Raw genomic sequence first — 72,089 nt, forward strand, 5'->3', positions numbered from 1 at the left:
GGCACAAACATGAAAATAAAGTGTGTAGGCACAGTAGAAACAAACTGAAAAAACTAAATTAAAATAAACTCAAAAAAGAAAAAAAAGTAAAAAATAACGAAAAATAAAAGTAAAAAGGGGGCCCGTCATGCTCTGAAATTACTGAACTCAATGTTCAGTCCGGCAGTCTGTAGTGTGCCTAATCGGTAAATAAGATGCTGTTCCTGGAGCTTGCGTTGATGTTCACTGGAACACTGCAGCAATCCCAGGACAGAGATGGGAGCATGAGAGCAGGGGTGTGTGTTGAAATGGCCAGCAACCGGAAGCTCAGGGTCCTTCTTGCGGACTGAGCAGAGGTGTTCTGCAAAGTGGTCACCCAGTCTGCGTTTGGTCTCCCCAATGTAGAGGAGACCACATTGTGAGCAGTGAATACAGTATACTACATTGAAAGAAGTACAAGTAAATCGCTGCATCACCTGAAAGGAGTGTTTGGGGCCTTGGATAATGAGGAGAGAGGAGATAAATGGGCAGGTATTACACCTCCTGCGATTGCAGGGGAAGGTGTCGTTCGAGGGGGATGAGGTGTCAGAGGTAATGGAGGAGTGGCCCAGGGTGTCGTGGAGGGAATGATCCCTTTGGAATGCTGACAGGAGAGAGGAGGGGGAAGATGCCTTTGGTAGTGGCATCACACTGGATGTGGCAGAAATGGCGGAGGATGATCCTTTGGATGTGGAGGCAGGTGGGGTGGAAAGTGAGGACAAGAGGAACCCTGTCACAGTTCTGGGAGGGAAGGGAAGGGGTGAGGGTTGAGGTGCGGGAAATGGGCTGGACATGGTTTAGGGCCCTGTCAACCACAGTGGGGGTGTGGGGGGGAATCCTCGGTTGAGGAAAAAGGAAGACATATCAGAAGCGCTGTCGTGGAAGGTTGCATCATTAGAGTAGAGGTGTCGGATACGGAGAAACTGGGAGAATGGAATGGAGTGCTTACCTCGTCCAGGGAGCTGTGGGAGTCAGTGGGCTTTTAATGAATATTACTGGACAGCCTATCCCCAGAGATGGAGACAGAGAAGTCGAGGAAGGAAAGGGAAGTGTTGGAGATGGACCATGTAAAGGTGGAGAGAAGGGTGGAAATTAGAAGCAAAGTTGATAAAGTTTTCCAGTTCAGGGTGGGAGCAGGAAACGGCACCGACACAGTCATCAATGTACCGGAAAACGAGTTGGGGGAGGGGGCCTGAGTAGGACTGGAAGAAGGAATGTTCGACATATCCCACAAAAAGACAGGCATAACTAGGACCCATGTGGGTACTCACAGCAACACCTTTTACTTGAAGGGAGTGAGTGGAGTTGAAGGAGAAGTTGTTCAATGTGAGAACAAGTGCAGCCAGGCGGAAGAGGTTGGTGATGGATGGGGACTGGTTGGGCCTCTGTTCAAGGAAGAAGCAGAGTGCCCTCAAATCGTACCGGTGGGCGATGGAGGTGTAGAGAGATTGGACGTCCATAGTGAAGAGGAGACGGTTGGGTCCAGGAAACTGGAAATTGTCAAAATGACATAGGGCGTCAGAAGAGTCACGGGATGAAGGTGGGAAGAGACTGGACCAGGGGAGAAAAGATAGAGACAAGATAGGAAGAAATAAATTCAGTGGGGCAGGAAAAGGCTGAAACAATGTGTCTGCCGGCACAGTCCTGCTTGTGGATTTTAGGAAGGAGGTAGAAGCGGGCTGTCCAAGGTTGCAGGACTATGAGGTTGGAAGCTGGAGAAGGCAGCTTTCCTGTGACGTCACTGGTCACATTGTTTTCAAACTCTCACTCTCTCACCCACTCTTTTTATGCTGCGGCTTCACTATCGCTGTTCCCTGCTCTCCGAGTGAATTCTCGCGGTCTCTTTATGCCCCGGCTCTGCTCTTGCTTTTTCCCGCTTGCTGAGTGAACTTTCGCTCTCTCTCCTGGTCTCTTTATGTTTTATGATAGAGAGACAGACACTAACACATTCCCAATATAAATCCACGGACAATGACACCTACTGGAAAACTGACAGTGCCAACAATTACTTTGCGTTTAGTTTACAGATGCAGCACTGAAACAGGCCCTTCAGCCCACCGAGTCTGTGCCGACCATCAACCACCCGTTTATTCTAATCCTACACTAATCCCATATTCCTACCACATCCCCACATGTCCCTATATTTCCCTACCACGTACCTATACGAGGGGCAATTGCTCATGGCCAATTTACCTATCAACCTGCAAGTCTTTGGCATGTGGGAGGAAACCGGAGCACCCGGAGGAAACCCACGCAAACACAGGGAGAACTTGCAAACTCCACAGGCAGTACCCAGAATTGAACCCGGGTCACTGGAGCTGTGAGGCAGCGGTGCTAACCACTGCGCCACTGTGTTTGATGCAAAGTTTCCTGATATTACAGGAGGGTAACAGAAGCATTAGAGGGGCCTCTGTATGATTTTTGTGTGGGACGTTGACTCGCTTTTAACCCACAAGTTACTGTCTCTGGTATTCTTAAATCAAGATAGTGAGTTCATTGAGCACAGCAAGGATTTGCAAGCAATTCTAAACCAATGGCAGTCGTTAAACAGCAGAGTGCCCTCAGTTTGGCTTCCTGAGCTGCTGTGGTGAAGTCTTCTCTCTTGAGGTGTTCTGTTGACTGCAGGATGGTCTCTTCTCAAATCTTTGTGTACTGATGTCTCTCAGCACCTTTCATTCATACCTGCACCCTGATCCTCCGACGGTTCCTTCATCCATATTAGGTTACATTCCACCTGCACCCTTTTGATTGATCAGTTATGACCTCACCTTTCATACATTGTCTCTGAAGATAGCTTGATGGCCTAAGTCATTGTCACACAATGGGGAATGTTTGCTATCCCCATAAACATTCCAGTCATGAATAGTCTCCGAACACCTTTACTTACATTTCCATCATGAAGCCGACAAGTCTATCAATTATTGTGACCCTGAGCCTGTCTTAATTGAAATGCAGTAAGGTACTTATCAAAACATCCTGTCTCATAGCAAAGTCATTTCTGCTATTGTTGTTACAGTTAAACCGTCTTCCACCATCTCTCCAATACAGCGTACAAATATACATTTCACATAACATGATTCCAAACACGAGGTCCATAACTTAATTCTAATAGAATACATTGATACATATACAAAGTATAACTAGTCCTGAACATAACCACAATATCATTTCAAATTATTCTACTTTAAAACATAGCACCTCATGTGAATTGTATCAGGCCACAACTCGCACAGATTCATCCAACAGATTAAACATGGTAGTTGTTAACCCCTACAGTGCCCACTGTGAGGGTAAAATACCAGATGGCATTGATCCCACATACATTACCCTTAAGTGGGGCATATTCTTTCATGGTCTCCTGTCTAATTCTCATTTTCTTTATCATCCCCATGATTTGTCTTAACGCACACACCAAAATCAAATTATCACCTATTGAACGATTACAAAGACATGGGAAATAATCCTGATCCAAGGGGGTATTTCAATGTCACACCAGTGACTCTCATCCCCTATCTCAGGGATTTCCTTATTAATTTCCTCATTTTATTGTTGCAGGACATAAAAGTGTTTGTTGGATGTATTGAGTCTTTGCAATAGCTCAGTCAGATGTTCAGGAAAAGGGGGAATGCCATAAACAAATCTACTGACATATTGATATAACTGCTCCTTGAGATCATCTTTAACAGTGATATTTATTTGCTGATGATTCCTTATACTGAATAGGACCTCGTTTACTATCTGAGCCCTTAGAGAGGGACTAAAACAAAATTCTCCCTTATTTATTTGACACATTAAACTGCCATATGTATACTCTGTGTGGGTAGTAACAACACAATACCTTCCCTCACCTTGGTAGACAGAGTGATTGGGGAACTTCTCTCCACTCACTATTTCCATTGTACAGTTGTGGGGGGTCTTTGTTCCAGGTTAATCCACATGCTGGAGCAGAGTTTTCTACAATATCATATGGGCAAACAAAGACATCCTCTGACTGGAGACCCCCAGACAAGTCAGGGGCAACACAGGTGTTTTCATTGACAAGGGAGATATAAATAGGTGGATTTTTGTATCTAACAATGTGATTCCTCATTATTATCTATTCCTTAACAACTGTTGCAGTAATTCAAGATTCCCAAGATCAATTCTTTATTCTTTTGCTGAAGCTTGTTAATTCTGAATGATTGTCCTGTTCTCAGTACTTTTGTTTCAAGTAACAGATCAGTCATGGACTTGAAAGATTCTCCAGCTCTCCCTTTATCATATCCATCTTTTGAATCATTCCTCGCCCTTCAACTGTCTCTCTCTGAACTTTCATCTTGCTCCCTCTGTCCATTTCCAGGGTGTTTAATTCTATTCTAATTGTTTTAAAGTCAGTTACTATGGAATATTAATCAATGCCTTGATAATTTAAAACATGTTTCACTCGACTGACCACATTAACCATTCCGTGTTGTACTGTTGTTAAGTTGGTGAACATGTCTGAGACCCATTCTTCAGTGCATTTCACCATGCATCTGCATGTTAGTTACTTTATCCATAACACATCACATTTCCACCAGTGTCCCAATATCATGTCACACATTCCTGACTCGCCAGTGATCTTAACAAAAGATCAAAAAGGGGAGGGGGTGAGGGAAGTGTTTCGAGACCTTGCTCATCTCCCACTGCATGGTCCCAATGCGTTGGGCAGTGGCCAGAATGTCAAATTCAGTTCTCTTAAAAAAAACATAGGCAAGATACAAATCTCCAAGAGAAAGCTATCAATTTACAATTCATAACAACACTCTCCTAACTCTTATTCGAAAGTTCTGAACTTCCTGGAAATTATGCACATTAATTTAACAGTTTGAGTTCTTATTCTGTCAATTTTTGTCCCCAAAATTCCTTGCTTAGATCTTGCAGCAACCAGATTTTATTCCCAATTCTAATGAATTACAATTCTATTTCATTTTTGCGCCCTGGAGAAACTTTAATGTCCATTACCCAGAACGTTTTTAACTGAAGAATCAAACAGACCCTTAATCATTATCTCACTGTAGCGGCAGTTCCCACTGACACAACATCTTACTTCACAATAATATACTGGCAGACAGACATGTAGTTGCCCCAGGCATTACCATTTTGTTTTGAAGTAAAATTTTGTTTATCTCCTTAAACTTCAAGTGAACTTCACTTCTGAGTGCTTGGAATAACAACTCATCAATTTGTGTTATCAATTCCAATTTTAGAAATAGTTATCCCCAGGCTTGGTGCTTTTAAATGGTGCTTTTCCATCAGATAAAAGTGTTTGCAGGTGTTTAGAGGTGACCTTCACATCTCTTGTTTTCAAGCACTTTGTCTTGAAAGATTTTCAAAACTTCTGGATTGCTTATTGTTCTTGTTTCTGTTTTTAAAAAAAAGCACAAAGAATCCATTTGTCTCTGGTCAGGAGCCCAATGGGTTAACATGTCTAATTGTATCTGTGAATTCATCAGCTTAAAATTTCATAATGTCTAATGTACTGTATATAAAGCTTCAATGAACTAAAAGTTTTGTAGTGAGCTAAGCTGCGAGCTGAAAGGGTTAACTGTCACTGCTAGTTTGAAAAGGGGGCGGGGCAAAAGTTCTCACATTAGATCACCACCTTTTCTTTGAAAAAAGAGCAAATATGTTCCATTAAGTCACGTACACACACCCAAATGGGTTAAAGCATTTTCAATTAAACTCCCAATTGTTTCCAAAACTCCTTAGCTTTCTTAAAAACCCAAGACTAATTCCAAACCAGGTGACTGAACAATCACCTCAAACATCCCAAATTCCAATTTACACAATCAAACCTTAAAACTGCCCCACTCTTACATGTGTGAATTAGTCTCCAGAAAAAAATTCCCACATGTTTTATCATTGTCACTGGAATGCCACTGTGACAACCAATGAAATTCCAATTTCATCACTTAGAAAGGTTTACTTTATTAATTCCACATCCCTTTAGACTGTGCTTACAATTCTCATATTTAACTCAAAGTGTCAATTCTACTATTGCAGGATTGTGTGTCCCAGAGATAAAAACTAAATATTACAAATGCAGACACACATTAAACAGACAACTTCAAACAACTTCCACTTAAGACCACCAAAACAGGTTAAACAGGTTTAAGTTCTCTGCACAGAACAGTGAAGATGACACACACACACAAACTGGAAAAAAGGTCTTTTATTCACAAATTCGGAAGCTTCCTCTCACACACACTGCAGCCACTCTGGGTCTTTTCAACTTTAATAACTTAGAACTAATGATTAATTAAACACAGAACAGAATAAACACGTGCTTTTTCTTTAAAAGGGAAAAGAGGAAATTAAATTAAACTTGTCTTCTTTTTTCTGGTACCTTTATGAATGCCTGTAAATAGAAAACTAAAGAAAGAGTTAATTCCACAAACAACAAAAGGAAACCCAAAAGAAAATCACCCAGCAAAGTTTTTGCAGCCTGTTATTCAGTGCTTCCAGTCACAGATTCTTAAAGAGACAGAACACTACAAACTCATATTCCATTCTCCTTCATTTCATCAGAACTGAACTCATCCTTCTCTTTAAATCAACTTTGATCCAAGTGTATACAGAACACAGATTAAACAACCAACAATCTTCAAACAACATACAAGACGAGACCAAAGAGGGTTAGTTAGTCTACAATTCCAGTGACACAGAACACTGAGCACACACACAAGGGAATCACACAGAGAGGAGTTACTCTCTCTTTAAATTTCCCTCGACACAGGATCTGAGCTGGATATGAACTCCAGTGAAGGTTTCAAGTTGAAATTCTTTTCATAACTATCTGGTTGCTCACACACCATCCTAACCTTTACGGTGGGCTATCGTAATTTCTTTTCCTTCTGTCCATTCTCCCTCATGTGCAATCTACTTTCAGGTTCTGAAATTCTCAATTCACAATGAGTCCCCATTTTAATAATGTCTAACTCATGGATGCAGGTTTGTAAATCATTGGGACTCAGGGACCGGGGTCAGGAATTAGTTCCAGTCTGCTGTCCCGCTTGATTTAAAACACGAGTCTCCATCACCACATTAACAGGAAGATCGGCGGGGGTGGGAGGGGGGGTGTGTGGAGTGGGGAGGTCCTGGACCCGCTAGTCTTCACCCGAGTGGTACTTGGAGGCTTTCTCCCTGAATGAACCCCACTCTACCTCTGAGGAATCAGTATATTCTGGATCATATAGGGTGACAGCAGACACAAATGCTCGCTGTTTCCCCAACTTACTCTATAACGCAGAGTGAAGAGCATCCTCGATTCTTGTTTGCTGAGCTGCTGTAGTGCAGTCTTCTCTCTCGAGGTGTTCTGTTGACTGCAGACTTCTCCCCGATGTCTCTCAGAACCTTCCATTTGTGCTGCCACCGAAGGTTCCTTAATTCCATGTAAGGTTACATTCCACCTTATCGCTTTCGATTGATCAGTTATGACTGCACCTCCCATACATTATCTCTGAAGATAGCTTGATGGCCTATGTCATTTTCCCACAATGGGGAATGTTTGCTATCCCCATCAACATTCCAGTCATGAATAGTCTCCGAACACCTTTACTTACATTTCCATCGTGAGGCCTACAAGTCTATCAATTATTGTGACCCTGAGCCTGTCTTAATTGAAATTAAACAATCCTGTCTCATAGCAAAGCCATTTCTTCTATTGTTACAGTAGACACCGTCTTCGACCATCTCTCCAATGCACCATACAAATATACATTTCCTCGAACATGATTCCAAACACAAGATCCATAACTATATTCACAATATATATTAATGATATAGATGAGGGAATTAAATGTAATATATCCAAGTTTGCAGATGACACAAAGCTGGGGGAGTGTGAACTGTGAGGAGGATGCAGAGAAGCTCCAGTGTGATTTGAACAGATTGACTGAGTGGGCAAATACATGGCAGATGCAGTATAATGTAGATAAATGTGAGGTTATCCACATTGTTGGCAACAACAGAAAGGCAGATTATTATCTGAACGGCGATAGATTGGGAAATGGGAGGGTGCAGTGAGACCTGGGTGTCCTTGTGCACCAGTCGCTGAAAATAAGCATGCAGGTGCAGCAGGCATTTCAGAAGGCAAACGGTATGTTGGCCTTCATAGCGAGAGGATTTGAGTACAGGAGCAAGGATGTCTTGCTGCAATTATACATCTGGAGTACTGTGTGAACAATGTCACCTCCACTTTCCAGGCAAATACTGTCCCTTTAACTCCTGCCGACAGTTTACCCAACACCCCAGGCACAGTTGCTACATTGAAATGTCAATTGATAATTTAATAAACTGGATTGAGAGATTTATGTTTGGAAGGATATTAAGGAATATGGAACCAAGCAGAGGTGTAGATGGAGTTACTGTACAAACCAGCCCGAACCGAATTGAGTGGAACAGGCTGAATGGGCAACATAAACTCTATTGGTATGAGAAATAAAATTCCATTTCCCCTGTGCACAGTGTACGCAGGTTTCTTTTATTTTATTCTCAAAATATACTTTATTCATAAAAATCTGTAAAAAAAAACATGACAAACAGTTCCAAACAGCACCAAGTCAAAAATTACAGACAGTGCAAAGGAGGTCAGTTTCCTTCAATGCAATCATGAATTGGCTCACAACCCTTCCATTTCATTTCTCGTGCCATATACATTTTACAGCAAACGAAAATTTTCCCGATACAGTTCAAGGGGTTTTCCATGGATCCAGCCCCTCCATTCTGCTTGGTGGGGGGACCTTACACTGAGGTCTTTCCCCATTGAGCCTTTGCTGCGGCTGCCCAAGCTTTAGTACGTCCCTCAGCATGTAGTCCTGGACCTTGGAATGTGCCAGTCTGCACCATTCGGTCGTGGACAACTCTTTGCGCTGGTAGTCCAGCAAGTTTCGGGCAGACCAAAGGGCCTCTTTCACCAAATTGATAGTCCTCCAGCAGCAGTTGATGTTTATCTCGGTGTGCGTCTCTGGGAACAGCCGTAGAGCACAGACTCCTGTTAGAGCTGCTTGGGATGAACCTCGACAAAACCTCTTTCCACACCTACTTTGCAAAGACACATTCCAGAAGGAGGTGGGCAACCGTCTCTTCCCCACCACAGCCACTGCGAGGTCATTGTGCGGAGGGGGTGAGACTTCGGGCGTGCAGGAAGGATCTGACTGGGAGGGCTCTTCTCACCACCAGCCAAGCTACGTCTTGGTGCTTGTTTGAAAGTTCTGGTGATGAGGCATTCCGCCAAATGACTTTGGCAGTCTGCTCAAGGAACTATCCGACAGAATCTACCATCTCCTTTTCCCGTAGGGCCTTGAGAACATTCCGTGCAGACCACTGCCTGATGGACCGGTGGTCAAAAGTGTTTCTGTGCAGAAACTGTTCCACGACAGATAGGTGGTACGGCACAGTCCAACTGGATGGAGCGTTCTGCGGCAATGTGACCAGGTCCATCCTTCGCAACACCGGGCACAGAGAGAACCTCAGCACATAGTGACACTTGGAGTTTGCGTACTGGAGTTCAACACACAGCTTGATGCAGCCGCACACAAAGGTAGTTATCAGGATGAGGGAAACGTTGGGTACATTTTTCCCGCCCTTATCCAGAGGTTTGAACATTGTGTCCCTCCGGACCCGGTCCATTTTGGATCCCCAGATGAAGCGGAAAATGGCTCCGGTGACTGCCACAGTGCAGGAGTGGGGTATGGGTCAGACCTGCGCCACGTACAGCAACAACGTGAGCGCCTCGCACCTGATGACCACGTTCTTACCCACAATGGAGAGAGATCGCTGCTCCCACATGCTCAGCTTGTGTTGTACCCCGGCTATGCGCTCCTCCCAGGTTTTGGTGCACGTCCTGGCCTTTGCGAACCAGTTCATCAGCAACTTCAGGTAGTCTGACCTGACGGTGATGGGGACAAAGGATCGGTCAGCCCAGTTCCCAAAGAACATGGCCTCGCTCTTGCCGTGGTTAACTTTGGCTCCCGAGGCCAGTTTGAACTGATCGCAGATGCTCATCAGTCTGTGCACAGACAGCGGATCCGAGCAGAAGATGGCGATGTCATCTATGTACAGGGAGGTTTTAACCTGAATGCCTCCACTGCCTGGGATTGTCACCCCTCTTCTGCTCGCATCCTTCCTAATAGACTCAGCAAAGGGTTCAATACAGCAAACAAACAAGACCGGGGAGAGAGAACAGCCCTGTCTGACTCACAGTGTACTCAGGTTTCCACACAGTTACAACCCAGGGACATTGATAGATTCAGTGAGAGGATCAAACTACAGCAGCTGGTGTAAAATGTGGGGAAGTTTGAGGTCAATAATTTTTAACCTCAAAGATAAATCAGGGTATTTTCCAAATGGTTAGAATCTGGGAACTGTGGAGGAACAGAGAGATTTAAAGGGATAGGTATGGAAATGATTAGCAACCATTGGACCACCTGAGAATTATTGAAAATGCTGATGGAATTGAAGTCTTTACCTCAATGGGGCTGGAACAGAAATGGTGGAAGTTATGTTACAGTTGTGTGAAGCTCTGGTTAAATCACATCTGGAGGACTGTGTTCTGATCTGGACACCTCACCTCTGGAAGGATAATTTGGTTTTAAAGAGGATGCAGTACAGATTCACCAGCATTGTACCAGGGTTTAGAGGGTTAAATTATGAGGCCTGGTTGTATAGATTAGGCTTGTATTGTCTTGAGTATAGAAGATTAAATAATGATCTCATTGATGTGTTTAAGATGATAAAAGGATTAATGTCAGGAAACTCTTCTTTACACAAGAAGTCGAGGAAATCAGAACCTCTCCGCCCCCAATAGGCTGTTGAGACTGGGGGTCAACTGTAAAGTTACAAAAAGTGATAGATGTTAGGAAGGGAATGAAGGAATATGGAACTAAGTGGATTAGATGGAGTTAATCTGCAAATCAACCATCAACCAATAGAAAGGCAGACCAAGCTTGAGGTGCTGAATGACCGACTCCTGTTCCTTAGTTTATCAAGGGATATGGATCAAAGGTGGTAAATCAATTTGAGGGCCAGAACAGTCATCATGTAATTACATTGGGAATGGACTTGAGGGGCTGAATGGCCTAACTCGGTTGCTGTAAATATATACAACTACTTACCATTATGAGGCAGACAATCCCATCACATCGAAACAGTTTGAGTTAGTGAGGCTGAAAACCCAAAATGAAAATGTCACCAGGCACTCAGACCTTATCTCCAATTCAGGGAATGACTATGAGGTACTGAGACATTCAAGACTAGTGTCAAACTTTAATGAGAAGGTTGAGTCATATTTAATGTCAGCTGCAAAAAAGAGCTACCAGGCTAAGTTGGCCAAAAGAATTTTGGACTCTCCTCTTAACAAGGTGAGTTCCTGGGTAGGGCATGTGAAGCTTTTTCTCTGTTATCAGAAGCTCCTTTGACCGTCAACAAACTAAAATTAGAATTCTAAATGCGTGTGAGTTAGTACGTGCAGCCTATTGACAGAAACTGAGACACACCAGGATGAGACCCGCTTAGACTTGCATTGAAATTCAAAGAATTAAACAGATGACATTCGATCGCTGGATACGATCTTTCAAGCTTAAACCCTCACATGAAAATTTGAGTGAAGTGACGTTGCTGCAAGAAATTAAAAATAGTATCGCAGTTAATACAAGAACCCACCTTGAAGAACAAAGAGTTAAAGGGCAAGAGAAGCCACAGAAATGACTGACAATGATGAGTTAATACACAGATCCCATAACTCTGAATAAATTTGGGTCTAGTAACTCTTACATGCCAGGGAGAGATAGCAGGGATGCAGATGGAACAGAAATGGGCTCGAGAGAAAAGGAAAGTAGGGAATGAAAACCAAGCCAGTCTCCAACTGTTTCAGAGAAGGAACTCAGCTGATAAACCAGTAAGGACACGCCGGATGTGTTTCCAATGTTATTATAAACCTCTTTCCGTTCAGCCCAGATAGTTCTATCTCTCACTGGGGTCCGGGTTCCATCGGCAGTTCCTTCACGGGAATGTTCTGACTATTGTTATTGGACCACTGGAAACATCACTGTCTGTTCCCACTGTGACCTACCGGTACAGGCCCTAACCACTGATTACATTCCTCTCCCCAGTCACTGTCTGAAACTGAACCAGACTGTTCACAACCTCATCGTCCTATTTAATCCAGAGCTGCATTTTTAACCCTGCATCCTCTGCATCACCAAGACTGCCAACTGTCACCTCTATAACAGTCACGGTCTCCACCCCTGCCTCAACTCACCTGCTGTTGGATCCTCATCCATACCAGTAAAGAGGGGCTTGCGCTGGAGTCGAAGAGCCAGACCCACCCTAGAAACAAAGCAAATGGCAGTTTTTTAAACTTTAAGGATATGATGGGGGGGAGTGGGGGCAGGGAGTAGAGGAGACAGGGGTGGAAAGGAAATGGAAAAGGAGAGAATAGGTGGCTGAGTGGTGGAAGGCAGAGAAAGGCTGCAAGGATGCTCCTCTTGAATAGGTGGTTGGAGCACCTTACTGGAAATAGTACAAAGTTCAATCTTCCAGTGGGGTGGGGCGGTGGAGGAATTCTTTGCCCGGTCGGCTGGAGCCGTCCGGTTCTTTCCACTTTCTGCTGTTCTGACAAAGACTTTCTTCACCCAGGTGGCTCCAGCTGTCCTGAGCCACGCAGTTGGGGTGGGGAGGGTGCTCCATTTGTGCCAGATGGAGGAAAGCACAAGAGCAAATACAGGGGCTCCCGAAAGAATCTTTGTGCCCCACCCCTGGATATTCCAGCATCTCCTCCCTCCCCCAACAGTCCAAGCAAATCAGTTCTCCAGTGCTGCAACACCCACCTCTCCAAAATAACTCACATGCAATGGATGGAATCAGTTCCACATTTGTATGTTGTAAATGTTTCAGCTCTCTCCAATCTCAGCTCCCACCAGTCTGCACAGGTGCAGCTGTTTCATCTGATTCCAGACAGGAAATGCTCCAACCAATCAGAGCTGTAGCTGCCCTGGGAGTGTTTGATGGGAAAGTGTGGAGGGAATCCAACATTCCATGTGCAGGTGGCAATGAAGCAGAACCCTGTTCTTTCATAAAAATCTATGTTTTGAAGAGTCACTGAGGGGGACGTGTAGAATGAGCATTACTTCATCGAACACTTGCTGCAACTGCCTTGGAGAAGTTGAGGGAACTGATCAGCACCCTCGCCTTGGTGAACGTCTGGTGGAATCTCGATCCCGACTCCAGTGCCTTCAGCTGCAGGTCTGGGGGAGGAGGCTCCTGAATTGACAACCTCTACATTTTGTAGGCATATGTTACGTGTGTCTCGATGGCCTCCATGCAGTTGGTGTCATGGTCAGAGCTGCTGGCTGATGACAGATCCTCCATCACTGATCTGGAGGGAATGGGCTTTTTGGTCCATACTTATTACAGCACATTGCTCTCTCCGGATTTGACCAGCGAGGATGCGTGCAGAGTTTTCTGAGAGGGCCTGTTGAAGTTCAGCCCGGAGGGTGCTGAATGACTGGAGGCTCTGCTAACATTGGCAGAGCTGACCAGCACCCTCCACAAGCTCTCAAAGCTAAAATCTACAGAGCTTGACAGGCTGACCATGGACTTCCTCAGGGGTTCTGGGAAATCCTGGGGGAAAGCCTGGTAACCAGGGTGATGTCCCTCTCATGGTACATGGCTGAAGAGGGGTGATCTCCACCTGCTTGAACCACCTGCAAGAACTGGCGTCTGGTCTCCCTCCTCAGCACGGATTATAAGATCTTTGCCCGGGCTAGGTCGACTCGCCTGGGCTCCCTGCTGGCCCATATGATCCAACCTGACCTCTCCGACACTGTCCCGGGCCGGTCCATCCAGGACACACCCACCTGGTCCTGGACATGATCCATCTTTCTAAGAGGACTGGTTTGTCAGTTGCCTTTCTCCCCTTCGATCAGGAGAAGGCGACTCGACAGTGTTGATCACAAATATTTTTTTCGGGATTCTGCGCACGTTCGGGCTCGGGCCGCAATTTGTGGCCAGGTCTGACTTTTCTACGCCGCCGCTGAGTCAACGGGTTCTTGATGGCATCCGTTCACTTTGGCAGATGAGGGATGCCCAGCAATTATACACCATCTGCGTGGAGCCATTCCTGTGCCTGCTTTGCAAGAGGTTGGTGGGTGCATGCGTAGCAGCAAACCTTTTCTGCCGCATCCACTGTGAGAAATGTTCAAGACGCATGGTGTGTCAGTGGCGGATGGGACAATGATTTGAAGAGCATTAAGGTGGATAAATCCCCAGGGCCTGACCAGGTGTATCCTAGGATGCTATAGGAAGCAAGGGAGGAGGTTGCTGGGGCCCTGGCAGAGATTTATGTCTCATCGTTAGCCACGGATGAGGTACCGGAAGACTGGAGGACAGCTAATGTTGTGCCTTTGTTTAAGAGGGCAGCAGGGATATGCCAGGCAACTATAGGCTAGTGAGCCTTACATCAGTGGTGGGAAAGTTATTGGAAAGGATTCTGAGAGACAGGATTTATATGCATTTGGAAAGGCAAGGTCTGATTAGGGATAGTCAGCATGGCTTTGTGCATGGGAAATTATGTCTCACGAATTTGATTGAGTTTTTTGAGGAGGTGACCAAGAGGATTGACGAGGGAAGGGCGGTGGACGTTGTCAACATGGACTTTAGCAAGGCCTTTGACAAGGTCCGTACCAAGCGGGTAGGCTGGTCTGGAAAGTTCGAACACATGGGACCAGGGTGAGCTAGCCAATTGGATTCAAAATTGGCTTGTTGATAGGAGGCAGAGGGTGGTAGTGGAGGGTTGTTTTTCAGATTGGAGGCCAGTGACAAGTGGTGTGCCACAGGGATCAGTGCTGGACCCTCTGTTGTTTGTCATATATATTAATGACTTGGATGTGAATGTTGGGAACATGATTAGTAAGTTTACAGATGACACCAAAATTGGTGGTATAGTGGACAGTGAAGAAGGTTGTCTGAGGCTACAACAGGATATAGATCAACTGGGAAAGTGGGCAAGAGATTGGCAAATGGAATTTAATGCAGACAAGTGCGAAGTGATGCATTTTGGGAAGTTAAACCTGGGCAGGACATATACAGTGAAAGGCAGGGCCCTGGGAAATGTTGTTGAGCAGAGAGACCTGAGGGTGCAAGTGAGTTCAGGGCGGCACAGTGGCGCAGTGGTTAGCACCGCAGCCTCACAGCTCCAGTGACCCGGGTTCAATTCTGGGTACTGCCTGTGTGGAGTTTGCAAGTTCTCCCTGTGTCTGCGTGGGTTTCCTCCGGGTGCTCCGGTTTCCTCCCACATGCCAAAGACTTGCAGGTTGATCGGTTAATTGGCCATTATAAATTGCCCCAAGTATAGGTAGGTGGTAGGGAAATATAGGGACAGGTGGGGATGTGGTAGGAATATGGGATTAGTGTAGGATTAGTATAAATGGGTGGTTGATGGTCAGCACAGACTCGGTGGGCCGAAGGGCCTGTTTCAGTGCTGTATCACTAAACTAAACATAGTTTCCTGAAAGTGGCAAGACAGGTAGACAAGGTGGTGAAGAAGGCGTATGGCATGCTTGCCTTCATTGGCCGAGGCAATGAGTACAAGAGTTGGGACGTCGTGTTACAGTTGTACATAACGTTGGTTTGGCCGCATGTGGTGTAATGTGTGTAGTTCTGGTCACCGCACTACAAGAAGGATGTGATTAAGGTATAGAGGATGCAGAAAAGATTCACAAGGATGTTGCCTGTATGGACGGCTTGAGATATAAAGAGAGATTGGAAAGGCTGGGTTTGTTATCCCTGGAGCCAAAGGCGGCTGAGAGGGGACATGATAGAGGTATATAAAATTATGAGAGTCATAGATAAGGTGGATAGCCAGAGTCTGTTTCCCATGGTAGGGGTGACTAAAACTAGAGGGCATAGAATTAAGGTGAGAGGGAGGAGGTTGAAAGAGAATCAAAGGGGTAAATGTTTCACACAAAGAATAGTGGGTATTTGGAATGAATTGCTAGAGGAGGTGGTGGAGGCAGGAACAGTAGCAACATTTAAGAGGCATCTGGACAGGGACTTGAATGAGTAAGGCATAGAGGGATATGGAATTAATGCAGGCAGGTGGAATTAGTATAGATTGGCATTATGGTCGGCAAGGACATGGTGGGCCGAAGGGCCTGTTTCTATGCTGTACGACTCTATGACTCTATGATTCTATCAGCTCATGTATGATAAAAATTCTGTTGACATTTCCCTGGTATTGTTTACAGTAATCGATGAACGACTGACTGGGTGTGTTTGATGTATGAGATTCTGAACTTCACTGAACCTGCAATTAACCACGACATTTATTCATTCCATTTCTCTGCTGCATACCTGAATTAATGTGAAATTCTTGCTCAGGTTTAAAGAAGGACAAGGTTAGATAAGGTTAATGTCAATGCTGCAGTGTTGAGCGCTCCTGCTCAGTGTAATTGTCGGGGGTGGTGGTGGGTGGAACATGGGGGGGGAACAGAGAAATAGAGACGGGGGGGGAGGGGGAACAGAGAGGGGGGAACAGAGTGGGGAAATCAGAGAGCGAGTGGGGGGAAATCAGAGAGCGCGAATGGGGGGAAATCAGAGCGCGAGGGGGGGGGAAACAGAGAGCGCGAGGGCGAAACGGAGAGAGAAGGACGAAACGGAGAGAGAGGGAGAGAAAGCTGACAGACAGACAAGTCCTCTGGGAATGATTGATCTGGTCCCAGACCAGGTCAATGTTGTCATGAAAGGACCGGCCCGGGACCATGTAGGACTGGTCGGGGTGGTGATATGAGTCAGCACGGAGCCCAGGCGAATAGATATAGCCTGGGCAAAGATCTTATCATCCGTGCTGAGGAGAGAGACCGGATGCCAGTTCTTAAGCAAGTGGAGATCACCCCACTTTGGGAGCAGGGCGATGAACACACTGCACCACATGAGGGTCATCTCCACGATTGCCCAGCATCCACTCCACCCCCCCACCCCCCAACCCCCAAGGACTGGCACGTAGTCGCCCCCCAGGATGTCCCAGAATGCCCTGAGAAACTCAACGGTCAGCCCCAGGGATTTGCCTCTTGAGAGCATCCCCTGTAAGTCAACAGGATCTGTGATCATGAGGAGCACGTAATCGATGGAAGCCGAGAGGACGACCCGCATGACTGACCCATGCGGAGCCAAACCCACCAACCTCTTGCAAAGCAGGCACAGGAATGGCTCCACGCAGATGGTGTGTAATTGCTGGGCATCCCTGACGTACTCATCAGCCAAAGTGAAGGGATGCCATCAAAGACCCGTTAACTCAGCAGCGGCAGTGTAGAAAATTCAGACCCGGCCACAAACTGCAGTCCGAGTCCGAACTTGCGCAGAATCCCGAAAAAATATTCTTGATCCACCCTGTCGAGTCCCTTCACCTGATCGAAGGGGAGAAAGGCGACTGACAAACCAGTCCTCTTGGAAAGATGGATCATGTCCAGGACCAGGTGGATGTTGTCCTGGATGGACCGACCCAGGACTGTGTAGGACAGGTCGGGTTGGATCATATGGGCCAGCAGGGAGCCCAGGCGAGTCGACCTAGCCCGGGCAAAGAGCTTATAATCCGTGCTGAGGAGGGAGACCGGACACCAGTTCTCAAGCAGGTGGAGATCACCCCTCTTCAGCCCAGCACCATGAGAGCGACATCACCCCAATCACCAGGCTTTCCCCCAGGATCTGTACAAAATGGTCCCCCCAAGATTTCCCAGATCCCCCTGAGGAAGCCCAGGGTCAGCCTGTCAAGTTCTGTAGATTTTCCCTTGGAGAGCTGGTGGAGGGTGCTGTTCAGCTCTGCCAATGTTAGCAGAGCATCCAGGCTGACCTTCAGCAGGCCCTCTCAGAAAGCTCTGCACGCATCCTCGCTGGTTAGATTCGGAGAGAATTATGTGCTGGAATAAGTATGGACCAAAACGCCCATTCCCTCCAGATCTGTGATGGAGGATCCGTTGTCAGCCAGCAGCTCTGACCATGGCACCAACTGCATGGAGGTCATCGAGACACATGAAACATATGCCTACAAAATGTAGAGGTGGTCAATTCAGGAGCCTCCTCCTCCAGACCTGCAGCTGAAGGCACTGGAGTCGGGATCGAGATTCCACCAGACGTTCACCAAGGCGAGGGTGCTGATCAGTTCCCTCAACCTCTCCAAGGCAGTTGCAGCAAGTGTTAGATGAAGTAATGCTCATTGTACATGTCCCCATCAGTGACTCTTCAAAACATAGATTTTTATTTAAGAACAGGGTTCTGCTGCATTGCCGTCTGCACATGGAGTGCAAGACTCCCTCTGCACTTTCCCATCAAACACTCACAGGGCAGCTGCAGCTCTGATTGGTTGGTGCATTTGGAGCATTTCCTGTCTGCAATCAGGTAAAACAGCTGCACCTGTGCAGACTGGTGGGAGCTGAGATTGGAGAGAGCTGAAACATTTACAACATACAAATGTGGAACTGATTCCATCCATTGCAGAGAAACAGGATCTGTGAGTTATTTTGGAGAGGTGGGTGTTGGAGCACTGGAGAACTGTTTTGCTTGGACTGTTGGGGGAGGGAGGAGATGCTGGAATATCCAGGGGTGGGGCACAAAGATTCTATAGGGAGCCTCTGTATTTGCTCTTGTGTTTTCCTCCATCTGGCACAAATGGAGCACCTTCCCCAACCCAACTGCATGGCTCAGGACAGCTGGAGCTACCTGGGTGAAGAAGGTCTTTGTCACAACAGCAGAAAGTGGAAAGAACTGGATGGCTCCAGCCGACCAGGGATCCAGGGTGAGCGAGCAAATTGGATATAAAATTGTCTTGGTGATGGGAGGCAGAGGGTGGTCGTGGAGGGTTGTTTTTCAGATTGGAGGCTGGTGACCAGTGGTGTGCTGCAGGGATCGGTGCTGGGCTCTCTGTTGTTTGTCATATATATGAATGACTTGGATGTGAATGCAGGGGACATGATTAGTCAGTTTACAGATGACACCAAAATTGGTGGTATAGTGGATAGTGAAGAAGGTTGTCTGAGGTTACAACAGGATATATATAAACTGGGAAAGGGATTGGCAAATGGAATTTAATGCAGACAAGTGCAAAGTGATGTATTTTGGGAAGTTGAACCTGGGCAGGACATCTTCAGTGAAAGGCAGGGCCCTGGGGAGTGTTGTTCAGCAGATAGACCTTGTGGTGAAAGTACATAGTTCCCTGAAAGTGGCAAGACAGGTAGACAGGGTGGTGAAGAAGGTGTATGACATGCTTGCCTTCATCGGCCGAGGCATTGAGTACAAGAGTTGGGATGTCATGTTAAGTTGTACAAAACATTGGTTAGGCCGCATTTGGAGTAATGTGTGCAGTTCTGGTTCCCGCACTGCAGAAAAGATGTGATTAAGGCAGAATGGGAGCAGAAAATATTCACAAGGATGTTGCCTGGTTTGGAGGGCTTGAGTTATGAAGAGAGATTGGAAAGGCTGGGTCTATTTTCCCTGGAGTGAAGGAGTCTGAGAGGGGACATGATAGAGATATATAAAATTATGAGAGGCATACATAGGTTAGATAACCAGAGTCTGTTTCCCATGGTAGGGGTGACTAAAACTGGAGGGCATAGATTTAAGAGGGAGGAGGTTTAAAGGGGATCAAAGGGGTAAATGTTTCACACAAAGAATAGTGGGTATTTGGAATGAGCTGCCAGAGGAGGTGGTGGAGGCAGGAACACTAGCAACATTTAAGAGGCATCTGGACAGGTACTTGAATGAGTAAGGCATGGAGGGATATGGAATTAATGCAGGCAGGTGGAATTAGTATAGATTGGCATTATGGTCGGCAAGGACATGGTGGGCCGAAGGGCCTGTTTCTATGCTGTACGACTCTACGAATCTATCAGCTCAAGTATTGTAAAAATTCTGTTGACATTTCCCTAGTATTGTTTACAGTAATCGATGAACGACTGACTGGGTGTGTTTGATGTATGAGATTCTGAACTTCACTGAACCTGCAATTAACCACGACATTCATTCATTCCATTTCTCTGCTGCATACCTGAATTAATGTGAAATTCTTGCTCAGGTTTAAAGAAGGACAAGGTTAGATAAGGTTAATGTCAATGCTGCAGTGTTGAGCGCTCCTGCTCAGTGTAATTGTCGGGGATGATGGTGGGTGGAACATGGGTGGGGAAAACAGAGAGGGAGAGTGGGCGAGGGGGGGGGGGGTAAATCGGGGAGAGCGGGCGAGGGGGGGGGTAAATCGGGGAGAGCGGGCGAGGGGGGGGTAAATCGGGGAGCGCGGGCGAGGGGGGGGTAAATCGGGGAGAGCGCGCGAGGGGGGGGAAGTCGGGGAGAGAGACAAGTCCTCTAGGAATGACGGATCAGGTCCCAGACCAGGTCGATGTTGTCCTGGATGGACCGGCCCGGGACCGTGTAGGACTGGTCAGCGTGGATCATATGAGTCAGCACGGAACCGAGGTGAGTAGACACAGCCCGGGCAAAGATCTTGTAATCTGTGCTGAGGAGGGAGACCGGATGCCAGTTCTTAAGCAAGCGGAAATCACCCTATTTTGACAGCAGGACGATGACCACACTGCGCCACGAGAGGGGCATCTCCCCGATTGCTGTGCTTTCCCCTCACACCGCCCAAGGACCGGAGCGTAGTCACACCCCAGGACGTCCCAGAATGCCCTGAGCAACTCAACGGTCAGCCCCGGGGATTTGCCCCTCGAGAGCAGGTGAAGGTCGCCGGTCAGTTCCGCCAATGCAGACGGAGCCTCCAATATTTTGGTGCCCTCCGGGCTGATCTTCAGCAGGTCCTCCCACAAAGGCGGTGCAGTGGTTAGCACCGCAGCCTCACTGCTCCAGGGACCCGGGTTCGATTCTGGGTACTGCCTGTATGGAGTTTGCAAGTTCTCCCTGTGATCACGTGGGTTTTCGCCGGGTGCTCCGGTTTACTCCCACAGCCAAAGATTTGGGTGGTTGTTGGTCGGCACAGACTCGGTGGGCCGAAGGGCCTGTTTCAGTGCTGAATCTCTAAATAAAACTCTGCATGCGTCCTCAAAGGACGGATCCAGAGAGAACAACGTGATGTAATAGGTATGGACCAAGAGGCCCATTCCCTTTGGATTCATATCGGAATATCCGTTGTCGGCCAGCAGCTCAACGAGCTGCTTCCAGACGCCCCGCCATTTTCCAACATGTCGATGAAGGGTGAGGCGCGGTCCTGATCTCCAAGGTCTGGTTCCGCGACCTCACGTACTTGCCTCTGGACCCGACGAGCTGTAAGTCCCTCAGCGTGTCCTTCCTCTCTTTGTACCCCTCCAACAGGGCCGGGACCATGACGGCCTGACTGAGACAGGACTCCAGATCAAGTACCACCCTCTCCAGGAGCCTGATCCCAGCTTCCCACCTCTTTTCGACCCGCTTTGCCTACTCCTGACTGAAGACACGGATTTGAGTCTTGCCCACACCCCACCACTGCCTCAAGGAGGGGAAGCCCCCCTGCTTCCTTCTCCAGTCGGCCCAGAATCGACAGACTGAGTGCGGAAATCACTTGTCCTCCAGGGGCCGGTTGTTAAGTGCCAGTATAAGGACCCTGCTTGTGTGCAGAGTGGAGTGAGCTCCGCCCACACCAGGCAGTGATCCGAGCACGGCACCAACCGCAGGGAGGCCAGCGAGACAAAGTGCAGAGGCGGCCGATTTGGGACCCTCCTCCTCCTGACCTCCAGGTGAAAGCGCTGGAGTCGGGATGCAGATTGCGCCAGACGTCCACCAAGTTGACGGAGCTGATCAGTTCCCACAACTTCTCCACTGAGGCTTGGCTGTGCTGGGGACCTGCCCAGATCCCTTGGGCCCAAGCTCAGCCACAGGACAGGTGGGCTCCCCTGTCTCGGGCCTGGCTCAGGTTGTTGTTTTGTGTCCAGGTGGCGCACCTTTGGGTGTTTTGACTTGCACCGTGCCTTCCTTCCACCTGGACGGGTCTCCCCATCCCTATCGGAGGCTGTGAAAACCACGGCCTCCAGAACCACCCGAGTGGCTGCTGTTGCAGGTGTCGGGGGAATTGGGGGAGGTGCAGCAGCTCCACTCTGTGCCGCCGAGGTAAAGTTAGCAGCCTGGAGGTTGAGGTCGCTCTTACGAACATGTCCCACCCCCTTAGAGGCGTGACACCGCGTCCCACTCGAGGTCCAGAGGAAACGGTAGGCCACTCCCTGGAACCCCACATCAAATTGACCTTCCGTGACTTCCTCCCGCGCCAGCTGCATAAAGAGTTGGCAGCGGAAGGAGTATACATGCCGGAGGCAGTTCTCCCGAAGCCTCGAGGGAGTCCACTGCCAGAAAGGTCCCACCCACAGTGACCCTTGCTCAGGGCCAGGAACACCGCCCAATCGCTATTCAGGAGTAACATGGTCTCCCATATATTTTCAAGACAGCAACAATGGCCGACGGACCGACAACCTCAGCCATTGCTTTTACACGTGCCTCTATTGACTTATTGGGGTGGACGTAGCTCTCGACCCCATGCTTTGATGTTAACAGCGTAAATGGTGACAGGGCAACAGGTGCAGCTGCAGCAGCAGCAGCATATGTGTGAGAAGGCCCCGTCACCAGTAAAGAGGGGCTTGCAATGGGGTCGAAGAAAAGAACAAAGAAAATTACAGCACAGGAACAGGCCCTTCGGCCCTCTAAGCCTGCGCCGATCCAGATCCTCTATCTAAACCTGTCGCCTATTTTCTAAGGGTCTGTATCTCTTTGCTTCCTGCCCATTCATGTATCTGTCTAGATACATCTTAAAAGACGCTATCGTGCCCGCGTCTACCACCTCTGCTGGCAACGCGTTCCAGGCACCCATCACCCTCTGCGTAAAGAACTTTCCATGCATATCCCCCCTAAACTTTTCCCCTCTCACTTTGAAAGGTGACCCCCAGTAATTGAATCCCCCACTCTGGGGGAAAAAAGCTTCTTGCTATCCACCCTGTCTATATCTCTCATGATTTTATACACCTCAATCACGTCCCCCCTCAACCTCCGTCTTTCTAATGAAAATAATCCGAATCTACTCAACGTCTCTTCATAGCTAGCGCCCTCCATACCAGGCAACATCCTGGTGAACCTCCTCTGCACCCTCTCCAAAGCATCTACATCCTTTTGGTAATGTGGCGACCAGAACTGCACGCAGTATTCCAAATGTGGCCGAACCAAAGTCTTATACAACTGTAACATGACCTGCCAACTCTTGTCCTCAATACCTCGTTTGATGAAGGAAAGCATGCCGTATGCCTTCTTGACCACTCTATTGACCTGCGTTGCCACCTTCAGGGAACAATGGACCTGAACACCCAAATCTCTCTGTCCATCAATTTTCCCCAGGACTTTTCCATTTATTGTATAGTTCACTCTTGAATTGGATCATCCAAAATGCATCACCTCGCATTTGCCCGGATTGAACTCCATCTGCCCAACTCTCCAATCTATCTACGTTCTGCTGTATTCCCTGACAGTCCCCTTCACTATCTGCTACTCCACCAATCTTAGTGTCGTCTGCAAACTTGCTAATCAGACCACCTATACTTTCCTCCAAATCATTTATGTATATCACAAACAACAGTCGTCCCAGCACGGATCCCTGTGGAACACCACTGGTCACATGTCTCCATTTTGAGAAACTCCCTTCCACTGCTACTCTCTGTCTCCTGTTGCCCAGCCAGTTCTTTATCCATCCAGCTAGTACACCCTGGACCCCATGCGACTTCACTTTCTCCATCAACCTACCATGGGGAACCTTATCAAACGCCTTACTGAAGTCCATGTACGTGACATCTACAGCCCTTCCCTCATCAATCAACTTTGTCACTTCCTCAAAGAATTCTATTAAGTTGGTAAGACATGACCTTCCCTGCACAAAACCATGTTGCCTATCACTGATAAGCCCATTTTCTTCCAAATGGGAATAGATCCTATCCCTCAGTATCTTCTCCAGCAGCTTCCCTACCACTGATGTCAGGCTCACCGGTCTATAATTACCTGGATTATCCCTGCTATCCTTCTTAAACAAGGGGACAACATTAGCAATTCTCCAGTCCTCCGGGACCTCACCCGTGTTTAAGGATGCTGCAAAGATATCTGTTAAGGCCCCAGCTATTTCCTCTCTCGCTTCCCTTAGTAACCTGGGATAGATCCCATCCGGACCTGGGGACTTGTCCACCTTAATGCCTTTTAGAATACCCAACACTTCCTCACTCCTTATGCCGACTTGACCAAGAGTAATCAAACATCTGTCCCGAACCTCAACATCCGTCATGTCCCTCTCCTCGGTGAATACCGATGCAAAGAACTAGTTTAGAATCTCACCCATTTTCTCTGACTCCACGCATAATTTTCCTCCTTTGTCCTTGAGTGGGCCAATCCTTTCTCTCGTTACCCTCTTGCTCCTTATATATGAATAAAAGGCTTTGGGATTTTCCTTAACCCTGTTTGCTAAAGATATTTCATGACCCCTTTTAACTCTCTTAATACCTCGTTTCAGATTGGAAGAATATCGGGAATGTAGGACCAAAGCTGTGTCTTTCTTCAGCCGCCTGGACCTTATGTATGCTTCCTTTTTCCTCTTAGCTAGTCTCACAATTTCACCTGTCATCCATGGTTCCCTAATCTTGCCATTTCTATCCCTCATTTTCACAGGAACATGTCTCTCCTGCACGCTAATCAACCTCTCTTTAAAAGCCTCCCAAATTTCAAATGTGGATTTACCTTCAAACAGCTGCTCCCAATCTACATTCCCCAGCTCCTGCCAAATTTTGGTATAGTTGGCCTTCCCCCAATTTAGCACTCTTCCTTTAGGACCACTCTCGTCTTTGTCCATGAGTATTCTAAAACTTACGGAATTGTGATCACTATTCCCAAAGTAGTCCATTACTGAAACTTCAACAACCTGGCCGGGCTCATTTCCCAACACCAGGTCCAGTATGGCCCCTTCCCGAGTTGGACTATTTACATACTGCTCGAGAAAACCCTCCTGGATGCTCCTTACAAATTCTGCTCCATCTAGACCTCTAACACTAAGTGAATCCCAGTCAATGTTGGGAAAATTAAAATCTCCTATCACCACCACCCTGTTGCTCCTACATCTTTCCATAATCTGTTTACATATTTGTACCTCTATCTCACGCTCGCTGTTGGGAGGCCTGTAGTACAGCCCCAACATTGTTACCGCACCCTTCCTATTTCTGAGTTCTGCCCATATTGCCTCACTGCTCGAGTCCTCCATAGTGCCCTCCTTCAGCACAGCTGTGATATCCTCTTTGACCAGTAATGCAACTCCTCCACCCCTTTTACCTCCCTCTCTATCCCGCCTGAAGCATCGATATCCTGGGATATTTAGTTGCCAATCATGCCCTTCCCTCAACCAAGTCTCAGTAATAGCAATAACATCATACTCCCAGGTACTAATCCAAGCCCTAAGTTCATCTGCCTTACCTACTACACTTCTTGCATTAAAACAAATGCACCTCAGACCACCAGTCCCTTTGCATTCATCATCTGCTCCCTGCCTACTCTTCCTCTTAGTCACGCTGACTTCATTCTCTAGTTCCTTACAGGCTTTAGTTACTACCTCCTTACTGTCCACTGACCTCCTCATTTGGTTCCCATCCCCCTGCCACATTAGTTTAAATCCTCCCCAACAGCGTTAGCAAAAGCACCCCCAAGAACATTGGTTCCAGTCCGACCCAAGTGTAGACCGTCCAATTTGTAATAGTCCCACCTCCCCCAGAACCGGTCCCAATGTCCCAAAAATCTGAACCCCTCCCTCCTGCACCATCTCTCAAGCCACGCATTCATCCTGACTATTTTTTCATTTTTACTCTGACTAGCACGTGGCACTGGTCGCAATCCTGAGATTACTACCTCTGAGGTCCTACTTTTTAACTTGGCTCCTAACTCCCTAAATTCTGCTTGTAGGACCTCATCCCGTTTTTTTACCTATATCATTGGTGCCTATGTGCACAACGACAACTGGCTGTTCACCCTCCCCCTTCAGAATGTTCTGCAGCCGATCTGAGACATCCCTGACCCGTGCACCTGGGAGGCAACAGACCATTCGGGAGTCTCATTTTCGACCACAGAACCGCCTATCTACTCCCCTTACAATCGAATCCCCTATGACTATAGCCCTTCCACTCTTTTTCCCGCCCTTCTGCACAGCAGAGCCAGACCCACCCGAGAAACAAAGCAAATAGCAGATTTTTTAAAACGTTAAAGGATATGATGGGGGGTGGGTGTAGAGGAGATAGGGGTGGAAAGGAAATGGAAAAGGAGAGGATAGGTGGCTGAGTCGTGGAAGGGAGAGAAAGACTGCAAGGATGTTCCTCTTGAACAGGTGGTTGGAGCACCCGACTGGAAATAGTACAAAAAGCTCAATCTTCCAGTGGGGGGCGGTGGGGAATTCTTTGCCCGGGTCACAGGGTCATAGAGTCGGACAGCATAGAAACAGGGCTTTTGACCCACTGTGTCCATGCTGACCATAATGCCTTTCTATACTAATCCCACCAGCCTGCATTCATTCCATATCCTTCTGTGCCTTGCTCATTCAAGTACCTGTCCAGATGCCTCTTAAATGTTGCTGCTGTTCCTGCTTCCACCACCTCCTCTGGCAGCTCATTCCAGATTCCCACTATTCTTTATGTGAAAAATTTACCCCTTTGATCCCCTTTAAACTTCCTCCCTCTCACCTTAAATCTTTGCCCTCTAGTTTTAGTCACCCCTACCATGGGCAACCGACTCTGGCTATCTAACCTATGTATGCCTCTCATAATTTTATATACCTCTATCATGTCCCCTCTCAGACTACTTCGCTCCAGGGAAAAAAGACCCAGCCTTTCCAATCTCTCTTTACAACTCAAGCCCTCCATACCAGGCAACATCCTTGTGAATCTTTTCTGCACCCTCTCTAGCTTAATCACTTCTTCCCTCCAGTGCGGCAACCAGAACTGCACACAGTACTCCAAATGTGGCCTAACCAACGTTATGTACAACTTAACATGACATCCCAACTCTTGTACTCAATGCCTCGGCCGATGAAGGCAAGCATGCCATACGCCTTCTTCACCATCCTGTCTACCTGTGTTGCCACTTTCAGGGAACTATGTACTTGTGCCCCAAGGACTCTCTGCTCAACAACACTTCCCAGGGCCCTGCCATTCACTGCACATATCTTGCCCAGGTTTAACTTCCCAAAATGCATCACTTCGCACTTGTCTGCATTAAATTCCATTTGCCAATCCCTTGCCCACTTTCCCAGTTTATCCATATCCTGTTGTAACCTCAGACAACCTTCTTGACTGTCCACTGTCCCACCAATTTTGGTGTCATCTGTAAACTTACTAATCATGTCCCCTACATTCACATCCAAGTCATTAATTGATATGACAAACAACAGAGGGCACAGCATCGATCCCTGCAGCACACCACTGGTCACCACCCTCCAATCTGAAAAACAACCCGCCACTACCACCCTCTGCCTCCGATCACCAAGCCAATTTTGTATCGAATTTGCTAGCTCACCCTGGAAATCTGGTCGGCTGGAGCTGTCCGGTTCTTTCCACTTTCTGCTGTTGTGACAAAGACTTTCTTCACCCAGGTGGCTCCAGCTGTCCTGAGCCATGCGGTTGGGGTGGGGAGGGTGCTCCATTTGTTCCAGATGGAGGAAAGCACGAGAGCAAATACGGGGGCTCTCTAGAGAATCTTGTGTCCCACCCCTGGATATTCCGCATCTCCTCCCTCCCCCAACAGTCCAAGCAAAACAGTTCTTCAGTGCTCCAACACCCACCTCTCCAAAATAACTCGCAGATCCTGTTTCTCTGCAATGGATGGAATCAGTTCCACACTTGCATGTTGTAAATGTTTCAACTCCCACCAGTCTGCACAGGTGCAGCTGTTTCACCTGATTGTAGACAGGAAATGTTCCAAATTCACCAACCAATCAGAGCTGTAGCTGCCCTGTGAGTGTTTGATGGAAAAGTGTACAGGGAATCTAACACTCCATGTGCAGGCGGCAATGCAGCAGAATCCTGTTCTTTCATAAAAATCTATGTTTTGAAGAGTCGTTGATGGGGACGTGTAGAATGAGCATTACTTCATCTAACACTTGCTGTAACTGCCTTGGAGAAGTTGAGGGAACTGATCAGCACCCTCGCCTTGGTGAACGTCTGGTGGAATCTCGATCCCGACTCCAGTACCTTCAGCTGCAGGTCTGGAGGAGGAGGTTCCTGAATTGACAACCTCTACATTTTGTAGGCATATGTTTCGTGTGTCTCGATGGCCTCCATGCAGTTGGTGTCATGGTCAAGCTGCTGGCTGATGATGGAACCTCCGTCACAGATCCGGAGGGAATGGGCTTTTTGGTCCATACTTATTACAGCACATTGTTCTCTCTGGATCTGCCCAGAGGATGCCTGCAGAGTTTTCTGAGAGGGCCTGCCAAAGGTCAGCCCGGAGGGTGCTGTTCGACTGGAGGCTCTGCTAACGCTGGCAGAGCTGACCAGCGCCCTCCAGCAGCTCTCATCAGGAAAATCTGCAGAGCTTGACAGGCTGACCATAGACTTCCTCAGGGGGTTCTGGGAAATCCTGGGGGGACCATTATGTACAGATCCTGGGGGAAACCCTGGTGACCGGGGTGATGCCCCTCTCATGCTGCAGGGCTGAAGAGGGGTGATCTCCACCTGCTTGAGAACTGGTGTCCGGTCTCCCTCCTCAGCACAGACTATAAGATCTTTGCCCCCGGACCGGTCCATCCAGGACAAAATCCACCTGGTCCTGGACATGATGCATCTTTCTCAGTGGACTGGTTTGTCAGTCACCTTTCTCCCCTTTGATCAGGAGAAGGGACTCGGCAAGGTGGATCACAAATATTTCTTCGGGATTCTGCGCACGTTCAGACTCGGGCTGCAATTTGTTGTGGGTCTGATTTTTCTATGCTGCCGCTGAGTCAGCGGGTCCTTGTTGGCATCCCTTCACTTTGGCAGATGAGTACGTCAGGGATGCCCACCAATTATACACCATCTGCGTGGAGCCATTCCTGTGCCTGCTTTGTAAGAGGTTGGTGGGTTTGGCTCTGCATGGGTCAGGCATGTGGGTCGTCCTCTCGGCTTACATCGATTACGTGCTCCTCATGGTCACAGATCCCATTGACTTGCAGAGGATGCCCGAGTACTATCAAACCATTTCTGCCGCATCCTCTCTGAGGAGCAATTGGGAGAAATATTCCAGACTCCTGGTGCGTCAGTGGTGGGTGGATTCCCTGCCGGAGGAGTTAACCACGCACTTCCTCTATCTGGGAGTCCACCTGAGCCCCGTTGAGGAAGCCTGACCAGAAACTGGCTGGAGTTGGAGGTGAAACTCCCAGCTCTGCTAGGGCACTGGACAGGACTGCCCAGAGTGCTTTCCTTCAGGTGCTGGGTACTGGTATTAAATCAGCTGGTGTCCTCAATCCTGTGGTACCGGTTGGTCACTTTGGTACTGCCCCCTGCATTTTTCACCAACATGCAGAAGAAGCTCGTCTATTTCTGCTGGGGCAAGAGGAAACACTGGGTCTCTACCACAGTCCTGCGTCTCCTGATTGAGGAGGGTGCTCAGCTGCTGGTCTGGAACCAGACTGTGACTCCGCGCCTTTGGACCCTACAGAGACACCTGTACGTCGATCGTCCTCCCAGATGATGTGCACTGGCGATGTATTTTTTCCGCCAGCCTTCAAGATGACAGACAGCTCCCGGTAGCAAACATTAGCCATGCCTCTCGAAGGGAGTTGCCTGACTTTTACTGGGATCTATTCAGAGTCTGGAACATGGTCACCTCCAGTCAGGGTGCTTCCCTGCCGGCGGAGGAGGGGGCTCTGGTTGTCTGTGTGGCCGGCTCTGGGGATGGATCGACGGGTGGAGGAGTAGCCGAAGCCCCCGAGACGCCCCTCACTGCGGGTGTTGAGGGGGCTTGGGAGTGTGGAGCGGTCTGTTAATCCTTCCAGAGCAGGTACAGCCCGGGTTAGGTACAGAGTAAAGCTCCTTCTTCACTGTCCCATCAACCATTCCAGGGGCAGGGATTGTGTTCGTGTTTGTGCGAGTCAAAGAGGACGGAGTCAGTTGGCCGACATTTATCTGGAGAAACTTCTGTCTCATCCAGATCTAAATGTTGGACAGACAGTTGGAGAGAGTGACGACACCCTGAGGTTAATGGAGGAGGTGGGGAATGTCATTTATCTTCTTGTGGAAGCTGGCCCCATGCATCCTGCTGATCTGACAGATGGTTAGTGTATATATAATGATCAGGAGAGCAGGGACAATGTCCAGCTTTACATCAGACAATGACAGGAGGAGGAATCATTGGATGTGACACAAGGCCCGATATTCCTCTTCTATGAATCTGGAAAATGCTTAGTTCCCAGTTACAATGCAGAAGAAAAATATGTGAAGACATTGGGAGGTGAAGGACATTGAACAGTGGGACCTCACATTAAGAGGTTAAGATGTAACATTTATAAAGGGCAATATTTGGAGACGGTGCTTCCTGCCTGCGGTGTTGTTGGACAGAAACTCGGGTCGGAGGCCCCGTCTCCCACTCCTGTACCTGGGGAGGACCCTCTAACCCCTCAGTCACTCTCCTGTTTCTGGGCAGGAATCTATAATCCGTCTCTCACACTCCTCTTTCTGGGGTGGTCACTCTAACCCTTCTCTCACACGCCTGTTTCTGTAAGATACCTTTAACACATTTCCTGTATCTTTGGAGACCCCTCTAACACCTCTCCCACTCCGCTGTATCTGGTGAGGACCCACGAACCCCTCACTCACACTCCTGTATCTGCAGAGATCTCTCTAACTGCTGTCTCTCACTCCAGTATCTGGGGCTGCCACTCTAAATCCTCTGTCCCTCTCCTGTACCTGGGGACACCCCAGTAAACCCCTCTGTCACATTCTTGTACATGGAGAAGTCTGTCTAACCCTTCCCTCACATTCCTGTATCTGGGTAGACCACTCTCTCGCACTCATCACAAAATTCTACATAAACACCGAGTGATTATTGGCACGGACCATTTCCCAGCAGTTTCATTGTCTTTGGATCTATACTCAGAATGAGTCAGTGTCTGTATCTCTATCAGGGAAGCAGTGAGTAACTTGCATGGGGAAGTGAAGAGCAGTCAGTGGTGGATGGGACAATGATTTGAAGCGCATTAGGATGGATAAATCTCCAGGGCCTGACCAGGTGTATCCGAGGATGCTTTTGGAAGCAAGGGAGGAGGTTGCTGGGGCCCTGGCAGAGATTTATGTCTCATCGTTAGCCACGGATGAGGTACCGGAAGACTAGAGGATAGCTAATATTGTGCCTTTATTTAAGAAGGGCAGCAGGGATATGCCAGGGAACTATAGGCCGGTGAACTTTACATCAGTGGTGGGAAAGTTATTGGAAGGGATTCTGAGAGACAGGATTTATGTGCATTTGGAAAGGCAAGGTATAGTCATGGATAGTTAGGTATAGTTAGGGATAGTCAGCATGGCTTTGTGCGTGGGAAATCATGTCTCATGAATTTGACTGAGTCTTTTTAGGAGGTGACCAAGAGGATTGACGAGGGCAGGGCGGTGGATGTTGTCTACATGGACTGTAGCAAGGCCATTGACAAGGACCTGCGTGGTAGGCTGGGCCAAAAGGTTCGAACACATGGGATCCAGGGTGAGCTAGCCAACTGGATTCAAAATTGATTTGTTGATTGGAAGCAGAGGATGGTAGTGGAGGGTTGTTTTTCAGATTGGAGGCCGGTGACCAGTGGTGTGCTGCAGCGATCGGTGCTGGGCCCTCTGTTGTTTGTCAAATATATTAATGACTTGGATGTGAATGTAGGGGACATGATTAGTAAGTTTACAGATGACACCAAAATTGATGGTATAGTGGACAGTGAAGAAGGTTGTCTGAGGTTACAACAGGATATAGATAAACTGGGAAAGACGGCAAGAAATTGGCAAATGGAATTTAACGCAGACAAGTGTGAAGTGATGCATTTTGGGAAGTTAAACCTGGGCAGGACATATACAGTGAAAGGCTGGGCCCTGGGAAGTGTTGTTGAGCAGAGAGACCTTGGGGTGCAAGTACATAGTTCCCTGAAAGTGGCAACACAGGTAGACAGGGTGGTGAAGAAGGCGTATGGCATGCTTGCCTTCATCGGCCGAGGCACTGGGTACAAGAGTTGGGATGTCATGTCACAGTTGTACATCATGTTGGTTAGGCCGCATGTGGGGTAACGTGTGTAGTTCCGGTCGCTGCACTACTGGAAAGATGTGATTAAGGTAGAGAGGGTGGAGAAAAGATTCACAAGGATGTTGCCTGGTATGGAGGGCTTGAGTTATCAAGAAAGATTGGAAAGGCTGGGACTGTGTTCCCTGGAGCGAAGGAGGCTGAGAGGGGACATGATAGAGGTATAAAATTATGAGAGGCATAGATAAGGTAGATAGCCAGAGTCTGTTTCCCATAGTAGGGGTGACTAAAACGAGAGGGCATAGATTTAAGGTGAGAGGGAGGAGGTTTAAAGGGGATCAAAGGGGTTAAATTTTTCACACAAAGAATAGTGGGTATCTGGAATGAACTGCCAGAGGAGGTGGTGGAGGCAGGAACAGTAGCAACATTTAAGAGGCATCTGAACAGGTATTTGAATGAGTAAGACATGGAGGGATATGGAATTAATGCAGGCAGGTGGGATTAGTAATGATAGGCATTATGGTCGGCACGGACACGGTGGGCCGAAGGGCCTGTTTCTATGCTGTACGACTCTATGATTCTATCAGCTCATGTATTATAAAAATTCTGTTGACATTTCCCTGGTATTGTTTACAGTAATCGATGAACGACTGACTGGGTGTGTTTGATGTATGACATTCTGAACTTCACTGAACCTGCAATTAACCACGACATTCATTCATTCCATTTCTCTGCTGCATACCTGAATTAATGTGAAATTCTTGCTCAGGTTTAAAGAAGGACAAGGTTAGATAAGGTTAATGTCAATGCTGCAGTGTTGAGCGCTCCTGCTCAGTGTAATTGTCGGGGGTGGTGGTGGGTGGAACACGGTGGGGGGTGGGGAACAAAGAAATAGAGACGGGGGGGGGCGGAACAGAGTGGGGAAATCAAATAGAGCTGGGGGGGGGGAATCGACGAGAGCGGGGGCGGGGGGGGGAAATCGGCGAGAGCGAGGGGGCGGAAATCGGAGAGAGCGATTTGGTGGGGGGGGGGGGAAATGGAAAAGAGCGCGAGGAGGGTAAACGGAGAGAGAGGGAGAGAAAGCCGACAGACAGACAGACAAGTCCTCTGGGAATGATGGATCAGGTCCCAGACCAGGTCAATGTTGTCATGGATGGACCGGCCTAGGACCATGTAGGACTGGTCGGGGTGGTGATATGAGTCAGCATGAAGCCCAGGCAAAGATCTTATAATCCGTGCTGAGGAGAGAGACCGGACGCCAGTTCTTAAACAAGTGGAGATCACCCCACTTTGGGAGCACGGCCAGGACCACTTTGCGCCAGGCGAGGGGCATCTCCCCGATTGCCCTGCTTTCCCCCCCCAAGGACTGGCACGTTGTCGCCCTCCAGGACATCCCAGAATGCCCTGAAGAACTCGACCGTCAGCCCCGGGGATTTGCCTCTTGAGAGCATCCCCTGTAAGTCAACAGGATCTGTGATCATGAGGAGCACGTAATCGATGTAAGCCGAGAGGACGACCCGCATGCCTGACCCATGCAGAGCCAAACCCACCAACCTCTTGCAAAGCAGGCACAGGAATGGCTCCACGCAGATGGTGTATAATTGCTGGGCATCCTGACGTACTCATCTGCCAAAGTGAAGGGATGCCATCAAGGACCTGTTGACTCAGCGGCGGTGCAGAAAAGTCAGACCAGGCCAAAAATTGCGCACCACTGGGAAGACGTGATTAAGCTAGAGAGGGTGCAGAAAAGATTCACAAGGATGTTGCCTGGTATGGAGGGCTTGAGATATAAAGAGAGATTAGATAGGCTGGGTCTGTTTTCCCTGGAGCGAAGGAGGCAGACAGGTGACATGATAGAGGTATATAAAATTATGAGAGGCATAGAAAGGGTAGATAGCCAGAGTCTGTTTCCCATGGTAGGGGTGACTAAAACTAGAGGGCATAGATTTAAAGTGAGAGGGAGGAGGTTTAAAGGGAATCAAAGGGGTAAATGTTTCACACAAAGAATAGTGGGTATCTGGAATGAGCTGCCTGAGGAGGTGGTGGAGGCAGGAACAGTAGCAACATTTAAGAGGCATCTGGACAGGTACTTGAATCAGCAAGGTATAGAGGGATATGGAATTAATGCAGGCAGGTGGGATTAGTATAGATAGGCATTATGGTCGGCATGGGCGCGGTGGGCCGAAGGGCCTGTTTCAGTGTTGTATAAATAAAAAATAAAATAAATAAATACAGCATAGAAACAGGCCCCTCGGCCCACCGAGTCTGTGCCGACCAACAACCACCCATTTATACTAATCTGACATTCGTCCCATATTCCCTACCACATCCCCACCATTCTCCTACCACGTATCTACACTGGGGGCAATTTACAATGGCCAATTTCGTTATCAACCTGCAAGTCTTTGGCTGTGGGAGGAAACCGGAGCACCCGGCGAAATCCCACAGGGAGAACTTACAAACTCCACACAGGCAGTACCCAGAACCGAACTCGGGTCGCTGGAGCTGTGAGGCTGCAGTGCTAACCACTGGGCCACTGTGCCGGACATGTCTCTATGATTCTATCAGTTCATGTATTATAAAAATTCTGTTTACATTTCCCTGGTATTGTTTACAGTAACCAATGAACAACTGACTCGGTTTGTTTGGATGATGTTTGTGATTCTGAACTTCACTGAACCTGCAATTAACCACGACATTCATTCCATTTCTCTGCTGCATACCTGAACCGACCTGAAATTCTTGCTGAGGTTTAAAGAAGGACAAGGTTAGATAATGTTATTGAACTGATTCGCCCTCAGAGATACCATCACATGTGACATTCATCCCAGTTACCTGCTGCCATTTGATTCTTAACTGAAATATTTTGTCAGGTTTGAAAAAGGGCAGGGTTTGTTCAACTTATGTTACCTGGGAGTTGATAAAATAAGCTCATCTACAAAGCACCACTAATGTCAACAGTCAGTCCTACTCCTGACACAGGTTACAGTCCATGTATCGGGAGTTTGCATTAAACCCTCTCAACCTCCTGTATCTGGGGAGGTCCCTCGAAGCCCTGTCTCACACTCCTGTATCTGGGGATATCAGGTGGGGTCAGAGTCAGGGAGAAAGACCTAGAGTAAAATCAGGGTTAATGTGCACACTGTGCATTCATCAGAGTGTCGTTAATCTGGTGAGTTCAGGTGCAGATTGATATGTGGAAATATGATGTGGCTAAACAGAGACCTGGCTTAATGAAGGGCAGGACTGGCAGAATGCTTCCATTCCAACAAGAGGCGAGGCTCTGCTAGACCTGGTTCATGGGAGTGAGGTGGGCCAAGTGGATCAAATATCAGTCGGAGAACATTTAGGGGACTGTGATCATTGCACCTATTTGGCTAAAGCTAAAGAACAAAAAGGGTGCAGTTACATTACTCAGTGTAGTCTATAGGCCAATAACTAATGGAAAGGGTGCAGAGGAAGAAATCTGCAATGAAATTACAGGAAGGTGCAGGAATTATGGAATCATTGTAATGGGGCATGTAAATATCTGAACATTGAATGGGATATTAATAGTGTAAAGGGCAGAGAGGACTAATAGTTCCTAGAGTGTGTTCAGGAACATTTTCTACAGCAGTATGTTTCCACTGCAACTAGAAGGGAGGCACTGCTGGACCTGGTTCATGGGAGTGAGGTGGACCCAGTGGATCAAATATCAGTTGGAGAACATTTAGGGAACAGTGATCAGGTATCATAAGGTTTAGGTTGGCTATGGAAAAGGAGAAAGAACAATCTGGAGTAAGAATACTTAATTGGGGGAAAGCCAACTTCAATGGGGTGAGAATGAATCTGGGCCGAATAAACTGGAATCAAAGGTTGGTAGAAAAAACAGCAGCTGCACAATAGGCTACCTTCAAAGTATAGATAGTTTGGGCACAATCAAGGTAGATTCCCTTAAAGGGGAAAGGGAGAGCAACTAAATGCAGAGCTCCCTGGATGTCAAAAGAGATGAGATTACGATGAAGAAGAAAAAATGTCAGCTGGAGAATACAATGGAGAACCAGGCTGAATACAGAAGGTTCGGAGAGGAAGTGAAAAAGCAAGTAAGAGAAGCAAAGAGGGAGTATGAAAAGAGACTGACAGCTAACGTAAAAGGGAATCCCAAAGCTTTCTTCAGGCATTTAAATAGTAAAAAAGTGGTGAAGAGAGGAGTAGGGCCATTTAGGGACCAAAAAGAGGATTTATATATGGAGGCAGGGGGAATAGCTGAGGTGCTAAATATATACTTTGCATTTGTATTTACTAAGGAAGAAGGTGCTACCCAGACCACTGTGAAAGAGGAGATAATAACTAGAATGATTTTAAATTGATAAGGATGCGGTATTAGATAGGCTGTCTATACTTCAAGTTGATAAAGCACCAGGACCAGATGCATCCAAGAATACGGAGGGAAGTGACAGTGGAAATTGTAGAGGCACTGGCCATAATTTTCCAGTCTTCCTTAGACTCAGGGGTGGTGCCAGAGGACTGGAGAATTGCAAATTGTGCAAAAAAAGAGTGTAAAAAAGCCCAGCAACTGCAGGTCAGTCAGTTCTTGGTGAGTTTCTGCAGTGCATCTTGTAGATGGTACACACTGCTGCCATTGTATATCAGTGGTGAAGGAGTGAATGTTGAAGATGGTGGATGGGGCTCCCTGCCTGTGGTGTCATTATACGGGAGCTCGGGTTGGGGACACGGCCATCATATGATTGGGCTGATCTTGTAACCTGTGCTCCCAATCCAGTGAGACTGGAGCAGGGCCTGGTCATGTGACCCTGCAATACCACCAGTGGGCAGGGCCTGTGCTGGCTGCTGTGTGATTGGCTCCCTTTGTGATGTCACCTGGAGACAGGTTTTAGCCCCTGGTTACAATTCATCAGTTGTAGTTCCCGTGGGCAGGAGCTGGAGTTGGCAGCTGGTACATCAGACATGGACAGGAGGAGGGATCGTTGGACATGATACAGGTCCCTAAATTCCCCTTCCACGTGTCTGCTACATGTTTAATTCCCAGATGTAAATGAGAGGAGAAAGGGGTGGATCCACATGATGCTGTCCTAGGATTTCCAGGGTGTTTGGGCCTTTTCCCAGTTCATGATTTGCACTGTGACAGTTGGGATACATTGTAGTTTGTGGAGTGGGGAATTGGGGTGGTTGGTAGGGGGAGCATTGGGGAGATTGAGTGTTGAGGTGATAAAGACTGGATTCGGGTTCAGACAGCAGAGAGGGTGAGCAGGTAATGTTTCAGAGGTGATAGACAGCAGGCTGGGAATGGATTGGGTGTAGGGGGGGGGGGGGGAGGAAGCTGAACTCAGCACTGACCTGAAATCAGGGACATTCTGCACATTCACTGAGATCATCACAAGCGCACAAAACATCCCAATCACAGGAGCTGACCCTGGGAAGGTGTTGTGCTAATGCCAGGTACATTAGCCACCTCTGGAGATAAGTCCCCGTATTCAGAGAAAGATTACACAAGTAACTAAACTCAGACTGACAAAACTGTGGATTTAAGAACACATCTGTTTCCAATAATATTTCCAATATAAAAGCTTATGTTAACATGTAAGGTGTTGAAGCAAGGTTTAGTAATTTACCTTCAAAACACTGGATAAATTGTTTTGTTGGTCGATTTTAAATTAATAATGTGAATGCTTAGAGCGCCACTCTCTGGACAAAGATTGCTGTAGCAAAATGCCAGCACAGGCACAACTGATGACCTCATAGTGAAGGTGCCCCCAGGCAGCAGTGATCATAATATGATTCAATTTTACATTCATTTTGAGGCAGAATGGGTCGAAGACTAATATTTTAAACTTAAATCATGGCAAATTATGAGGGCATGAAAGCAGAGCTAAACTGAACTGGCAAATCAGGTTAAAGGACAGATCAATAGAAACATAGAAAATAGGAGCAGGAGTAGGCCATTCGACCCTTCGAGCCTGCTCCACCATTGATTATGATCATGGCTGATCATCCAACTCAGTAACCTGTTCCTCCTGTCTACCCATACCCTTTGATCCCTTTAGACCCAAGACCGACATCTAACACCTTCTTGAAAACATACAATGTTTTGGCCTCAACTGCTTTCTGTGGTAGCGAATTCCACAGGCTCACCACTCGCTGGGAGAAGAAATTTCTTCTTATCTCAGTCCTGAAAGGTTTACCCCCTATCCTTAGAGGATAACCCCTGGTTCTGGACTCCCCCACCATCGGGAACATCCTACCTGCATCTACCCTATCAGGTCCTGTTAGAATTTTCTAGGTAATAGAGATGCTGTGGCAGACATATAAGGGGATATTTCAGAATACACAGAATAGATACATTCCAACGAGAAAGAAAAATTCCAAGGGGAGGACTCACCATCCGTGGTTAATCAAAAAGTTAAAGATAAAATCAAACTTAAAGAAAAAGCATGTAATTGCTCAAAGATGGGTGGCAGGTCAGAAGATTGGAAAAAATATTTTAAAAAAGCAAAGAATGACTCAAAAGATTGATAAGGGAAAAATTAGATTACGAGAGAAAGTTAGCTAGTAATATAAAAGCAGATAGTAAGAGTTTGCACAGATATTTAAAAGAAAAGGGTTAACAAAGTGAGCATTGGTCCAATAGAAAGTGGGTCTGGGGAATTACTAAGGGAAAATAAGGAGATGGCAGATGAACTGAACAGGTATTTTGCATCGGTCTTCACCATCGAGGATACTATCAACATCCCAGAAAAAGTTGTAAATCAAGACATAGAAGGGAGGGAGGAACTCAAGAAAATAATACCTTAATACCTTAGAAAGCCTAGGGGAGTATAGCAAGTGCAGGGGTGAAGTAAAAAAGGAAATTAGAACAGCAAAGCGAGGACATGAAAAGATATTGGCAGGTAAAATTGGCAACACAGGTAGACGGGGTGGTGAAGAAGGCGTATGGCATGCTTGCCTTCATCGGCCGAGGCATTGAGTACAGGAGTTGGGACGTCATGTTCCAGTTCTACATAACGTTGGTTGGGCCGCATTTGGAGTGCTGTGTGCAGTTCTGGTCGCTGCACTACAGGAAAGATGTGACTAAGCTAGAGAGGGTGCAGAAAAGATTCACAAGGAAGTTGCCTGGTTTGGAGGGCTTGAGTTATAAAGAGAGATTGGATAGGCTGGGTTGGTTTTCCCTGGAGCGAAGGAGGCTGAGGGGGGACATGGTGGAGGTATATAAAATTATGAGAGGTATAGATAGGGTAGATAGCCAGAGTCTTTTTCCCATGGTAGGGGTGATTAAAACTAGAGGGCATAGATTTAAGGTGAGAGGGAGGAGGTTTAAAGGGGATCAAAGGGATAAATTTTTCACACAAAGAATAGTGGGTATCTGGAATGAGCTGCCTGAGGAGATGGTGGAGGCAGGAACAGCAGCAACATTTAAGAGACATCTGGACAGGTACTTGAATGAGCAAGGCATAGAGGGATATGGAATTAATGCAGGCAGGTGGGATTAGTATAGATCGGCATTATGGTCGGCATGGACGCGGTGGGCCGAAGGGCCTGTTTCTATGCTGTACGACTCGATGACTCTAAAATTACAATCGCCAGGGAAGTGGTACTGAACAAATTGTTGGAGCTGCAGGCTGGCAAGTTCCCGGGTCCAGATGGGTTTCATTCCAGGCTCCGAAAACAAGTGACCAGTGAGATATTTGATGTGTTGGTTTTAATTTTCCAAAATTCCCTAGATTCGGGGAAGGTTCCATTAGATTGGAAAATAGCGAATGTAACTCCTTTATTTAAAAAGGGAGGGAGACAGAAAGCATGAAAATAGAAGCCAGTTAGCTGAACAACTGTCTTGGGGAAAATGTTAGAAGTTATTATTAAAGACATTATAGCAGGACACAGAAAAATTCAAGATAATCAGGCAGAGTCAGCATGGTTTTGTGAAAGGGAAAACACATTTAACCAATGTACTGGAGTTCTTTGAAGAAGTAACGTGCTGGAATAAAGGGGAACCTGCGGATGTACTGTACTTAGATTTCCAGAAGGCATTTTGATAAGGGGCCACATCAAAGGTTATTGCAGAAAATAAAAGTTTGTGGGATGGGGGCGGGGTGGGTAACATATTGGCATGTATAGAAGATTGGCTAGCTAACAGGAAACAAAACAGCATAAAATGGTAATTTTCTGATTGGCAAGATGTAATGAGTGATGTGCCACAGGGATCAATGCTGGGGCTTCAACTTTTTACAACTGTTAAAAATGACTTGGATGAAAAGATTGAAGGTATGTTGCTAGATTTTCTGATGACACAAAGATAGATAGGAAAGTAAGTTGTGAAGAGGGCATAAGTAGGATACAAAGGGATATATACAGGTTAAGGGAGTGGGCAAAGATCTGGCAAATGGAGTATATTGTGAGAAAATGTGAAATTGTCCATTTTGTCGAAAGAATAAAAAAGAAGCATATTATCTAAATGGTGAGAGATTGCAGAGCTCTGAGATGCAGAGGGATCTGGGTGTCCTACTGCATGAATCACAAAAGGTCAGTATGTAGGTTCAGCAAGTAATGAGGAAAGCTCATAGAATTTAATCATTTATTGCAAGGGGAATTGAATACAAAAGTAGGGAAGTTATGCTTCAGCTGAACAGGGCATTGCTGAGACCACATCTGGAGTACTGTGAACAGTAGTGGTCTCCTTATTTAAGGAAGGACGTAAATGTGTTGGAAGCAGTTCAGAGAAGGTTTACTAGACTAGTACCTGGAATGGGCAGGTTGTCTTATGAGGAAAAGTTGGGCAGCCTAGGCGTGTATCCCCTGGAATTTAGAAGAGTAAGAGGCAACTTGATTGAAACATATAAGATCCTGAGGGGTCTCGACAGGGTGGATGTGAAAAGGATGTTTCCCCTTGTGGGAAAATCTAGAACTAAGGGTCACTGTTTAAAAATAAGGGGTCGCCCATTTAAGACAGAGATGAGGAGAAATCTTTTCTCTCAGAGGGTCGTGAGTCTCTCTTCCTCAAAAGGTGGTGGAAGCACAGTCTTTGAATATTTTTAAGGCAGAAGTAGATAGATTCTTGATCAGCAATAGGTTGAAAGGTTATCGGGCTTAGGCGGGAATGTGGAGTCGAGATCAGCCATGAACTGATTGAATGACGGAGCAGGCTCTATGAACGAAGTGACCTACTCCTGCTCCTAATTCGTATGTTCGTATTGTCAGGCAAACCCCCCACCTGCCAAGACTGAGGCACACGTTATTTTGCCACATGAACATTAAAACTTAAAAATCACAAGCCCCTGACTGGAAAGACATTTTTGCCAAGTACCAGACGGTGTTGAAACAATGGGGATCCAGTAGTTGCTTCCCCAATACAAAGAAGTGGTCAGAGCAGTTTTAGTTACATGACTAACTGGCGGCTGCAGAGGTTTGAACTGAGAGTTCTAAATTGGAGAAAACAGGATTTCAACTGAGAAAAAGTTGTGGGCAGGAACCCTCACAACATTTAAGAAGTATTTAGATGAGCACTTGAAACGCCATAGCATATAAGGCTACGGGACAAGTGCTGGAAAATGGGATTAGAATAGTTAGGTGCTTGATGCCCGGCACAGATACGATGGGCCGAAGGGCCTGTTTCTGTGCTGTATAACTCTGTGACTCATGGAGTGAAGATCTTTCCTGGAACTGAAGCAAGAATTACCTCCTCTCCTGTCTGCCTGCCTCCATCTCTTCCCCACAGAACTGAATCTTATGAAGACACGTAAACTCAGGCAGAGAAAAATCTCCTACGTGAACTAGGTTTACGAAGGATACTGGGCCCCAATGAAACGCAAGACCATATCTTCAATCAAGGACTACGGCGAGCTCGAGAAACAGTAACAAGATATTGCCTCAAACTGTTCTACTTATCTGTTCCTCTGCTCTTTTCTGTCCCAATTTGTATGTGTGTATTGCATGTGCATGCAAGCATAGGCACGTCGTATATCTGTAGGTGTTAACTGTATTAGAGTTTAAGTTAGGTAGGTTTAATAAATTTCATCTTTCTTCTTTAAACCACAGAAAGCCTTATAATTGGAAAGTTGTGAACAAGGATTCACAAAGGGGGATCTCAAAATACAGTGTGTTTAAAAATAAAACCCTGTTACAATAAGACCAGATGAAGATAGTAACAGACCCCGAGACACCTTTTGCACCTTGTCATAACAGGATGTAACATTCACTCCCTCCATCACTGGCGCACAGTGGCAGCAGTGTGTACCACCGACAAGATGCACTGCAGAAACTCATCAAGTCTCCTTCGACAATACCTTCCAAACCTGTGACCTCTACCACCTAGAAGGACAAGAGCAGCAGATGTATGGGAACACCACCACCTGCAAGTTCCCTCCAAGCCACACACAATCCTGACTTGGAACTATATCACTGTTCATTCACTGTTGCTGGGTCAAAATCCTGGAACTCCCTTTTTACCAACACTGTGGGCGTACCTACACCATATGGACTTCAGCGATTCAAGAAGGCAGCTCATCTCCACCTTCTCAAATGCAATTAGGGATGTGCAATAAATGCTGGCCTAGCCAGCGATGTCCACATCCCATGAATGAATAATTTCAAAAAATCAGTCCTCACAGGTTAACCCTTGTAGCTTCAGTATTATTCTGGTGAATAGGTGCTGCACCCCATCCTAAACTAATACATCATTCTTGAGGTGTAGGGTCCAGAACTGAATACATCACTCTCAATGGGGTCTTCCTTTGCCTGTTTTAGTATACACGGATGCAATTCATCCAGTTTCCAGAATTTATCATCTCTAGGTTTTACTGCTATCCCCTCCTTTCTGTTTTAAATGTTTTGATATCTACCTGTAATGATGTCAAATCCACCTTGTTAGTCCAGCTGGTAAAACTGAAGCAAAGTAATTCTCCAATCTTTCTGCCATCTCTCCTCATTACCTGTGAGTTTTTCCTGTGCAGCCGACATTGACTTTATCCCTATTCGAATTTACCTTTCTGTTATTTATGTGTCTGTAGGATATTTTACTATTTCTTTTTAAATTTCTTCAGAATTTAATTTCACAGTTTCTCTTTGTTTTACTTTTTGAACATGTTCCCTAACCTCCTGATTTTGGTTTTTGTCATCCTCTCCCTTAATCTCAAGATACTTATTACCTGCCTTTGACTTTCATTTCAGTTTCACACTTATCCCTTTTTTCATTTATGGTGTTTCATAATTGGTTAATTGATTCTTGTTTTGTGGAATTTATTTCTCCTGAAGTCTAGTGATCACTTTTTTACATATTTTCCACTGCTGATCTATCTTTGTTCATCAATATTTTGTTCCAGTTTTCTTCACAACTTCCATTTTCATCCCCCCAAAGTCAGCTTTTTACAATCAATTTTTTTTTGCCTTTTCTTAGTTACATCTTTCTCAAACATTCCCTTAAACTATATTCTGTTCTGACTGATATTCCAACGAATTTCTCCGAAATCTCCAACTTTTATCTGCTCTGGTGCATTTTATATTGCTTGATCCATCAGTGATTCCTCTCTTGTTTGGGCTTCTTATGTACTGGGGAGGAAAGATGTCTGGAACACAGGGTAACTGCTCCATTCCCTTTTATCCCCTTTTCCTTCCTCTTCCTGACAGATTATTTGCTATGAAATTTTCCATGATTATGATGCTATGAATTTTACTTGTTTCATAGCTTTGTATATTTTCCTTTCGATCTCTTCCACTATTAGGTGGTCTGTAGAATAACCTTTGTTACATTATTTAACCTGACTGGATCCACATTCCTCTGAGGTATCTATGTCCTATATGGAAATGTCTTTATAAGATCAGCAGCAATTGCTTGCCAATTACTCAAATGTTTAAGATAAATTTGGAAACTGACCAAATAGCTTCAGTTACAAAGACAGGTTGTCAGAAATAAGGAAAAACAAGGTCCAGAAGATTTACAGAGTGGAGCACATTGCAGGTATATGAACACCAGATATAGGAGCAGGAGTAGGCCACTCGGCCATTGGAACTTGCTCCACCAGTTCATATGTTTTTGGCTGATCTGTTACCTTCATTCCACCTTCACACACCATCTCCATATCCCTTAATCCCTCATTGTCTAAAAATCAATCAATCTCTGCTTTCAATATACTCAATGTCTGAGCATCCACAGCCCTCTGGGGTAGAGAATTCCAGATCCAAAACCCTTTGGGGGAAGAAATTCCTCCTCATCTTAGTCCTAAGTGGCTGACCCTTATTCAGAGACTGTGTCTCCTAGTTCTAGACTCTACAGCTAGTGTATATACTTCAGCAGGTGGATATGTCACTGCAAAATGAAACGTGATAAAATGAGTTTATGAAGAGGACTGGGTGAGATGGGAGGCAGAGCTGCTTCCGAGTACAGAAGCAAAGGCAATTTCCCCTCCAGTTTAACAGCAAAATCTTGCCGGACTCGAAGCCACTGATGGGGCCTGGTACATTCACAGATCATTTAAAAAACTGGGAGTGTAGATGCTGCATCAGCTGATACAGTATATTCAGTATGGAATAATATATCTTCGAATGTATTCAGAATACAGGCTGGGATTGTGTGTATATTGTGTTGGGACAGTTGGGAGATGGTGGTATGGTGGTATTGTCATTGGATTAGTAACCCAGAGACCCGGGGTATTGCTCTGGGGACATGGTTTCGAATCCCACCACAACAGATCATGGAATTTGAATTTAATTAATAAAAAAAATCTGGAATTAAAAGCTAGTCTAATGATGACCACCATTGTCGATTGTTGTTGAGAGAGACTAAGAGACAGAGGCAGAAATAGTGAGAGGAAATGAGGTGAGAAAGACAAAGTGAAAGAGAGAAGTAATAGAGGCAGAGAGATGAGAGGCCTTTCTCTATTATTAGGGATAAGCCTCTTCTGAAGCCGCCAGAGGAATTAGTTTCCCGCTAGCTATCCGAACTAAGCCTTTAATGATCAAGAACACTTCAAAATATCACCCATTAATCTTCTATCGTCAAGGAGATGCAAGGCTAGTCTGTAAAACCTATCCTTATTATTTAAACCTTTCAACCCGATGTTCATTCTGGTGAATTTGTGTTTCACCCCCTCCAAAACTAAAACATCATTCTTCAGGTGTGGGGTCTCGAACTGTATGTGCTGCTCTCAATGGAGTATTCCACTGACCCATGTGGATGTAATTCATCCAGTTCCAAGAGTTTATTTTCTCTAATATTTCCTGGTATCCCATCCTTTCTATTCTATATATTTTAATATCTACTTGGAATGCTGTCTAGTCCACATTGTTAGTCCAGCTGGTAAAAATTGAGATAAACTAATTCTCTAATATTTCTGCCATACCTCTGTCATTATCTGTGAATTGTTCTTGTACATCCTTCAGTGACTCTGTCCCTATTCTGAATGACCTTTTGTTATCTATATGTGTCTGTATGATACTTTACTTCTGCTTTTCATGTTCCTTGACTATTTGTATTTGCTGCTCTTCTTTGCCTTCATAATTTTTTGACTTCATTCCTAATCTCTTTGATTTAGTTTTTCATTGTTTGCTCATTTTTGCCAATGTATTTAGTACATGATTTTTACTTTAGTTTCAATTTTGTCCTTATCCCTTTATTTGTCCATAATGATTCATAAAAGGCCAGTCTGTTCTTTTATCATGGAACAGATTTCTCCTGAAGTCTATGATTCCCCCGCACTGTTCTCTCTGTTTGTTAATATTCTGTTCCAGTTAAATCTTCACTCGTTGCATTCTCAATCCCCAATAATCAGCTTTTTCTAATCTATTATTTTTGGCTTTTCTTACTTATATTGATCTGAATCATTGCCTTAAACCTTATTATGTTGGCTCAATTTTCACTTAAGTTTGCTTTTCATATTTGCTCTGATTTATTTTCAACGACTAGATCCATCACCACTGCCTTGGTGGATTTCCAATCTGCTGGGTAGGAATTGCTGAGAAGTTGTGGTACACGTTGGCACCAACAACATAGCAAGGGCAGGGATTGAGGTCCTACGTCAGATTTTCAGGAGCTAGGGAGGAAGTTGAAGAGTAGAACCTTGAGCTTAGTAATCTCTGGATTACTCCCAGTGCCACGTGTTAGCGAGAGTAGAAATAAGAAGATTCGGAGGATCAATGCGTGGTTTACACACAAACACACAAATTAGGAGCAGGAGTAGGCCGCTCGGCCCCTCGAGCCTGCTCCTCTGATTGTAACCTCAACCCCACATTCCTGCCTCCCCCCGATAACCTTTCACCCCTTGCTTATCAATAATCTATCTACCTCAGCCTTAACATTATTCAAAGACCTCAGCTTTCACCGTCTTTTGAAGAAGAGAGTTCCAAAGACTCACAACCCTCTGATTTCTGTCTTAAATGGGCAACTCCTTATTTTTAAATAGTGACCCCAAGTTATAAATTATCCCACAAGAGGAAACATCATGGCTTGAGATTTAGGATAGGAAGCAGGGCTTCAGATTCTTGGGGCATTGGGACCAGTTCCGGGGCAGAAGGCACCTGGACAAAAGAGACAGGTTGCACCTGAACAGTAATGGGATCACAATCGTTGCAGGGAGATTCAGTAGTGTGGTTGGGAGAGTTTAAACTAAATTGACGGGGTGGGCACCAGTACATGGAAGTAGAAAAAGGAATATGGTGCACAATGTGAGAGAGCGTTAGACTGGACTAGAGAAGTTCTGTATTAGATTGCAGCGGACTGAGAGGAATGCAAAGGATCATAGGATCAGAGAAGTAGGAGTAGGTCATTTGGCCTGTTGAGCCTGCTCTGTCATTCAAACTGATCATGGCTAATCATCTACCTCTACACCATTTCCCCCCAATATTCCCATATCCCTTGATATCATTAGTATTCAGAAATCTGTTTTGAACATGCTGAACGACTGAGTTTCCACAGCCCTCTGGGGGAGAGAATTCCAGATTCACCACCCTCTGAGTAAAGAAATTCCTCCTCATCTCAGTCTGAAATGACCTACCCCTTATTCTGAGACTGTGTCCCCTTCTTCTAGACACATCAGCCAGAGGAAACATCCGATCCACATCTACCCTGTCACACCCTGTAAGAATTTTCTAAGTTTCAATGAGATCACCTCTCATTCTCCGAAATTCCGGAGAACACAGGCCCAGTTTCTGCAATCTCTCTTCATAAAACAATCCCACCATCCCAGGGATTAGTCTGGTGAACCTCCATTGCACACCCTCGATGGCTAGTATATCCTTCCTTTAGATAAGGAGACCAAAACTGTACACAATACTCCAGACAGGATTACAATGCACGTGTGAAAATGCAAAAAGTATGGTGAAAAATTTTGGTAAACTCCAAGCACAAATAGCAGTATGGGAATATGATGTAATGGCAATGGCAGAAATGTGGCTTAAAAATGGTGAGGACTGGGCACTGAATATACAAGGACATAAAGTGTTCAGAAAAGACAGAAAAGGAACAAAAAGGAGGTGGGGTGACAGTCCTTATTCGGGAAGGCATTGTACTGTTGAAAAGAGAGGAAACCCTTGAAGGGGCAAGGACTAAATCCATTTGCTTAGAGCTGAGAAGCAAAATGTGTAAGATCACAGTATTGGGGGTATTCTATAGGCCTCCAAATAGTGATAGAGAGAAATAGAGGAACAAATCTGCAGGGAATTCACAGAGATGTGCAAGAACTATAGAGTGGTGATATTGGAGGACTTTAATTATCCAAATATCGATTGGGATAATTCTGGAGTCAAAGTTAAGAAGGGGGAGGAATTTCTGAAATGTGTTCAGGAGAATTTCCTTGACCAGTCTGTTCTCAGCCCAACTAGAAAGGAGGTATTGCTGGATCTGGTGCTGGGAAATGAGGTGGACCAAGTATCAGTGGGGGAACACTTGGGTAGAGTGATCATCACATCATAAGGTTTAGACTAGTAACGTGGAAAAACAAGGAACTAAATAAGCTAGAACGGCTAGATTGGAAGAGAATTAATTTTAATGTGATGAGAAGGGATCTAACCTAAGGAACCAAAAACTGACAGGAAGCACTGTATCGGAACAATGGGATATCTTGAAGGAAGAGATGCTTCAGGTACAGGCTAGATACATTCCAACAAGGGCGACAGGTAGGGGAACCAAAAAAAGGCTCCCTGGATGACAAGGGAGATAGAGATTATGATGAAACAAAAAAAGAGGGTGTGTGGTGCATGTTAGGTGAATTCTTCAAGTGAGAATCAGGCCATTTACAATGGGTTGAGAGGAGAGGTGCAGCGGAAAATAAGACTGTCAAAGAGAGAATGTGAGAATAGGATGGCAGTCAACATAAAAGGGAACCCAAAATATTTTACCAGCATGTAAACAGTAAGTGAGTAGTAAGATGTGAAGTGGGGCCTATTAGGGACAAAGTGGGTAATATATGCTGAGAGGAGCTGGGCAATATTTATATACTTAATGAGTACTTTGTAACTCTGTTCACTAATGCAGTGCAATCTGACAAAATATCAGTAGAAGCAGAGAAGGTAGAGGCAATGGATAGGGTAAATATTGAGGAGGGTGGGGGGGGGGGGTGGGGAAATACTAAAAAGACTGGCTATGCTTCAGGTAAATAAGTCCCCTGATCCAGATGGCTTGCATCCCAGGTTACTAAAGGAAATGGGGATGGAGATAGCAGAAGGGTTTGCATAATCTTCCAATCTTCACTGGATATGGAGGAGGTGCTAGAGGACTGGAGAGTGACATCCTTATTCAAGAAGGTCAGTCCTAGCAACTACAGGCCAGTTAGTTTAACATCAGTGGTGGGTAAGGTTTTCGATACAATAATTAGGGAGGAAATCAACTGAAACTTGGAGAGGTTTGAGTTAATTAAGGATAACCAGCACGGATTTGTAAAAGGCAGATCAGATTCAATCTCAATGATTTTTTTGATGAAGTAACAGAGAAGGTTGATGAGGGAATGTGGTGGATGTTGTTTGTATGGATTTTAATAAAGTGTTTGATAATGTACACATAAAAGGCTGGTTTAAAAACACTGAAGCTCAGGGAATAGGAGGGTCAGTGTCCAATTGGATAAAAATATTGGCTTAAGGACAGAAAACAGTGACTTGCAGTAAATGGTTGTTTTTCAGACTGGAGAATGGTAGACAGTGGTGTTTCCCAGGAGTCAGTTCTGGAACGACTGCTTTTTTTTGCTAAATAGAAATGATTTGCATCTTTTAATGCAGAGTAGAATTTTGAAATTTGCTGATGACACCAAATTTGGAGATGTGGCAATCTTTAAGGATGACATGAACCACCTGCAACAGGACATAGACAGGCCAGCAGAATGGGCTGACAGGTGGCAGATGGAATTTAATACTAACAAGTGTGAAGTGATGCATCTTGGCAGAAGGAATAAGGAGAGACAATATAGACTTAATAGCACAGTTTTAAAGAGCGCAGGAAGAGGGACCAGGGAGTGGACATATTGAGAGATTGGTTAGCAAAGCATATGGGATCTTGAGCTTCATAAATAGAGGCATTGAGTACAAAAGCAGGGAAGTTATGCTAAACCTTTATAAAGCACTGGTTAGGCCCCAACTGGAGAATTGTGTCCATTTCTGGTCACCACACTTTAGGAAGGATGTGAAAGTCCTGGAGAGGATGCAGAGGAGATTTACCAGAATGGTCCCAGGGATGGGGGATTTTAGTTCCAGGTTAGGTTGGAAAAGCTGGGGTTGTTCTGCTTAGAGGAAAGGAGATTGAGGAGAGATTTAATAGAGGTGTACAAGATTATACGAGTTAAGCTCGGCTCAAATCAAAGGCCAAGCCTGATGGCAGATGGTGAAATGCTCCCAGTATCTGGTTACACTCTCACCTCAGCAAAATCCTGGACTAACGGGATTCTCAGTAAAGATCCTCACCTTTCCAGTTATTGTTGATGATTCCTGTTTTCTCCCGTCTCCAACACCGAGGCTCTTGGTTCCAGCAGAACTGCTCTGGGGATCCAGTGACATTTCTCCAATCCCAGTTAGTGTGGCAATGATTCAACTTCTCTCTCTCTCTCCACCTTCCTGAGATATTCCACACGCCAAGAAACTATCAATAGAAAAATGATTCATATTAATCCCAGAACCTGTAACTGGAATACAATGGGACTATTTTTATAATTATGATTGTATTTCATATCAATTTATTTGCAATTAATGAGTTGTCTTGAATTTTTAACTTGTTATTAAATTGGTCTTTTCTGTCCTTTGTCCTGTTTATCAGGACTGAACTCACTCCAGTGTCAGCTGTCACACCAGCTCCTCCCACACCGACATCCCAGTGATGGGGCGTAACCAGGGGCAGGAACCTGTCAGAAGCCAATCACACAGCACCCAGCAATGATGTCACAAAGCAGCCAGAGCCCCTCCCACTCAAGGTGTCACAGGATCACATGACCAGGCTCTGCTCCTGGTGTGCAATCTCACTGGACATGAACATCAATCAGTCCCGTCTCCAACCCCACTCCCATCATAGAATGGTTGCAGCACAGGAGGAGGCCATTCCGTTTGTCATGTCCATGCCAGCTCTCTGCAAGAACAACTCAGCTGGTTCCATTCCAATGCCCTGTCCCCATAAATCTGCATTTTTTTCCTCTTCAGGTTCTTATCCAATTCCCTTTTGAAAGTCCTGACTGTACCTGCCACCACCACTCTCAGGCAGTGAATTCCACTTCCTAACCACTCGAAGTGCGATAAAGGTTTTTCCTCAACTCGCAGTTGGTTCTTTTGCCAGGGTCCTCTTGTTCTCTTCCACCAACAGGACCAGTTTCTCTCTATCTACTCTGCCGAGACCTCTCATGATCTTGAACACCTCCATCAAATCTCCTCTCAACCTTCTCTCCCACAAGGAGAACAGCCCCAGCTTCTCCAATCTATCCACGTAACTGAATTCCCTCACCCCTTAAACCATTTTTGTAAATCTTTTCTGCAACCTCTTCCTAATGTGCGGTGCCCAGAATTGGACATAATACTCCAGTTGAGGCCGAACCAGTATTTTATAAAGGTTCATCGTAACATCCTTGCCTTTGTACTCCATGCCTCTATTTAGAAAGCCCTGGTTCCCATATGTTTTTGAACCTCTTTCTCAATCTGTGCTTGTCATCATCAATCATTTATGCACATATACCCCCAGGTCGCTCTGTTCCTGCACCCTCTTCAGAATTGTATCATTTATTTTATATTGCCTCTTCTCGTTCTTCCTAAAAACATATACCACTTCACAAAATCACAGAATCACCAAATTGTTCGAGTGCAGAGGAGGCCATTCGGCCCATCGTGTCTGCACCGGCTCTCTAAATGAGTAATTAACCTAATACCATTCCCCTGCCTTCTCCCCGTAACCCTGTACATTCTTTATTTTCAGTTAACAGTCTAATTCCCTTCTGAATGCCTCGATTGAACCTGCCTCCACCATTCTCTCAGGCAGTGCATTCCAGATCCTAACCATTCGCTGTGTGAAAATGTTTTTCCTCATGTCACTTTTGCTTCTTTTACCAATTACTTTAAATTTGTGCCCTCTCGTTCTCCAATCTTTCATGAGTGGGAACAGTTTTTTCCTACCCACTCTGTCCAGACCCCTCATGATTTTGAATACTTCTATCAAATCACCTCTCAGCCTTCACTTCTCCATGGAAAACAGTCCCAACGTCTCCAATCTGTCTGCATACCTGAAGTTCCTCATCCCTGGAACCATTCTCCTGAATCTTTTCTGTACTTTCTCCAAAGCCTTAACATCTTTCCTAAAGTGCAGTGCCCAGAATTGGACACAATACTCCAGCTGAGGACAAACTAGTGTCTTTCACAAGTTTACCATAACCTCCTTGCTCTTGTACTCTATGCCCCTAATTAATAAAGCCCAGGATACTGTATGCTTTATTTCCCACTCTTTCAACCTGTCCTGCCACCTTCAATGACTTATGCACATATATACCGAGGTCCCTCTGCTCTTTATGATCAGCCATGATCATACTGAATGCCGGTGCAGGCTCGAAGGGCCGAATGGCCTACTCCTATTTTTCTATGTTTCTGTATTGTCTCTCCATGTTCTTCCTACCAAAATGAATCACTTCACATTTCTCCGCATTGAACTTCATCTGCTACTTGTCTGCCCATTCCACCAACTTGTCTTTGTCCTTTTCAAGTTCCCTTTTATTCCATTAGCTATAATTTTACTGACAAGTCTGCTGTGTGGTACTGTATCAAATGCCTTCAGTCTTCTCTGTATGAAATGTCATCTGCCACATGCCTGCCCATTCCACCAGCCTGTCTATGTCCTCTTGAAGTCTATCACAGTCCTCAAAGTTCACAATGCTTCCAATTTTTGTGTCATTTGCAAATTTTAAAATTATGCCTTGCACACCCAAGTTTCGGTCATTAATATATATCATGAATTATAGAGTGATATGGCACTGGAGATGTCCATTCAGCCCATCATGCCTGTGCTGGCTCTTTGAAAGAACTTTCCAATCAGTTATACACACCTGTTATTTCCACGTTGGCTGCAATTTTTTCAACTTTAATTATTCGTCCAATTCCCTTTTGACAGTTATTATTGAATCTGCTTCCACCACCTCTTCAGACAGAACATTCCAGATCATAATAATTCACTGTGTAAATTACCATTTCCTCATGTTCCTTCTTGTTATTTTGCTAATTACCTTCAATGTGTGTCCTCTGGTTCCTGACATTCCTGCCATCAGAAACAATTTCTCTTTATTTACTCTTTCAAAACCATTCATGATTGTGAACAACTCTATCAAATATTCCCTTAACCTTCTCTGCTATAATGAAAACCACCCCAGTTTCTCTAATCTTTCCACATAACTAGGATTATATTGGATACACAGCACAGAAACAGGCCATTCGGCCCAGCCAGTCCATGCCAGCGGTTATGCTCCACTCGAGCCTCCTCCTGTCTTTCCTCATGTAAATCTATCATTACCCTCTATTCCCTTCTCCCTCCTATGATTCCCATTAAATGCATCTACACTATTTGCTTCACCCTCTCCCTGTGGTAGCGAGTTCCACATTCTCACCACTCTCTGGGTAAAGAAGTTTCTTCTATTGGATTTCTTGGTGACGATCTTATATTGATGGCGTCGAGTGATGTACTTCGCCACAAGAGGAAACATTCTCTCTGGATCCACTATATCACAACCTTCCATCATTTTAAAGACCTCTATTAGGCCACGCCTCAACCTCCCTTTTTGCAAACGAAGAGACCCAGTCTGTTCATCCTTTCCTGACATGTTTACCCACACATAAGAAAATGGCAGATTTGTTGAATAATTACTTTATGTCAGTCTTCACAGTGGAGGAAGATGATAATGTACCTGACATTCCAGGGAAACTGATGTTGAATCAGGGACTGGGAGTCACTTAAGTAAATGAGTGTACCGAAGGCTCGAGTTCCTGATCATCTGGATCTCTGGCAGCAGGTCGTCCATCTTCAATGTGTGTGATGGGTGTGACAGGAGAGGGGCATTCTGATCAGTCAGGAACTCCCAGACTAACTGAGAGAGAGGCTGCAATCAGAAACATACAATGAGGGATATCCAACTAGAGTGCACTGAGCCCCACATAGCACAGGAAGATCCCAGGCTCCATCCCCAGCTCATGCTGAAGGAGCTTCTCTCACCCAGTCTGGTACAGAACCCCATACACAGAGCACAGGAAGATCCCAGGATCCATTCCCAGCCTGTGCTATGTGACATGCTCAAAGCTGGTGTGGTACCAAAGCCCAAACACAGAGCAGAGGAAGATCCCAGGCGCTATCCCCGCCTTGTGCTGAGTGATCTGACTCCAGGGGGATTGAACAGTTGCTGCAGCTCCTTCACTGGCAGGACTGGGGAACTGCAGCGTGACATGTTTACATCGGATTCTCCCACTGGCAACCCTGAGCTGGCGATTAATAGTCGGACGACGCGGGGATTCCCAGCCCTAAACGCCTTCCTTCTTCTGCAGCCCCGTAGCTGGATCATAAACCTGGCCAAGGCTGGGAGACTGAAATCCCCGCCAAAACACAGCCACCCGCTGCCGCTCTGCCCAGTGTGTGATCAGTCCGCGATAATCCCCGCCCTCGAGACATGAGGAGGCCAATCAGAGCGGACGGTTAGAGACCGACACGGCCCCAACCAATGGCAAGGGACTACAATGTGACCGACATCTTCTGCAACGAATAAAGTTATTGTATTGGCTGAGTGACAGCTGCTTTACCCAATCGACGTGCAGTCTTTCCGCCTCCGCCGTGCAACATGTCTCGACACACCAGAAGCGGCGTGTCAAATTCCGACCAATCCTAGCGCGGCTTTTCTCAGCTCAGCACCGCCTCTCAATGTGTGTGACCAACAGCTCAGTGAACCAATCGGTAAGCAGAATTGCTGCACACTAACCAATCAAAGAAGAGCGTTGCTGCTCAATTCCTGTAGTGTTCCTCCCCGTTCAGTGTCATTGCATCCACTTGGCTGAACGTCATTACGTCATGGCGCTCTGAAGGGCAATTCCGACCAGTTAGCTGCTGATGCTGGAGGCGGGGCAAAGGTGCTTAAAGCGAGGCTGCACAGAGAATTACTGTTGTACAACCATATTTCACTGTTGTCAATTGCAGCACGAGCTGAACTGCGGGAAATCAGTGAATGAGAGGAGAGGCACCCGGGGGAAAGGGAGGTGAAGGAAGACAGTGAGGTAGAGAGACGGAGAGGGTTGGAGATGGAATTCCAGAGTTTAGGGCCGAGGCAGCGGAAGGTGCCACCAATGATGGAGCAATTAAAATCAGGGATGTTCAAGAGGGCAGAATTAGAACAGCAGAAATACCTCAGAGGGTTGAGGGGGTGGAGGAGATTACAGAGATAGGGAGGGAGCGAGGTCATGGAGTGATTTGAAAACAAGGATGAGAATTTTAAAATCAAGACGTTGCTTGACCGGGAGACAATGTAGTTCAGTGAACACAGGGGTGATTGCAGAATGGGAACTGGAGTGAATTCAGGTTAGTTTTAGATGAGTTTTAGTTTCTGCAGGGTGAAAATGGGAGGCTGGCCAGGAGTGCATTGGAATAGTCAAGTCTAGAGATAACAAAAGCATGGATGAGGATTTCAGCAGCTGATGAAGGTTTTAGTTGCAGATAAGTTGAGACAGAATCAACGATGTGTGACATTACATAGCTGCAAATAGACAGTCTCCGTGATAGAGCAGATAGGTGGTCGGAAGCTGATCTCAGGGTCAAATGGGATGCCAATGTTACAACAGTTTGGTTCAGCCTCAGACAGTGACCAATGAGAGGGATGGAGTCAATGATTAGGGAATGGAATTTGTGGCAGGGACCCAAGACAATGACTTTGGTCTTCCGAATATTTATTTGATGGAATTTTCAGCTCATCCGTTGCTGCATTTCAGACAAGCAATGTGACAAATCAGAGACAGTGGAGGGTTGAGAGGTGGTGGTGAGGTCGAGCTGGGTGTTATCAGCGCAGATGTGGAAACTGACAATATGTTTATGGACGATGTTTCCGCGGGGAAGCATGGAGATGGGAAATAGAAGGAAGTCAAGGAAAGCTCCTTGAGAGATTGTAGAGCTAACAGTGGGAGAGCAGGAAGAGAAGCCATTGCAGGTGATTCTCCAGCTATGACTGGAAAGATAAGAATGGAAGTAAGCAAGGTCAGTCGCACCCAGCTGGACAATGTGGGAAAGGAGTTGGAGGAGGCCGGTGTGGTCAACCATGTCAAAAGGTGCAGACAGGTTGAGAAGGATGAGGATGGGTAGACTGCCTTTGTCACAGTCACATAGGATGTCATTAATGACTTGATGAGAACCGTTTCAGTATATTGACAGGGGCAGAAACCTGATTGGAGGGATTCAAACACGGAGTTCTGGGGAAGGTGGGCACGGATTTGGGAGAAGGACTTTGGAGAGGAAAGGGAGGCTGGAGATTGGGCAGTAATTTTCCAGGACAGTGTGGTCAAGGGTGGAATATTTAAGGAGTGTGTGATGATGATAGATTAGAAGGTGAGGGAGACACTTCCTCCTATAAGATGCTCCATAAAACCTACCTCTTTGACCAAGCTTTCAGTCACCTGTCCTAATATCTACTTATGTGACTCGGTATCTAATTTTGCCTGATCATCGCTCCTGTGAAACACTTTGTAATGTTTTACTATATGAAGACACTCCATCATTGCCAGTTGTTGTTGGTTATAGATATGTGTGTCAATATGGGAGAGTTTCAATTCGGTATCCACAGCAGATAATTTATTGGTTGACATGTACACTTCAAATCAGCATTGATATAATTTAAAATATTAAGTATGAGCTTATCATAAGACTTATCTAAAACTCACCACAATAGAAATATAAATCCAAGCAGCATTGTGTAATATAAGGCAGCAGGTGTACAATATATCTGGGTAGACATATCTCTCGGAATAACATCTATCTGCAATATTGTATTGATAAGCTAACATTATTAGTGGTAACTATAGAGATGTGAGTGTGTGAAATTTAATGCAACATATCTATACATTGAAATGGAGGACCTAATATTTCAGAAAACAAGTATAACTTTAAACAGTAGATAAATAATTTGAAACCATGTATATATTAAAAGGGTTTGTACCTATTTAAGTAGCTTCTTCCAACCAAAAGCAACCACATTTACACAGCATATTGTTACGGACGGTTGATAAGGAATGTGGGTGGTTCCCACTGTTCACCACCCAACTGACTGCAATCGTGTTTAGTTAAAAATGATGCTTTAGCTACTGAGTATCTTTTTGGTCAAAAAATAGACAAATGGCAGATTTTCTTGTTGGTTAAAAAAATAACTATTTTTACACAATTCCTGAAATGGTCACAACTTCACTCACACACATACTCAGTCACACACACATAAACAAGAATAGATAGATAGAGAGAAAAGGGTAGGAGTTAGTTCAAACTGAGGTAGGTATTCATGGTTAACAGTAAACATTAGAATTAGAATTAGAATATTACAGCGCAGTACAGGCCCTTCGGCCCTCGATGTTGCGCCGATCATCTGACCTACACTATTCCATTTTCATCCATATGTCTATCCAATGACCACTTAAATGCCCTTAAAGTTGGCGAGTCTACTACTGTTGCAGGCAGGGCGTTCCACGCCCCTACTACTCTCTGCGTAAAGAAACTACCTCTGACATCTGTCCTATATCTTTCACCCCTCAACTTAAAGCTATGTCCCCTCGTGTTTGCCATCCTCATCCGAGGAAAAAGACTCTCACTATCCATCCTATCTAACCCTCTGATTATCTTGTATGTCTCTATTAAGTCACCTCTCCTCCTCCTTCTCTCTAACGAAAACAACCCCAAGTCTCTCAGCCTTTCCTCGTAAGACCTTCCTTCCATACCAGGCAACATCCCAGTAAATCTCCTCTGCACCCTTTCCAAAGCTTCCACATCCTTCCTATAATGCGGTGACCAGAACTGCACGCAATACTCCAGGTGCGGCCTCACCAGAGTTTTGTACAGCTGCATCATGACCCCGTGGCTCTGAAACTCGATCCCCCTACTAATAAAGGCTAACACACCATATGCCTTCTTAACAGCCCTATTAACCTGGGTAGCAACTTTCAGGGATTTATGGACCTGGATACCAAGATCTCTCTGCTCATCTACACTACCAAGAATCTTCCCATTAGCCCAGTACTCTGCATTGCTGTTACTCCTTCCAAAGTGAATCACCTCACACTTCTCCGCATTAAACTCCATTTGCCATCTCTCAGCCCAGCTCTGCAGCCTATCTATGTCCCTCTGTACCCTACAACACCCTTCGACACTATCCACAACTCCACCGACCTTCGTGTCATCCGCAAATTTACTAACCCACCCTTCTACACCCTCATCCAGGTCGTTTATAAAAATGACAAACAGCAGTGGCCCCAAAACAGAACCTTGCGGTACACCACTAGTAACTAAACTCCAGGATGAACATTTGCCATCAACCACCACCCTCTGTCTTCTTTCAGCTAGCCAATTTCTGATCCAAAGCTCTAAATCACCTTCAACCCCATACTTCCGTATTTTCTGCAATAGCCTACCGTGGGGAACCTTATCAAACGCCTTACTGAAATCCATATACACCACATCCACGGCTTTACCCTCATCCACCTGTTTGGTCACCTTCTCGAAAAACTCAATAAGGTTTGTGAGGCACGACCTACCTTTCACAAAACCGTGCTGACTATCGCAAATGAACTTATTCTTTTCAAGATGATTATAAATCATGTCTCTTATAACCTTTTCCAACATTTTACCCACAACCGAAGTAAGGCTCAGTTCGGGCGCTTGAGAGTTACAAGCTAGCCAGGAAGGATCTAAAGGGAGGGCTAAGAAGAGCAAGGAGAGGACACGAGAAGTCATTGGCGGATAGGATCAAAGAAAACCCTAAGGCTTTCTATAGGTATATCAGGAATAAACGAATGATAAGAGTTAGAACAGGGCCAATCAAGGATAGTAGTGGAAAGTTGTGTGCGGAATCAGAGGAGATAGGGGAAGCGTTAAATGAATATTTTTCGTCAGTATTTACAGTAGAGAAAGAAAATGTTGTCGAGGAGAATACTGAGATACAGACTACTAGGCTAGATGGGATTGAGGTTCACAAGGAGGAGGTGTTAGCAATTTTGGAAAGAGTGAAAATAGATAAGTCCCCTGGGCCAGATGGGATTTATCCTAGGATTCTCTGGGAAGCCAGGGAGGAGATTGCAGAGCCGTTGTTGTTGATCTTTAAGTCGTCATTGTCGACAGGAGTAGTGCCGGAGGACTGGAGGATAGCAAATGTTGTCCCCTTGTTCAAGAAGGGGAGTAGAGACAGCCCTGGTAATTATAGACCTGTGAGCCTTACTTCGGTTGTGGGTAAAACATGTTGAAAATTCTCAGGAGACCAGTCTCTTTTAAAGGTGCAGGCCTGGGTATATGCAGTCTTGGCTTGTTGAGGTGTTGCAGATTTCTAGAGGGTAAGACTTCAGACTGGAGCTGGTGGTCATTTTCAGTTCCCTGCTGCAGCAAGTTGAAGGGTAGACTTGGCAGCAGGACATCTTCTTGCTTGGCTGGAACTGTTTCCACAGTCCCTGGCCTGACTGCTTTCTGAAGGTGTTTGCTTGATCTCTGTCTCTCTCTCCAGACATTTACCTTTCAAGATAAAAGTTTATCACATTAGAGTTTCTGTTAGGAAACACATGACCTGTCCCCTGTTGTGACCACAAAATGGGTCAGGATGTGATAGCGATTGCTATCGATTGATGTTTAAATGGCTAGCATTCTGTGAAGATGTTGCTACTTTACACCTTATTCATCTTGGTTTGAGTTGTGAGTCTGATTGTCTCCAGCATCCTCTGTTAGTCTATTCACATCAATCATAGTCATTAATATGCCTTGGCTCCTTTCAATTTCACAGGGGTTTTCCACAGAGTTATTTCAGACAAGGCTAATGAGCTTCATCTTTGCAGTTGAGTTTGTGGATTTCCAGTACAGGAGCGGTCACGTGGTCACTACTCCATTTTGACTGTGTTTCAAGTGTTCAAGTTCCTGTGATGTATTTTAACAGCTGACTTTTAAACTTCATGATTCCTCCATTTCATTGTTTATTTCATCACGGCTCCTTCCGTGCAGGACAATATCCATCATTTAAACCAGCATGTGTCCATCAATCGATATCATTTTTCAAAATACTTGTTCCAGTGTTTCTTCCTCTTTTCATCCCCATGTTCAAGGTCACAGGACACTGACCAGTTAGATGGGAACAGGAGAGATCAGATGAGTTTAAAATGGGATTTAATCTTCAGTCCCTCCATATCCTGCTCTTTCACCCAACTCAGTTAGTAACTCTCTCTACTCTAAGGCAGGAGGCTGTGGGTTCAAGGCCCACTTCAGAGACTTGAGCCCCATAATCCAGGCTGACACTCCCTAATGCCAGTACGGAGGGAGTGCTGCACTGTCAGAGGTGCTGTCATTCAGATGAGACATTAAACCCGAGGGCCCCATTTACCCCCTCAGGTGAATGTAAAGGATGGCATCTAATGGAAGAAGGGCAGTGAAGTTCTCCCTGGTGCCCTTGGTTGATGTTTATTCTTCAAATAACACCCCAAACAGATTACCTGTTGTTTTATATCATTGCTACTTATGGAAGCTTGCTGTGCATACATTGGTTGCCATGTTTCCGACAACAGTGACTGCAGTTCAGAAGTACATCATTGGCTGTAAAGCTCTTTGGGATAGAGTCATAGAGTTATACAGCACAGAAACAGGCCCTTCGGCCCATCGTGTCCATGCCGGCCAGCAAGCACCTATCTACTCTAATCCCATTTTCCAGCACTTGGCCCGTAGCCTTGTATGCTATGGCGTTTCAAATGTTCATCTAAATACTTCTTAAATGTTGTGAGGGTTCCTGCCTCTACCACCCCTTCAGGCAGTGTGTTCCAGATGCCAACCACTTTCTGGGTGAAAAGATCTTTCCTCAAATCCCCTCTAAACCTCCTGCCCCTTACCTTAAATCTATGTCCACTGGTTATTGACCCCTCTGCTCAGGGAAAATGTTTCTTCCTATATACCCTATCTGCCCCTCATAATTTTGTATACCTCAATCAGGTCCCCCCTCAGCCTTCTCTGCTCTAAGGAAAACAACCCTAGCCTATCCAGTCTCTCTTCATAGCTGAAATGCTCCAGCCCAGGCAACATCCTGGTGAATCTCCTCTGCACCCTCTCCAGTGCAATCACATCCTTCCTATAGTGTGGTGACCACTGTACACAGTACTCCAGCTGTGGCCTAACTAGTGTTTTATACAGCTCCATCATAACCTCCCTGCTCTTATATTCTATACCTCAGCTAATGAAGGCAAGTATCCCGTAAGCCTTCCTAACCACCTTATCTACCTGTGCTGCTGCCTTCAGTGATCTATGGACAAGTAGACCAAGGTCCCTCTGACCCTCTGTACCACCTCGGGTCCTACCGTCCATTGTATATTCCCTTGCCATGTTAGTCCTCCCAAAATGCATCACCTCACACTTCTCAGGATTAAATTCCATTTTCCACTGCTCTGCCCATCTTCCCAGTCCATCTATTCTCAGGTAGTAAAGGGTGCTATAGAAATGCAAGTTCTTCCTTTCATTTATAGAAAGATTTAGAGCACAGAAAGAGGACATTTGGCCCATCATGTCAATGCCAGCCATAAAAGAGCTTTCCATTCTAATCCCACCTTCCAGCTCTTGGTCTGTAGTCCTGTAGGTTACAGCACCTCAACGATATTTCTAAGTATTTTCTCACTGTTCTGATGGTTTCTGCCTCCAGCAACCTTTCAGACAGTGACTTCCAGATCCCCACCATCCTCGGGGTGAAAAATTCACCACCTCTCATTCTTCTACCATTTACATTAAATCTATGCCCCCTGGTTATTAACATCCCTGTTAAGGGAAATAGGTCCTTCCTATCTACTCTGTCTAGGCCCCTCATAATTAATACACCTCAATTAAATCTCCCCTCAGCCTTCTCGGTTCTACAGAAAACAACCCCAGCCAATCCAATCTTTCCTCACAGTTAAAATTCTCCATTCCTGGCAACATGCTCATAAATCTCCTCTGCACCCTATCTACTGCAATCACATCCTTCCTGTAATACAGTGACCAGAACTGTACACTGTTCTCTAGCTGCTGTCGAACGAATGTTTTATACAGTTTTCTAGCATAACCTCCCTACTCAGCTAATAAGAGTAAGTATCCCTTATGCCTTCGTGACCACCTTATCCACCTGTCCATTCACCTTCATGTATCTGAAGACAAACACTCCAGGGTCCCCCTGTTCCTATACACTTCTCAGAATTGCACCATTTATTCTGTATTCCCTGGTGTTGTTTGCCCTCCCCAAATGCTTAATTCACACTTCTCTAGACTGAATTCCATTCACCACTTTTCTGCCCACCTGACCACTTCATTGATATCTTCCTGTGGTCTACAGTTTTCTTTCTCACTATCAATCACAAGGCCAATTATTGTATCATCTGCAAAATTCTTAATCATTGGTATGTTGGCCTTCATAGCGAGAGGATTCAAGTACAGGAGCAAGGATGTCTTACTGCAATTATATAAGGCCTTGGTGAGACCATATCTGGAGTATTGTGTGCTGTTTTGGTCTCCTTATCTGAGGAAGGATGTTCTTGCTATGGAGGGAGTGCAGCGAAGGTTCACCAGACTGATTCCTGGGATGGCAGGACTGATGTATGAAGAGAGATTGGGTCGATTAGGCTTGTATTCACTAGAGTTTAGAAGAATGAGAGGGGATCTCATAGAAACCTACAAAATTCTATCAGGACTGGACAGACTAGATGCAGGAAGGATGTTCCCGATGGTGGGGGATTCCTGGACCAGGGGTCACAGTCTAAGGATAAGGGGTAAGCCATTTAGGACTGAGATGAGGAGAGATTTCTTCACCCAGAGAGTGGTGAACCTGTGGAATTCTCTAACACAGAAAGCAATTGAGACCAAATCATTAAATATATTCAGGAAAGAGTTAGATATAGTTCTTAGGGCTAAAGTGATACGGGGAGAAAGTGGGAGCTGGGTACTGAGTTTTGATGAAAGCCATGATCATATTGAATGGCGGAGCAGGCTCGAAGGGCCGAATGGCCTACTCCTGCTCCTATTTTTCTATGTTTCTATTCTATGTTTATTTAAATCTAAATCATCAATATATACCTCAAACAGTAAGGGGCCCAGTCCTGAGTCCTGTGGAACCTCACTAGAAACAACCTATCAGTCATAAAAAGACACCCATCGACCCTTTGCTTCCTGCCACTGAGTCAATTTTGTATCCAACTTTGCTCTGGATCCCAATGGGCTTTTGCTTTCATGACCAGTCTGCCATGTGGGACCTTATCAAAAGCCTTGCGTAAATTTATGTCGAGTATATCAAATGCACGACCTTCATCAACACATCTTGTTACCTCCTCAAAGAATTCAACCGAGTTAGTCAGACACAACCTTCCCTTAACTAATGGTCCTTGATTAAACTGTTCTAGATGATGGTTCATACCATCTCTCAGAATTATTTACAATAATTTTCCCACTACCGAGGTTAGGCTGACTGGCTGTAATTACTCAGTCTATCCCTTCCTCCCTTTTTATATAATGGTAAAACTTTAGTGGTCCCCCACTTCACCGGCACCATGCCTGCAGCCAGAGAAAATTAGAAAATGATGGTCAGAGCCTCTGCTATTTCACCCCTTTCACCTGAAAACTACACGTGATCTTTCCTCTGAATTTATTCAACAGCCTCTCACCATGTAAGGTGAACTGTTAACAGGGAAACCTAGAGTAAAACAATGGGAGGCTATTAAAGAAGTATTGAGTACAATAGGTATCAAATACAGAACCCTAAAGAGAATGAAGAGGGGACAGAATCCCAGATCTTAAAACAGTGATGTTGAAGGAATTGTGATCTATGTTCAAATAGAACCATTGAAAAATTATAGCATAGAAGGAGGCCATTCAGCTCATCATGTTTGTGCTGGCTGAAAAAACTAGCTGCTCAATCTGATCTAAAACTTGACTGGAGGAGAATAAAACAGAACTTTGCCCAGGGATGAAAGAGGAATAATGGGGAAAAGAAGATGTTTGTACTAAAAAAGGAATAGAATCTTCCCCACTCTCGAGTTTGAGTGGCTGGTTTTGGTGTTTATGGAGTGCATAACATGGTCGTACTTTACCTTTACAGACATCGGACATTTATCTGGAGGCTGGAGACTTCTGACTGCTGTTTTTATTCACACCCACATATCTAACAAATTCCTGTGGGTGAAAATGTCTATTTACTATTTTAGAGCTGCTTCAATTTGTTGCCAGTCCCTCTCAGGAGACCCGATCAGAGGGGAGCAGCCACAAGGGTTACTGACAGTTTCCTCATGTCCCCTTTCAAATGGTTCCCACCTGGAGAAACATTAACTGGGAGGCAGGGTTAGTCCCCTCCCCCTCATTTCCATGTTATTACAATGTCTCTCCATGTTGTAGACACAGATGCTCCACCCACTTCCCGAGGACAAGCTTCGAGAATCCCGGTGCTGGAGAGACTGCAGTCTGAGGCTCCACCCGAGCAGACAGGAGCGGTGGGATGGATCAGTGAGCAGACAGGAGCGGCGGGATGGATCAGTGAGCAGGCAGGAGCGGTGGGATGGAGCAGCAAGCAGACAGGATCGGCAGGTTGGAGCAGCGAGCAGACAGGAGCAGCGGGATGGAACAGCAAGCAGACAGGAGCGGCGGGATGGAGCAGCGAGCAGTCAGGAGTGGCAGGCTGGAGCAGGGAGCAGTCAGGAGCGGCGGGATGGAGCAGCGAGCAGACAGGAGCGGCGGGATGGAGCAGGGAGCAGTCAGGAGCGGTGAAATGGATTAGCGAGCAGACAGGAGCGGCAGGATGGAACAGTGAGCAGTCAGGAGCGGTGGGATGGAGCAGGGAGCAGTCAGGAGCGGTGGGATGGAGCAGCGAGCAGACAGGAGCAGCAGGATGGAGCAGGGAGCAGTCAGGAGCGGCGGGATGGAGCAGGGAGCAGACAGGAGCGGCGGGATGGAGCAGGGAGCAGTCAGGAGCGGTGGGATGGAGCAGGGAGCAGTCAGGAGCGGCGGGATGGAGCAGCGAGCACAGGAGCGTTGGGATGGAGCAGCGAGCACAGGAGCGATGGGATGGAGCAGGGAGCAGTCAGGAGCAGTGGGATGGAGCAGCGAGCACAGGAGCGGTGGGATGGAGCAGGGAGCTGTCAGGAGCGGTGGGATGGAGCAGCGAGCACAGGAGCGTTAGGATGGAGCAGCGAGCACAGGAGCGATGGGATGGAGCAGGGAGCAGTCAGGAGCAGTGGGATGGAGCAGCGAGCACAGGAGCGGTGGGATGGAGCAACGAGCACAGGAGCGGTGGGATGGAGCAGGGAGCAGTCAGGAGCAGTGGGATGGAGCAACGAGCACAGGAGCGGCGGGTTGGATCAGCGAGCAGACAGGAGCGGCGGGATGGAGCAGCGAGCAGACAGGAGCGGCGGGATGGAGCAGGGAGCAGTCAGAAGCGGCGGGATGGATCAGCGAGCAGACAGGAGAGGCGGGATGGAGCAGCGAGCAGACAGGAGCGGCGGGATGGAGCAGCGAGCACAGGAGCGGCGGGATGGAGCAGCGAGCACACGTCTACAGCCGGAAGCAGCGACTGAGGCGACGAGTGCGGGAGGGAGTGGGTTAAGGTTGGGGGAATCAGGCGGGAATCGCGGCCATTGACGGGTCGGGCAACCCTCGGACGTCATCTCGTTGACGTCATTACGTGGTGACGCTGCAGAAACTCCCCCTTTATGATCATATTCTGATGTTACACCTGCAGAAACAAGCCTTATGTGACCTTACATTGTTTATAAACCGAATAAATAATGTTCAGCTAGAAATAGATTTTATATCTTGAAATGCTCTGCCTGGATGATTTTCTGATGCTAATTCAGCCCATGAGCTGATTTTGAACTGATTTTACATTTCAAATTTACTTCGTGTAGGAACAAAAAGGTGAAAAGTGATTTGAGAATTTGAGAAAAGATCTCTTCATCTCCGTCAAATTTAATTTTATAGTGAACTGAATGGTGTGCTCCAATTCCCATTCCTTATATTTATATGTGTTTATTTTCCCTTGTGTGCCTGTTCCTGGTCCCTGCTCTCACTGATCAGTAATTTAGCAGGCTGTTCTCATACATGACTGTTAATATCATTACTGCTCTGACATTGTTCTATTGTAACACTCACGTTGCTGGGGGATTTCTTCACTTTATTATTAATAACCTGTGGTAATTGTTCCTCACTGGGCACCTTTTCTGGGCTGCATAGTTTGGACTTTCCCCTGTCGGTTCTCAGCCACATTCCTCCCGCATTCCCCCCAACCACCTCACCCTCCGTCAGTCGAAGGTCGGCACCATTATAGTTATTTAAGTTTTACATTTTGTGTTTGATCCTCTCAGATCCGGCGTCTAGTGGGTGAAAATCACTGCAAATACTGAAAGGCAACAGGCAACCGCGAGCATCTGGAGTAGGAGTGGATTCTCAGGAGGACAAACTGAAGAGGTTGGTGCTGTGAGGAATGATCATTTCCATCTTGGACTGGAGAACGGGATGAATTGCAGTTATAGTGAACGGTTGGGTTGATTCTTTGGTTCTGAAGCTAAAATCTAATCCGAATTCTCTTTCTTAGCGCTGCACCCATCCTAGGCCCTAAGCCCTCAAGGTTAGAAGTTGACGGTAAAAGTTGGGGAGTATATTGATCTCATACTATTCAGTTTAATTACTGGTGAAAGGTGAGATGCTCTGGGAGAAAACCAGCTCGTTTATTGTCATGTTTTCCTTTTGTTTCATAGTTAACATTTTGTCATCACAATGTCTTGTTCGGCATCTGTTTCAAACTATAGACACCAAATAGCTTAAATGTTGCAGTTCTCAAGTATTATATTGAAGAGAGTTTTTCCAATGAAGAAAACAAAACGCTTTTGACACAGATGTGCAGAGAAATGCAGCACAGAAAAACACAAAAAAGAATTCAGATTGACAATCCAGCCGATCTGTTTTGTCTCATTCCTTTGAAGTTAATTTCACCATAATCGTTATGAGAAGGAAATGGGTTTGGAGTGGGGGGATGTGGGAGAGTAATTGTTAAATTAATCTCTGCACAAAATATGGAGGAAACATTCCTGACTGAAACCTAACACACCTGGTGCAATGACGTGCGTTCAGGTTCAACACCGGTTTTACAATCCGTCTGATTACACATTCCAGGTATTTCAAGATAAATATAGAGTTCAGAACTTATAACAAGACATGAAATATAGGAGCACAATGTAACACTTTAAAACTGGGGTTATATTATTTCTAGATTTTATGCTCCATTAATCTTTGAAATCTTTAACTCTGCTTCTCTTCAAGATTACATTTGGTCTCGACTCCTTCTGTGTTGCCCAGGGAGCGTGAATTAGACTATATTCTCTATCTTCGATATTGATCTCCGTTCCATTTACACAAAGTGGGACAAGGTAAAAGACAGAGTGGTGATCTGATGAGAGGAGCTCAAAGTTATGGAGAGCTTGGATCAGAAAAATCATGACAAAAACTATTTTCACTTCTTGGCAGGAACGCATCAGTTTAACTTCATCACAAAAGAACCTGATTTTAGATTTAGAGTTTAGATTTTTATTGTCTATCCTGTGAGTTCCCAGGATTTTCCTTATCTTTGTAACGTAACAGAGTGACACGACATTTATATTGTTTTATGTATAATTGTCACAGTGACTGAGTTTTAATAAACCAAATAAACAGTGGTTGTAACTTAGATAGCTACAGTTGTTTCATGTTTTGGAAAATAATAAGATTGCATGTCTCATGGTAAAAGTGCTGTAAATATTTTATTACTGCAATAAAACTGTCAATATTTTCTCATCAAACAAGGGAGTTAAAATGTTCCAGATAATATTTTAAATGTTCCAGAATATATTTCCTGTTCCTACGCTGGGGCTGTTGGATTGCCTGGTGAGTAGAGGACGATTGGAGCAAGAGAAACACACCGCTAATGAACTCATCTGAATTTATGCCCATTTAACTGCCTGAAAAATAGCATTTGGCAGAATCCCTTTTGGATATTTACCATCTCCTGCCCAGCTTCTTGTATTCACGATGTTAGATGATTCAACAGCCCAAGGCACACCACTGGGGAAATCTGTCACTGTCCTTTCTGTATGTCAACAAGAGCAATTTGTTGTGATCTGAAAATGATATTAATGATATTAATTGACCCGAAGCTGCGTGAAATTAAATAATTCATCACTAAAATTCAAAAAGCAGCCAAGCAGATATGTAGCTGAGCAAATCACACAAACAATCAGATTCTTGAACTGAGTGAACTGGTTCATCCATCAAGCAAACTGGTTGCAGCAAACTGAACAATCAGACCAATAGTGTGTTAAAAAAGGGAGAACCGTATTTCTTTGAGTGAAACTGAATTGAACCTATTGTATACAATGACAACATTAAAGCAGCCGATACAAAGGTAAATTCTTCAAAAATGCCGCGCAAATTTACTTCTACATTTAATTCTTTCCAAACCTGGATTGGTTTTATGTAAATATTTGACCAGTTAGAAATTGGTGTAAACAGAATAAGTTAGTTCATTACCTTTACTTTCTGGACATTAAATACCCATTGAGATTATGTCAGACTTTGTAAAGAGCTTTAAATGGTAAACATAAACATTTACCCTCACATTTCTCTTTGAGTCTCTCCAAATCTGTTGACAGCTCTGCTGGCCACAGTTCCGCCAGGGCAAATAGAGAACTTGATTTTCAGTAGTATATTAAACAGCAGGAACAATATGTCTCTGTAGAGTGGTTGGACAGATCCAATCTAAACGGCAGATAATTGTGTATGATATGAGACCAATCCGGGGTGGGTGGGTGGGGAGATAAATTTAACGCATTCCGATTAATTTAATTTATTTACCTTGATCATCTGGGTAAAGGGATATTTAATAATATTCTTTAACTCATCTCTGAACTTGGTCTGTACCACTGCATAAATAACCGTGTTGGTGCAGGAACTCAAACGCTGGAGCATGAGTCCGGTATGTTCCATGATGGTGAAAGGGTCATTGTAATCACTTTGGTAAAATTGATTTTCCGTAAATTGTACAGAAAAATCACAGATGGAGATTGGAATCCATAACAAGATAAAATTGCCAGAAATAGCGAGCAGTAATATGATGGACTTTCTGCGGCTCTCTATCTCTGGATCTTTGCTCTTTTCCCGGAATCCCCTCCTGACTCGATTGGTCACTACAATGTGTCTGATGGTCAGAGCATTGAAGAACAAAATTAAGAAAAATGCAGCAAATGGGGTTAAAATAGTGTTAAGCCACAAGTAAGCCATCCAATAGGGCAAAATATAGAATGCAGATTTTACAATCCAGAACCATGGTATGTTATCAATCATTATTCCAGGTTCATTTACAAAGTAAAATGGAATATTTTTTAAAACAGAAAGTGCACACACCGCTGCTATAACGACAAGTGCAGTTTTTTCTGTGCAGTATTTGTTTCTCAGTTTCTGGTAACAGATGGATACAAAGCGATCAAAGCTGAAAGCGACTGTTAACCAGACAGAACAATCAATGGAAATAAAACTGAAGATCAATGTAAGACTACAGATGGAGGTGTAATCCAGAAATGAATTTGTGAAATACATCTCCTTAATCTCATACAGAATTACTTCAAATATTAGGACCAGTAGATCTGCTGTTGTCATGGCCACCATATAACGACTGATACATTTGGAGAGACCGCATTTTCCACGGGAGAGAATCACAATTGTTAATAAATTAGCTGCAATAAAGATAGGAAAAGAGAAATTAATAGGTTGATAAAATATATTAATTGTGGTGCATCTTTTTTCTGTCAGTCAACTCATTCCCTTTTTATTTATCACTCAGCTTCTATCTTCCACCTTTTTTCTGTCTCTGATATATAATTTCCTCTTTTAGTTTAGCTGATGTATTTGGAGAGTTCGCCTATTGGAGAGATTCAATTGGAATTATGTTGTTAACATCCTGTTTTATGAATTCTGCTAATAGCAGAACTCCAGATGGGAATTTACACAGGTCTCGGGGCACATTTGCAATAGAAGCAGGAAGTGTTTTTCTCAAATTGAAAGAAATGGGAACAATTAAAGACAGTGCCGTAATGGGAGAGAACATTTCCGAAGTTATCTATAAAGTTTCAGATGTTTTTTTTTACAATGCTGAAGAATTAAGGCACTAGGAGGAGACAGGAGGCTTTGAAAGGAAAAGGTAATCCACGAGGCAGCCATGAGTTGGCCACCAAGTAATGCAGAAGACAAGCACCTGCTCAATAGTTTAATGGCAGCTGAAGTGATGAAGCAAGTGGCGGCTGGAATTGAGGTGACCCTCTGTGACCTTTGTGTCCATTGATGAAAAATACCCAATCAGTCACATGACAGTGAAAATGCATCATGTCTGTGATGATGTGGGGCTATGTTCTCCGTCACAGCTTACCATTGTTCTTCAATGTCCGAGCCTGAGCGAGAATGCACACTATCTTCAGATGCTTTAGCAGCTCAGCATCTGCACCTCTGAGAGCCAAGACAATAAGAAGCCAATTCGCAAAGACATTTGTCAGGCAGTTGGGTCAGGGTCTACCAAAACGTTTGGTGGAATTTGACTGGTGAGGCCAGTTAGGGAAAAGCAACAGTCAGTCATCTTGACATGTCTTATTTTATGCAGCGTCACAATGTGACTGAAACCTTAAGAGAAGCATCTAAAACTATGAGTAGGTGTCCGTATATGTTGGCAATACCATTGGGTCAGTTGTCCCAGTTTCATTTGAGAAAAAAAACCGAACTTCCATCAGCACTAATCATTTGTAAAAGTGAGATATTTTCACTTCCGTATGTGAATACAACACACCAGATACCAGTGGGTGGGGCAGAGAGCATCGCTCCTTCAGTCTGGTCTATCTGGCATCCCTGTGTAAATATACCTCCTCCCCCAAACACATCAGATGGAAAATTCCCAAGGAGAAGCCCGTTTGTTCCAGTAGTAATGCTGGGGAAAATATGATAGTTTACATCATTTGGTGTAACAGTTAGAGAAGATCGGCTCATTGTAGAACAATTAAAGATTAAATAAAACAAGGTTACAAAATGGTCAAAACACAAGCTATCATGATATTACAGCTTCTTTTCTAGGACTATCCACATAGCTGCCTTTCCTGAACAACTACCTGATTTCCATTTGAGAGGTGTTCTTTATGTCAGGTGCTCTGCACAGCAGAATGGCAGGAAATGATACGCAGGTAAAACACACAATATTAAGAAAAATGATTTCATTTGAAGTTGTTGCGCCCACTATGCATTCAGAAAATGTTAGAGATATTAGATGTGTACTTAATATAAGGGCAGGAGCAGGAGTAGGCCATTCGGCCCTTCGAGTCTGCTGCACCATTCAACGCAGTTATGGCCAATCTCCTACCTGAACTGTATTGTCCCGCACTATCCTACATCCCTTGATTCCCTGAATATCCAACAAAACCTGCGGATTTCTGTCTTGAATATTCTCACCAATGGGGGATCCACAGCTCTCTGGAGTAGAGAATTCCAAAGATTCACAATTCTTTCAGTGAAGAAATTTCTCCTCATCACAGTCCGAAATGACCGACCCTTCATTCTGAGACTGCAGCTCCAATTCTTGACACTTGCTCTGCCCCAAAAACACCCAGCATCTCCTCTGCAAATCCCCTTAAGGCGTACTTTTAATAACTCCCGAAATAAATAAGGTTCTTAAAGATTGAAGGTCAAGTTTCACGGAATTACGCATCCCGTACCTAAGCATACACTTAAAAGCAGTATTGATGAGAAAACCTTGCGGGTTAAGTCGGGAACTCAAACACAATGCCGTTTCAAGGAGTCATCGGGAATACAGCACCGAAACAGGTCCTTCGGCCCAATGGTGGATATCGGTTGATCCGACTTTCGGAAAGCCTCAGCAGTGGCGGCACAGTGGCGTAGTGGTTAGCACCGCAGCCTCACAGCTCCAGCAACCCGGGTTCAATTCTGGGTACTGCCTGTGTGGAGTTTGCAAGTTCTCCCTGTGTCTGCGTGGGTTTCCTCCGGGTGCTCCGGTTTCCTTCCACATGCCAAAGACTTGCAGGTTGATAGGTAAATTGGCCATTAGCAATTGCCCCTAGTATAGGTGGCAGGGAAATATAGGAACAGGAGGGGATGTGGTAGGAATATGGAATTAGTGTAGGATTGGTATAAATGGGTG

At 45.5% G+C, this 72,089-nt stretch overlaps 2 long non-coding RNA genes across 4 annotated transcripts; one reads left to right on the plus strand and one right to left on the minus strand.

Annotated features, from left to right (window-relative positions):
- Positions 1–12,100: 12,100 nt before the first annotated feature.
- Positions 12,101–54,317, minus strand: LOC137346321 (uncharacterized). Its single transcript, XR_010968698.1, has 3 exons — positions 53,580–54,317; positions 50,122–50,296; positions 12,101–12,366 (listed from the first exon to the last, which is right to left on the minus strand). It is a non-coding gene; the product is annotated as an uncharacterized lncRNA (long non-coding RNA).
- Positions 54,318–64,290: 9,973 nt separating this feature from the next.
- LOC137346035 (uncharacterized) lies at positions 64,291–68,450 on the plus strand. 3 transcript variants are annotated; one of them, XR_010968634.1, is made up of 4 exons: positions 64,291–65,859; positions 66,232–66,334; positions 66,462–66,564; positions 67,187–68,450. It is a non-coding gene; the product is annotated as an uncharacterized lncRNA (long non-coding RNA). The 3 variants fall into 3 exon arrangements; XR_010968633.1 differs by having other exon boundaries at positions 64,291–65,785; XR_010968632.1 differs by having other exon boundaries at positions 64,291–66,334.
- Positions 68,451–72,089: the final 3,639 nt, after the last annotated feature.

This window comes from Heterodontus francisci, chromosome 29 (assembly GCF_036365525.1).
Source record: "Heterodontus francisci isolate sHetFra1 chromosome 29, sHetFra1.hap1, whole genome shotgun sequence".
Lineage (NCBI taxonomy): Eukaryota > Metazoa > Chordata > Chondrichthyes > Heterodontiformes > Heterodontidae > Heterodontus > Heterodontus francisci.